Genomic DNA, 72089 nt, shown 5'->3' on the forward strand with positions numbered 1-72089 from the left:
GGCTGCAAGGGGGGGAGGGGAATGCGAGTAGTCAACTCATTGACTAATCTCTTACATCGCCCTTATTCTTGTGTACCTCAAACCCTCTCACACTCACAATGCACTTGGACTGTGGTGTGCAGACAGCTCTTGTTTTTTCAACTATTTTGTTATTTAAATGGGGGAAAGGGGAACACTGCAGCGTCCTTAGTTGGACACAAACATTTAACATGAGGTCGCCTAGTATTTTATTTGTAATGATGATGCAAATCTTTAGACCCTTATAAAACCAGGCAAATTAAATTACTTCCCAGGCAACTAGCAAATCCATAAAAAAAGAAATGGCCTCAGGGAGGTGAACCCCAAGAAGCCCGCCCTGGGATCTGAAAGGCAACCTACGCTCTACCCCGCCCCTTAACCCGCGAGCCTGTCCCTCCTCCAAAGCCCTGCCCAGCCCCCCCCCTTGTACTGCGGCCAGCGGTTGGGATTCGGGAGGGGGCGCGAGACGTGGTGCTGGGCACGTGACAACCTCACAGAGCGATAGCGATGAGCCCGGCATGGCAACGGGGAGGGGAGGGGAGGGGAGGGGAGGGGGCTCTTTATCGGCGGCATCACGCGTCCGAGGTTCCCTGGCGGGGCAGAGCAGTAGCTAAGAGATGCGAATGCCAAACAGCCTCAAAGTTGCCGTGGCCGCGCCCCTTCCTGTCCCGAAGACACTCTCCCGCAAGATGGCTGCCGGGCGAGGCGGGAAGTGACGTAACCCCAGCGCGCCTCGCGGCAGGCTGAGCTTCCGCTCTGTTTGAAAGTGTTCGCCGCGGCGGCTGCTGCTTCCCGCGGTTGTGGGTCTCCGCGCGATGGCGGCCTTCGCCATGGAGCTGCCGCCGGCTGGTGAGCAGGGGCCGTTGTTGCCGCGGGGCAGGAGGGACAGACCCGGGGCCGCCGTGTCAGCGGCCTGGCTCCCCGTGTGTGTCGCTGCGGGCTCCCCGTGCCCCACGTGGTAGCGCTGCCGGGGCTGAGGGCGCTGCCAGCTGGGCAGCTGCCCACAGGCCTGGCAGCGCCTGCGGCTTCCCGGCGGGAGCTGCTGCCTGGCCGGCCTCGGGACCCGTCCCATCATGGCTGCGCGGTCCCGGGCCCGACGAGCTCTCCCTCCTGCCGGGGCGGGGGCGGGACCAGTAACCGCGCCCAGCGCTGCGCGTCATGACACTCGCGCGAGACGCTAGAGGCGCCTGGGCCGGCCGCTGACACTCCGCGGGAGTCAGGTGTTGACACCCGGGCCTGAGCCACTGTCACTGCTGCCGGGTGGCTCAGCCGGGTAATGGAGTCGGAGTTCCTGGCTCCGAGCTGCAGCAGGGCACGAGGAGCAGGGACAGTCGGATGTGAAGTTGATTTATTGTTTTGTTAAAGTATCAACTATTTGACTGTCCATAAGGTGTCTCTGCCTTTGAAGTGTAGAAACAGCCGTAGGGCCCTTGCTGCACTTTAAAGGCGAAAGCTCCACATGGAGCCCAGGGTCAGCTGGGGAGTACTGAGCTGAGCCCAGGCTCCAAGCAGCGCTGCCACTTTGAAACATTGTGGTGGGAGCCTGGAGTCAGGCTCCTCACAGCATTTCAAAGCTGGGAGAAGCCTGATGCTGGGATCCTGCAGTGGCATTTGAAAGCTGCTCCACAGGGTGCTGCTGCTTTGAAGTACCCCTCCCCCCTACCTCTTTCTGATAGAGGCAGCAAAGGGGGCAGGGAGCGACTAGTTGTCAAGCTTGTTGACTATCTGCTAACCATTTGCTTATCGTGTTTCCCAATTGGTGTTCAGCAAAGTGAAAGTAGGGGTTCTGCCAGGAGCCAGCACTCCCCCACCCCCTCTAACAGAGAGAGAGAGAGAGCTCCAGCTACCAGCTTTCTTAAAGAAGCAGCACACTTGTTTCCCCTTCCTCCCTGGTGATGCAGAGGCATAGCAAGGCATGGGAAGAATGGAACAGCTGCTCCCAGCTGGCACACTGGGGGGGTGCCAAAAAGGGGTGACCCCACATGACCCACAGCGGGGAGGGAAGCACTTCCCCTCCCCAAAGGAACCGGCACGCACTGCCTGAATGGCTGTGGCACCTGGTAACGTAATTCCGTGGCCTTTCTGTGCGGGTGCGGGAGGGGGATCAGGAGACCCAGGTCTGTGCAGTTCCAACTGTGCAGGCAGCGCTTTCTGCCCTGGGACTCCCCTCCTACCTACCTGCAGGATGGCATCATGGAAGTAAGTTGCTGGAGTGCAACAGCCCCTGCTGTTCAGGCAGTGTGCACACCAGCTGTTTGGGGAGGGGAAATGTAGTCACACACTTCCTGGAACCCAGAGGTGCTGCAGAATTGCCAGGTACTGGTTCCAGCTGCCCCTGTCCCCTGCCCAGACCCCCCCCCCCCCGATTACCCTGTCCCCTGCCCCCATCAACACTGTGCCTAGCACCTTGTCCCCAGCCCCAGCACTGCCACCCATCCCAGGACCCTGTCATCCACCCTAGCACTTGCATCTCCCTGTCCCTAGCCCCAGCACCTTGCCATCCACCGCAGTCCCCGGCCCCAGCACCCTGCCATCCACCCTAGCACCCAGCAGCACCCTGTCCCCAATCCCAGTATGCTGCCATCCACCCTAGCACCCAGCAGCACCCTGTCCCTGGCCCCAGCACTCTGCCACCCATCCTAGCACCCAGCAGCACCCTGTTCTTTGTCCAGCACCCTACCACCCACCCCAGTGCCCAGCAGGACCATGTCACTGACCCCAGCACCCTGTCACCTGTGCCAGCATCCTGCCACTCAGCAGCACACTCTCCCTGGCCGCAGCACCCACTAGCACTCTGCCTCCACCAGCACAGTTGGGACCATGTTAGTGAGGCTTGGGGGTTTTGTAGAGGGTTTTTTTTATCTCACTTGTGTGGCCCCAATTGACTTTTCTGTGGAACAGTGACCTTTGACTCAAAACAGGTTTCCCACCCCTCTCATTAAGGCAATGCTAAAACCTTTTGAGTTTGACATAATATTTTATTTGAAAATGGAGTCTGGCCAACATGCCCCCAGTTGGGGCCAAATCCCCATCTCACTGCAGCATCATAACACTCCTGCACCGCCTGACCCCAAATCTGAGCCTATCATACACTGGAACCCCCTGTCCTGAGCCTCTTACATCCCCACAATCCTGCATCCCCACATCCTCACTCTTCTGTCCCAACACTCCTGCACCATCCACACATCGCAGATCCGTGTCCTGAGCCCATCATACTCACAGCCTCCTTACTCTGAGCCCCTCACATATCCAACCCAAATTCCTGTACCCTCACATCCACAAGCCTGTGACTTGCTTGGCACCCCAACCCTTCACCTGAGTCCAACACTTCCCATCCTGGAGCCCCCTCCCCAAGCCAGCGTGCCCTTCTGCATCCAAATTCCCTCCCAGAGCTTGCAGTTCTCACCCCGCCCATACCCAAATCCCTCATTCCCACCCCTGAGCCCCAGGTCTCCTGTCTCAACTCAGTGAGAGTGTATAAGGGCTGGGGATAGCAAGTGATAGAGAGGAGGGGAACAGAGAGGATGGAGCCTCAAAGGGGTGGGGAAGGAATGTGGTTTTCATGCATTGGTGGGTTCCCATCTTTTTTTTTTTTTTTTTTTCCTTGACAAACCTAGGGGTTCCTTATCATAGAACCATAGAGCTGGAAGAGACCTTAGAAGGTCATCGAGTCCAGCCCCTTGCTCTAGGCAGGACCAATCCCAACTAAATCAACCTGGCCAGGGCTTTGTCAAGCTGAGACTTAAACACCTCTAGGGATGGAGACTCCACTACTTCCCTAGGTAACCCATTCCAGTGCTTCACTACCCTCCTAGGCTGTGTCTACACTGGGCCACTTATTCCGGAAAATCAGCCGCTTTTCCGGAATAAGCTGCGAGCTGTCTACACTGGCCCTTGAATTTCCAGAAAAGCAACGATGCTCTACTGTACAAAATCAGCCGCTATTCCGGAAAAACTATTCTGCTTTCGCTCGGGCATAAGTCTTTATTCCGGAACACTGTTCCGGAAAAGGGCCAGTGTAGACAGCCCAGTAGTCTTTTCCGGAAAAAAGCCCCGATCGCGAAAATGGCGATCGGGGCTTTTTTCTGGAAAAGCACGTCTACATTGGCCACAGACGCTTTTCCGGAAAAAGGGCTTTTCCGGAAAAGCAGCCTGCCAATGTAGACGCTCCTTTTCCGGAAAAACTGAAAACGGAATAGTATTCCGTTTTAAGCATTTCCGGAAATTCATGCCAGTGTAGACACAACCCTAGTGAAATAGTTTTTCCTAATATTCAACCTGGACCTCTCCCACCACAACTTGAGATCTTTGCTCCTTGTTCTGCCATCCGTCACTACTGAGAACAGCCTCTCTCCATCCTCTTCGGAACCTCCCTTCAGGAAGTTGAAGGCTGCTATCAAATCCCCTCTCACTCTTCGTTTCTGCAGACTAAACAGACCCAACTCCCTCAGCCTCTTCTCATAAGTCATATGCTCCAGCTCCCTAATCATTTTGGTTGCCCTCCGCTGGACCCTCTCCAATGCGTCCCTATCCTTTTTGTAGTGGGGGGCCCAGAACTGGACACAATACTCCAGATGTGGCCTCACCAAAGCCGAATAAAGGGGAATAATGACATCTCTGGATCTGCTGGCAGTGCTCCTCTTAAATGCAATCTAATATGCCATTAGCCTTCTTGGCTACAAGGTCACACTGTTGACTCATATCCAGCTTCTCATCCACTGTAACCCCCAGGTCCTTTTCTGCAGTACTACTACTTAACTGGTTGGTCCCCAGCTTGTAACTATGCTTCTGTCCCAAGTGCAGGACTCTGCACTTGTCCTTGTTGAACCTCATCAGATTTCTTGTGGCCCAATCTTCCAATTTGTCTAAGTCACTCTGGACCCTATCTCTGCCCTTAAGCGTATCTACCTCTCCCCCTAGCTTAGTGTCATCCGCAAACTTGCTGAAGGTGCAATCCATCCCCTCATCCAGGTCATTAATAAAGATATTGAACAAAACCGGTCCTAGAACTGAACTTTGGGGCACTCTGCTAGAAACCGACCGCCGTCCTGACATCGAGCTGTTGATCACTACCCGCTGGGCTCGGCCTTCTATCCATCTTTCTATCCATTTATCCAATCCACATTCCCTTAACTTGCTGGCAAGAATTTTGACCGTCTCAAAAGCCTTGCTAAAGTCAAGGTATATCACATCACTGACTTTCCACGTCCACAGAGCCAGTTACCTCATCATAGAAGCTAATCAGATTGGTCAGGCACGACTTGAAATTCTGAAAAGGGTTCCATGGCCAAATAAAATTGGTAAACACTGGCTTATCAGATAGTCGACTAGTCCTTCATATCCCTAGTGCTGAATCACTTTAACATTTCTAAATTCTTAAATTTGTTTTATTAATACAGGAGCTGAACCAATGACTCTTGGTTCCCCAACTTCTCCAAAGCCAGGAGCTGGTGCTCAGTTCTTACCTGGATTTTTAATGGGCGATTTACCAGCTCCAATGACTCCACAACCTCGCTCTTTAAGTGGCCCTTCTGTTGGTGTGATGGAAATGAGGTCTCCTTTACTTACAGGTGAACAAATTTTACTATTAAGCTGCTAATTTGATTTACTAATCCAGTGATCCTTGTTGCAAATTTGACATGCCATTTCCCAAACTGTAGTTGCTAAAGGTGGCTTCAAACATTCACATTTATTCACAATAACTGGTTTTTCATATAAATCTTAAGTACGCTTCATGATGATTAATATGACTGTTTCAACATCTTGATAAAACTTGGTTAGAAAGTGTGTTTCTGTGGGCATAGGTTCAGTTTAGGGTTGGGCATTTCACTAGTCACAAAAAACTGGTCAGTTGGCTGGTCATAAATGGTCAAATATTTTAAAGCACTGATGTAGTAATTGGTAAATTGGAAGTAATATATATTTAGCATGTAGAGATTTTTGTTTATATTCAGCAATGTAGTGTTGGGAGAGTAGGAGTTAGAGTAGCAAAATTTTTTCTAGAGGATGAAGAAATATCTTGACTTACAGAAAGGGGAGAGGATTATTTCATAGGTATTCAGTCAGGGTATTCAGTTGAATATGGGGGAAGTCTTGTAGAGAGGGTTAATACAGGTTGGACCTCTCTTGTCTGGCACCCTTGGGACCTGATGGGTCCTGGAAGAGGGAATTTGATGGACAGCGAGAGATCCCCTGATATCTGCCCCTCCCCACTGCTGGATCCTTCAGCCTGTCTGGACTGTCTGTGGGCCAGCCCTGGCTCCGCTGCCGACTGACTAGGCAGCTCCAGCCCCAGTACTGGAACAGCATGTTACCCAATCAGGTTGCCGCAGCTCCAACACTGTTGCCAGGTGTCATGTGGCCCTTGCTGAGTTGATTTTGCTGGGCTGCTGAAGCTGGTTTTGTCCGGTCTGCTACGGCTGCAGTTCCATGGCCAGGCGGCAGGCAGCCCCAATCGCATTGCCATTGCCATTGCCACTGCCACTCAGGCTGATGTGTCCTGAGCAGGCTTCCCCTCTTGGGCTGCAGTGGTCCCAGCCCTGCTGATTGGCAGCAGACAATCCTAATCTCACTCCACCCAGGTGGCTGCGGTCCCATTTGCTGGCCCTCCTGGTCTCTCTCATCTAGGAACATCCGGGACCACAGATGTTGCTGGACAAGAGAATTCCAGATTTGAGACGTGCAACCTTTAGATACGATACTTCGGTTTAAGCGAGAGGCTTACACGCTGAGCACCTTTGAGGGAGGAGGCTGATTGACTGAATTTCCCCTCCCCCCTTAATTTCTGTAAATTTGTTTAATCTCTCTAAGGCTATGTGTACACTGCAGAGATTTTGTGCAAAAACAGCTGTTTTAGCACAAAAACTCGAGTGTCCATAGTACAAGCGCATTTTTGCGCAAGAAAAAGTACAGCAGATCATCAGAACACAGGGTTTTTTGCACAAGAGTTATTTCTCTTTCTATGAGAAATAAGCCTTTTTGTGCAAGAGCTCTTGCTCAAAAAGGTGTGTGTGAATGGACAGGAGGGTTTTTTTGTGCAAGAATTGGCCTCCAGGAAAAAGCACATGAACTCTGGTGGACACTCCATACAACTCATCACAGCTCTATAGTTACTGTCTGCTGGCTCCTCCTAAAAGTGCAGGCTCCCGGACGAGCCTCGTAGTAGGAAGCTGACCCTAGACAGCAGCATCTCACCACGTGGTTCTCTCTACCACAGCCAGGACAAGGCATGTGTGCCCCTGAGGCCCCGTGCAACCGCTCTAGCCCTCATCAGGACCAGCCCCAGGGGTCACCAAGAGGCGCGCACCCTCCTGGTCTGGTCCAGCGGTCGAGGCCCTCCTGGAGCTGTGGGGCTAGGAGGAGGCCTTGCAGGACCCCTGGGCCTGGACGAGAAATGCAGACATCTTTGGCCAGCTGGCACAGGCCTCGGCTGAGCGTGGACACCTACTCCGGACCTTTGAACAGGTCTGGAGTAAGGTTAAAGAACTGCGACTGGTGTACGTCCGTGCCAGCGAGCGCTCGGGGGCAGGACCCCATACCTGCCCCTACTTCAGGGAGGTCCATACCATCCTGGCGGATGCAGAGGATGAATCCCAGGTCTCGGGCGCCTGGGAGGGATCTTCAGGTGAGTGGTCTTTTCATCACTCACTTCAGAGGGTGGGGGGTGAGTGTTGCTTTGGCTAGACATCATGCTGCAGTCTGCGCATGTGCAACCTCGTGCAGCATTTTTTTGTGGCACGTGGACACGGCAGGCAGCCGCTGAATTCCCCTGGGATCCTGCTGGCCGCACACGTCCTGCCACCGGGGCGGGGGGTTGTCATCTGGAAGCTGGCTAGCCACAAGGGCACAGGCCTGACCCCACACACTCTGAGGAGTGCCGCACACAGTATGTGGCCATGCCTGCCCATGTGAGACAGCAGCCGTGCTCGTAGAAAGCGCTGTGAGCCACCTCTGCGAGTGCAGTCCCCAGGGAGCCCCAGGCTGCTCCCAGCTCTTCTGCCACCCCTGAGGGAATCACACACTGTGGCCAGATGCTTCCCTGGGCTGCTTGTCTGTGGGCCGGGGGGTGGGGAGGTAGAGAAGCAGGCAACCTGGTCCTCTGGGCCGCAGACTTTTGGTCACTGCTCACGAAGGAGGGCACGGCCTCAGGGGCAGCATCTGCAGGGATGACTGACCACCTCTCCCTCTTGTGTGTTCTCCATAGATGGACCAGCTAGGAGTGAAGGGCCAGCCAGTCCACCACTGCCACAGCTCAAGGACCACGAAGGCGCGCCATCCGGGATCAGCTCATGTGGCAGCATGCCTCAGCCATAGAGAGGATGGAGCAGATGCTGGCCCACAAGGTCTGCTCCAACCTCAAGTGGCGGCAACGTGCCTGGGAACAATACCTGGAGCGGTGTGACCTCGTGCAATATAATGGCCAGCATGGTGGCACACATCGCCCATGCTGCTCCTCCTGGCTCCCATCCTCCTGCCCCCACTGCCATGCCTATGCCCCTCCTCCTGCGGCCCGCCCCCCCCTCCCCCCGTCAACCCTGATCCTGTACCTGGCCACGTCCCTGTTCTCCCTGCACCCACCCATCGACAACCCCAACAAAGCCCCTGCATCCAAGGTGGCTCAGGCAGCCAGCCCTCACAGTCATGAGTCTGCCTCGCAGTTTAGAGCCCCCTCCTCCTGCCCACCTTTTGTTGATGGTCAATAAATACAGTTCATTTTTGGTTGCAAAACAAAGAGGTTTGTTTATTGGGAAGTCAGGGAATGGGAGAAGGGAGGGATTGTGGTGGGGAAGGGATGTGACTGTAAGGCAGGGGCCCCTTGGTAGGAGGCCCTGGAGACAGTTACTGGGTTACTTGTGAGAACCTCTCCCTCAGGGCCTCCCGGAAGCGTACTCCGGCCTGCTGGATGGCAGCTGTCCAGGGCTGCTCAAATGCATGGCTCTTGTGGCCGGTGTCTGCCCCCCACCCCATGAGGAAGGCCTCCCCCTTCCTCTCCAAAATGTTGTGGAGGACACAACATATTGCGACTGCCTCGGGGATGTTGTGCTCTCCATGTCGAGATGGGTGAGCAGGCAATGGAAGCGCGGCTTGAGACGGCCCACCTGATTCCTAGTCTGGTTCAGGTGGGCATTAAATTGTTCCCTGCTGGGGTCCAGGTGTCGGGTTTAGGGCTTCATGAGCCACGGCATGAGGGGGTAGGCCACGTGGCATCTGGACATCTCCAACTGCAAATTCCTGGTGGGGGAAGAATGGGTCCACCTGCAGCCTGCGGAACAGGCTGAAGTTTTGAAGGATGTGGGCATTATGTGCCCATAAAAATGCCCGTGAGGTGTCCATGGTGGTCGACAAAGGCCTGTAGCACCATCGAAAAGTAGCCCTTGTGATTGATGAAGCAGGCCACTCGATGGTCCTGTGCTTGGATGGAGATGTGGGTCCCATTGATGGCTCCCCCGCAGTTGGGGAACCCAAGGGTAGTGAATCCGGCTATGGTTGCATCGCAGATGGATGACCCTCTTCAGCAGGATGGAGTTGATGGCCCTCACTTCCTGCAGAAGGACGCAGAAAAACACAGAAAACACGCAAGAGAATGAGGGGGTGGGATACGTGAGCCCTTGGGCAGTGCCCCCCCCATGCCTTCTCTCCCCCTCCAAACACCCCAGGAGCCCCCCCATGAGGCTGCCCTCCTCAGCAGCAGGGCCGTGAGGGCAGAGCTGCACAACCTTCCCAGGGAATAGGGTTTCTCCCTCCTCCCACCCCACTGCACCCCTCTCCCGTCTAGGACTCTCCCCCTCCCCAGAGGGCCTTACGTGCATGAGGAGGGCCCTGAGGGTGGACTTGCCCATGCTGAATTGGTTGCCCACCGACTGGTAGCTCTCTGGGGTGGCGAGCTTCCAGACGGGGATGGTGGGCTGCAGGTGGGCATCGCGTCTTCGGAGGACAGGAGCGAGCCAGGCACACAGATCCAGGGACGTCTCCTTTCTCATTCAGAAGTTCTGGAGCCACTGCTGGTCGTCCCCAGTAGGAACTGGTGTACAGCCTCCAGAACTGCCTCTCCACAGTGGGCTGCAGATGCCACAGTGTAGCCACCGCATCCAGGGAGAGGGACTCCACATTGAGCTTGGAGTCGAGCTCCTGCAGGAGCAGTGTGGCACTGTGCAGCAATTGCTGCACAAACTGCACCATGGCTGTGTGGGGCCAGAGCATGCCCAGGGGCATCGCTGGCTCCGTGGCACAAAATGGAAAAGTTGTAGTGTCCAAAGAAGCACAGGGAAACCACAGCAGGCACTGCTACAGATTTGCTGTCCCTCAAAGAGGTCCACAAGCACGCAGCAGCGGAGAAACGGCTATCCAGGGAGGTCCCTTTAAGCACGTGTCTCTGCAGGGCTCTGGCACCAGCTCCCAGAAGCAATTGGTGACCTTTAGCCCTGTCTGAAGTGGTTCCGGGTGGCCTTTGTTGCGCAAGAATGTCCATGCAGTGTGGAAGCTCTCTTGCACAAAAGCGCATCGCTTTTGCGATGTGTTTTTTGTAGTGTAGACCTACTCTTGCACTAGAACTTTTTGCGAAAGATCTCATCCACAAAAAGTTTCTGATGTAGCCTAAGCGACAGTGGTTAGGTCAATAGAAGCATCTCCACCAGATGTTAGGTTCTTATAACTATGATGCTCAGCATTGAGGGTGGGTTTTTCACAAGGACTCTTGCTATGCTAACCTTAATTTTTAATAGTAGACCAGGGGTAGGGAACAAACTTTTTTTTCCAGTTGAGGGCCACTAATAGGGATTTTAACATGTAGATGGACTATGTTCATTCCCCCCACTTGCTTTCTATGTATCAGACAGCAAGAGGAGGAAGTGGGATCTGCTATCCATGGGTAGATGGCTTTTAAGTCAGCTCCCCATGAGCACCAAATCTGTCTGCCCTCCCCCACGCCAGTGCTGCTGCTTCTGATAGAGAGGTAGCAGCACGGAGCGTGAACAGGCAGGTGGGAGCTGACATGCATGAGGAGCCACCTTTTAAGCTGATTCTCCTGGCTCCATGGACCCATCTGCAACCCTTTGCTGCCTCCTACAGAGGTGGGGAGGGTGGGCAGGCAGGAGCTGGCTCTCCCCAGCACCAGCTCCAGCTCCAGAGAGCCGCCTGCACACCTTCCCTTCTCCCCCTGTGCTGCTGCCACTATCAGAGGCAGTAGTGTGGGGAAGCTGCCATGGAGCAGCCTCTGTCTGCAGTGGGCCAGAGCTTGCTGCAGATAGAGGCTGCTCTGCAGCAGCAGTCCCTGTCCCTGGAGAGTATTGTATATCTACTCTTTTCCCTCCTGACTCTTGGGGAAATTGTGTGACTCTATTCTCCATCCTGGCAACTGGGTGACTCGAAAGCTTTTTTATCCTTTTCTCTGCTGTTATCCAGAGGAATGGAATTGTCATATTTTTTTCTATTCCTTTTTCTATTCTATTGCTAGTTTCTGAGTTTCTAAATCAGTGTCTTCAAAGTCCCAGATGAAGAAAGAAATATTTTTCACTATATCAGCTGTGTGGGCACAGTGTGACTAGTGCCACTGGACAGAGATTCTGGAAGGTTGTGGGTGGTTTAAGGTGCCAAAATGCAGTACTGACATATCCTGTTCTCTGAGCTAGTGTGTCAGTCTTTCACTATTTCCAATGTTCAGTATAACTTCCCTAAATGTGACTTTGAACTCAAGTGTGCTGTTACTTTCAGCTGTTTAATTCATTAGCTTTTTTTTTTTTTTTTTTTTAAATTACACCTATAGAAATGTTAGCAATTTATATTGCATTGTCCTTAAAGCCTTGGGGTTCCTGATTTTCTTAAAATACAAACTCTTCAGAAAAATCACCAACACAAATTTAGAATAGCAATATTTTGGCCTAAAAAATTAGGAGTTACAGTACTGCACTAAGGAATAAATTGCCACAAATGGGACAGTCCAAAAGACACAAGTCTTGAAGAGTTATTGGAGGCAAGCCATCAGATAGTCCTACCATGAGACTCTTATTGGAGCAAGATTGAAGATGTCATCTTAAATTTGGACTATTTTAAGAGATAAGTATCCCAGAGTTATTAATATGTGTCTGTCTCATATAGTGCTTTCTGGCAATTTCTAGATATTTTGAGCTTTTAAAGCAGTAAAAGGATTGGAATCTTTCACAGTGCATTTAATCAGAAGCTGGGAGGTGCGATTGTCAGCTCAGGTAGATGTACATATACTAGCTCCAGTTAGATTAGCACTTAAATATAGTAGTGTCTGGTGGCAACAATACCAGCAGAATCTTGAACTGGGTTGGGACGCTGATGCTGTACCTCCTGCTGGCTATCATGGGAATTGGCTCTACCATCCAGGAATGCCTTCCTCTGGTGGTGTCTTGCCTGTAGTTACTTGTCATCTTCAGGATTCTACCATGGCAGTAGCCACATCCCTCCCCTGGGTACTGCACTCTGGCAGTGCCCACACCTCCATTTCTCCCTTTAGGGGACCTGGGTATGCCCATCCCAACACTCTCCTTAGTGAGGCTCTGCAGTCTTTGGTCTAACATCTTTCATCAGGGACAAACTGCAGTTTAAATTGGCCACCATCAACCTTTGCCAAGGGTATGTGGTGCTGATGTCTGTCTGTTTTCCCTGCCTGCCTGCTGCAGCTCTGTATTAGGTCCTCAGCCTGAGAGCTGGTCAGACCAGAGCTGCTCTGGTACCACTTCCTTCTTTCCCCAGTATTGTTCGGTCTGGGGAACCTTGCTGTATGGCAGTGATTCTCCAGATTTTTGGCCGGTGGTCCTCCCTGCTTCACACAGACCTTTCTGCAGACCACCAGCCAACAACCCATGATGACAAAATGGGTGCAACAACAGGCTGAGCGTGGGAAGGGGGGTTTCAGAGTAGTGTGTGAGATCTGGACATGAGGGTACCGGGGAGGTGGGGGTGTTTACTGGCTCCATCCCCCCCCTGTTGCTTCTAGGCACGGTCTCTCGCTGCTCACGTTGACCATGATTCTGACCATGGGAGCAGCAGGAAAGCCTCCAGGTGAGTGGTTTCCTGCATTGCCATTCCCCCAACTGGGGGAAAGGAGGATTGGCAGCATGCGGAGCCACTTCCTAACCCTGTGAACTGAATCTGGCACAGGAGACTCCACTCCCACATCGCATTTCCCCTCCCTCCCCAACAGTGGAACGCTGGCATTGGTGCTCCAACCTCACAGGGAGGGGGCCACAGGGCTGCTGAGCCTGAGGCCCACATGCAAGGGACCACACTCTAAGACCACTGTGGTATAGGCAGCCAGTCTTTCTCCTTCCAGGGCTGGAGAGAGACTGAGTCCCTCTGTCTTACAGCACTTTTTATATAGCTCCTCTGGGCCCCAATTGACTGCCTTAAGCTATCTCCTGAGGAGCCAGTCTCAGCCCTCCCCAAAGGCTGTTTAACCCCTTTTTAGCCAGTACAGGTTACCAGTTTTTGTTAAACATACTTCTCAAGGTTTTTTCACATGACACAATCTTTAACTTCAGGAGACTCCAGGCCAGTCCTTGAGGGTTGGCAACCCTACTAACTGCCCAAGTTAATCCTGCCTGACTGGCTGGGCGTGTATGTGGCTGATTAGATGTTGCTATTGCAGGAAGGAACGCACCTATTGTTAAGGCACTAGCTATCGCAGAATAATCAAACATATGCTCATCAAACTTTTCATCTGCTATGTATATATACTCCTGCTTACGAATAATTCTTTTGTATATAGGGACTCTTGAAGTCGGGAATTGAGGAGTGAGAAATGCATTTGAATTGCATAGCAATAGAAGTTTAATTTAGACATTGACTTACCAAGTTCCACATGTACAACTATTCTCTTAAGCATGCCCATGTAAGTGTTCTTTTGGGTATATCAAGGTTCTTTAAATTAGTTTAATTTCTTGAGTAGCTCATAATAAATATCCTTGTGTTATGGTGGCACTCAAAGGCTTTTGCCTGGGGAATTACAGTGGATGAGAAGCTGAATATGAGTCAACAATGTGCCCTTGTAGCCAAAAAGGTTAATGGCATATTAGGTTGCGTTAGGAGGAGCATTGCCAACAAATCTAGAGAAGTGATTATTCCCCTTTATTCGGCTCTGGAGGGGCCACATCTGGGCTACATCTACACTGCAGGCTTTTTGCGCAACAATAGCCTTTCTTGCGCAAAAACTTGCGGAGCATCTACACTGCACGCGTGTTCTTGCACAAGTAAATTTACAGTGAAGCCTCAGAAGAGAGGGCTTCTTGCGCAAGAGTGCTTCCTCTCCCAACGAGGAATAATCCCTCTTGCGCAAGAAGGCAGTGTGGATGGGAACGGGTTTCTTGTGAAATCCCTATGGCAAGAAATCCCTATGGCTAAAATGGCCATCAGAGCAACAGGGCTTTCTTGCGCAAGAGAGCGTCCACACTGCCATGGATGCTCTTGCGCAAAAACATATGGCAGTGTGGATGTGCTCTTGCACGAGAGCTTTTGCGCAAGTGCTCTTGCACGAGAGCTTTTGCGCAAGTGCTCTTGCACAAAAAGTTCTTGTGCAAGAAGTCTGCAATGTAGATGTAGGCCTAGAATATTGTGTCCAGTTCTGGGCACCCCACTATAGAAAGGATGTGGACTCATTGGAGAGGGTCCAGTGGAGGGCAACCAAAATGATTAGGGGGCTGGAACACATGACCTCTGAGAAGAGACTGAGGGATTTGAGTTTGTTTAGTCTGCAGAGGAGAAGAGTGAGGGGTGATTTGATAGCAGCCTTCAACTTCATGAAGGGAGGTTCCAAAGAGGATAGAGAGAGGCTGTTCTCAGTAGTGATGGATGGCAGAACAAGGAGCAAGGGTCTCAAGTTACAGTGGGGGAGGTCTAGGTTGGATATTAGGAAAAGCTATTTCCCCAGGAGGGTGGTGAAGTACTGGAATGAGTTACTTAGGGAGGTGGTGGAATCTCCATCCCTAGAGGTTTTTAAGTCTCGGCTTGACAAAGCCCTGTCTGGGTTGATTTAGTTGGGATTGGTCCTGCCTTGGGCATGGGGCTGGACTTGATGACTTCCTGAGGTCTCTTCCAGCTCTGATTCTATGATTTGTGGCCCTGTTTTGAAGCTGATGCTTTATAAGTTCATAGGCAGTTAATCTTTGCCCTGTAAGCTTACACTTAATTTCAGACATAGCACAAATATTACAAATTGAAGGGAAGAAGTAACTTGAGGAATGATAATGAAATAGTTTAACTGCATTCACACCTTGATGTGTTAGAATCCTCGATGATAAAGATATCTGAGTAAGATCCAGTGGTCCTTCATGATTCGTGTTTAGGTTCTCATGAAATCTTCTGCTACAGTTAGCTACAGTAAAGCTGGTTATCACAAAACTATTGCTGTAATTACATAGTATTATCTGTACCATCAAACATCAAGAGAACTGGAAAAACAGTTGTTAAACAAATATTAGAGCTGCCCAGCAATTTAAAAAAATCAATTGCCTGATTAAACTACCATAGAATACCATTTAAATATTTAGGGATGTTTTCTACACTTTCAAGAATATAGATTTCAAAGTTCAGCACAAAATGTGAAGTGTACAGGTAATTTCACTTCCAGCAAGTGGACTGCAATCAGAGTGTGTGTTTGTATAATCTTTGAGGTTACCAAATCTGTTCCGTTTTTTCTGCAACATTGTGTCATGCAGTATATTTTCATGCTGTGTTGTAGATAATTTCAAGTGTTGTAAGCAACAAAAGCATTGCCATCCACTTCACTGGAAAACCAGTGCACACTTGGGTAATTATTAGGCATTGGGTTCTGATACCCTTCCTCATTTTTAGAACCTTTCTCAGTAAAATGTTACACTTAATTCAATGGGACAACTGAAGGAGCTAGTTCTACTTGGAGTTAATTGATTATATGAAAATCTGGCCCTTTGATATATCTGACTGAGGTGTACTCAAAACTGTTCAACAGTGTGGTTGAGCAGTCACTCCTTAGCTATAGAAAGTAGGTGTTCGGGATGGAGGTTCAGAAACAATCTGATGATTGCTGACTGAATGTCAAAAAGCTAGTTTTGAAATTAATCAAGTGGAGTTAAAAAAAATGATAGGCTTTCTACTTGCTCCTTTTCATTGCAGGTGGATCTCCTCCACAACCAGTAGTTCCTACACATAAGGATAAAAGTGGTGCTCCACCTGTTAGAAGCATGTATGATGAATTATCTAGTCCAGGACTTGGATCTACACCTCTAACCTCAAGAAGACCAGTAAGTGGTAATCTTAAAGGTTAGTTGCAAAGCTAAACTGAAACTTGAGTTAACCTTGGTAGTGAATGCCTTCACTTCCCAGATTGGGTTCATACAATTTTTATTTCAATATTGAATGCCTTTTGTGACCTGGTTAGTAAGAGGCTTCAGATCCAGAATCTTAACTCAATTTTCACTTTAGTCTGTGTTACCAGCTTCTTAGTCTGACAAGTACTGTAATATCAGCATGAGCATCCTTTCATTTTCTTCCTCCTCTTTCTTCTATATGACTTTGGAGGGTGACATATGAAAAAAGGAGCTTCTCTTGAAACAAAACAGACAAGTCTCTTGCATCAAACCAGAAGTTGCATAGTTTTACATATTTATCACAGCTTAATTAAGACTTCATATATTTAATCTTCCTGTATTTAGAAGTTTTTTGGGGTGTATCAACGATGCAACAACAATTTAGTATACATGAGAAGATATTGTTGAAACAATGGGTGCTGCCAGCAATAGTAAGCTGTCTTTCTGGTTTTTATTTAAATTCAGTTGAGTAAATGCCTGTTTAAACTTTCAGTTTCTGATGGGAACAGGCCAAAAGTAAGATTTCTGGAAGGTCAATTCAGAAACCTGGAAGTTAGCGCTCTCATTATGGATCAGGAGGCAAATACTGTCCATTTGAAAATTCTTGTATTGGTAAAGAGAACTGACTTACTCGGTTGATGTTGTACTGGGTCCTGAACAAAGCATAGACATGTTTCCTCGCAAAAAGATCATATAAATTGAAAATGTGTTGTTTTATTAAGAGGAGAAACCACTAATGTAGGCTGGAGACTTCAAAATACATACCAGTTCTGTCACTGTAGTTAATAGCTCCTGTTAACTTTAAAGTACTTATATTTTCTTAATAATATTTTGTATTTAAGAAAATATTTGCTGCCTTTAATGTTGAAAGCTATCCCCTGACTTAAAACACTGATATTTCCTTTTGAGAAACCTGAACTTCTCAATACAGTATTTTCAGTTTGGGGAGGGGAAAGAAGAGAATAGATAGGGTAGTGTACAAGTCATTCAAAGATAGGTTATCCAGCTGAGTGTTCTGGGCATTCATCAGATATTGCTGAAGCTTTAAACTGAGTGAAGGGAAGGAGATGTCTATCAGTTCTTTATAAAAGTTATTACAAGTGAGGCTTCTCATTTAATATGTTTGTGAATACTTATTAGGCTGTGGTGAATTATGTTTACTTAACTCTTCAAAATAAAGAATGGTGTTTAGATATAGATGCAAAATACTTATTAATTCTTGGCAAAGCATTGCTGCTTATAGGAAAACAGACTTTTATTTCAGTAGTTCAGAGCCCCTACCTCCTCTGGTGTGAATAAATGTCCTTACAGTGTGGTAGTCAGTTGCTGTCTAGATAGCAACAGCCTTGTGAACAAATTTCAAGGCAGAATGCTGATTACAGTCTTTCTGCAATGTAAAATGGTTACTAGAGGAGTTCTCTGTGTAAAAATAAAAGCCAGATACTGTTAATCAGAAGACCCATAGTTAATTGCACTTCATTACACAAGAACAAATAGTAAATTAAGCTCTTCATTTCCTAACAATTGAGGATTATTTGGGTACATAAGGAATTTAACAGATTATATAAATCAAAATAAATTCAGATCAAAATTTTCAATAACTTTATTGCTTGTTAGGATCCACTGGCAATTTGCGAAACAATTGGGCAAATCCAGTAAGCAGAAGGATGTTTGCTTTAAATTGATATTGGGGCAAAAATTACCCTTTCTCCTGACTTTTTTTTTTTTTTTTTTTTGAGTGAGCTGAAAACTGGTCTTTCCTGAGTATGAAAAGAATATACCTGCAACTATGATTTATTTTTCTGTATTTTAATGCAGCCCAGCTTTTCTGTAACTCAGAGTCCATTGGTTGGGGCTATGCCAGCAACCCCTGGAACAGGTAAATATCTTGTCAAACTGCTTGCTGTACTACTGTTATTGTGGTAGAGAGCCTGCTTTCTCTGAATTCTTTCTCTTTGTAGATTGCTTTGAAAGTAAGTAGCACTCTTTCCACTTGCAGGTAATAAGTATAAGCAGGAAAGTACTGCCTTGTTTATTGTTAGGGTATTGCAGCCAGGGCAAGAACTAGAAATTACAGCTATTAATCTGCTCCTTGCAGCAGAACTCCTTCATGCCATATTAAACACTGAAGCAGAGATAGCTGCGCTTAAGGAATACTGTGGAGGATGACAGATGGTGCCACCATTTGTTCTATGAACCCTGTGGCTTCTTGTAAAGCTTTCTGCTGGGTTCTAAGTTCCTACCGTAGCCTCTGCTCAGCAGATGCAGGATCAGAATTTGGTCCCATTTCTAGCAGCAGCAGATGAAGGTATGATAACTTGCTGAGTCACAGAGCTTAGCAACATGAGGTTCTCCTGTGTTAAACTAAAGAGAGGTTATTTTCACAGGAAAAATTGTCTGACTCAAATTTATACTCTTGCTTGGGTGCTGAGCTTCTACATCAGGGTTCTCAGTCTTTCTTTTTAAGGGCCTCTCTTTCTCACCTCTTCCCTCCCCCCCCCCCCCCCCCCCCCCAGTTGCTCTAAAAACTCTATGGCCCACTTTTGCCACAACTGTTTTTCTGCATATAAAGACCAGGGCCACTGTTAGTGGGTAGGAAGCAGGGCGGTTGTCAGAGCTCCCACAGCACAGAGGTCCCTACAAAGCTAAATAGCTCAGGCTTTGACTTCAGCCCTAGGAGGCAGGCCTCAGGGCCCTGGGCTTAAGCCCCATACAGAGGTGCTTTGGTTTTCTGCTTGGGCCTCAGCGAGACTAACACTGACCCTGCTTGGTGGACCCCCTGAAGCCTGCTTGCAGTGCCCCCATTGGCTTTGGACCACTGCTTGGGAACTACTGTTCTAAAACTACTTTGACTAGCTTCAGAGGGGTAGTCATGTTAATCTGTAACTTTAAAAACGAGTAGTTCTGTGGCACCTTGGACACTAACAAATATCACTAGCTTTTGTGAGTAAAGTCCACTTCATCAGATGAGCTTAGTTACAGTGACATTCCTTGAAACCAGTCTTATTTCAATTTAACAGTCACAGGTGTATTTAGTCCTGCAAGTATTGGACAGCCCAGGAAGACCACACTGTCTCCAGCTCAGATGGATCCTTTCTACACTCAAGGAGATTCCTTAACCTCAGAAGATCATCTTGATGACACATGGGTTACTATATTTGGGTGAGTGATCTGCAGCATTTCTCTAAGAAATCTAATTGCAGTGTCCTTATACTTGGCTGCTTTGTTTGATACCAGTACATACAGATGTATAATTTGTACATCACTGACTAATACTTCAATTTTCTAGACTACAGTACACTGAAATTTAACTTGCTGCTTAGGAAGTAGATGTGAGTGGGGAGTGGAAGGTCAGAAAGAAGCAGCATTAGGACTTTGCTAGGGTGTTAGCAATCACAGGACTTCATTCTTAAAGCCAGGAGACAGCGAGTAAATACATCTACTAACTAGTAAAGTGGAGTCCTTAGGGAATCTCCACATCATTCACTCTTTACGCAAGAGTGTAGATAATTGTTACTAGAGGAGTCAGGTACTATTAGAAGACCTAAAGCACTGTTATCTGAAATACTGTTTCAGAATCAGTGCTTAATGAACGGTTCAGTTGATCTGTATTCTTCTGGGAACTCTGCCAAATATATTTATTTCAGCAACAAAAATTGAATGTCTAGTGTGTTCTATAATAGTCTGTCACTGAATAGGATTTTGAGTGTTTTGTCTCTTGCCTTTAGGTTTCCTCAAGCATCTGCTTCATATATTCTACTACAGTTTGCACAATATGGAAATATATTAAAGCATGTTGTAAGTCTTAAGTTGATCTTCTCTTAAAACACATGCAAATTTGTTCATTCTTCAAATACTAAATTTCACTACTTCCATCCTAACCCCATACAGATGTCCAATACAGGGAACTGGATGCATATTCGATACCAGTCCAAACTACAAGCTCGAAAAGCCTTAAGCAAAGATGGAAGGATTTTTGGTGAATCTATCATGATTGGAGTCAAGCCTTGTATAGATAAAGTAAGTTAACCATCTAGTCTGTATGGAATAACAAATTAAATTATAGGATATCTTTGATTTGTTTTTTGTTTCTTTTTAAAGGGATGTGAAGGACTAGTTGACTGTCCCATAAGCAGTTGCTTATTGGATAGTCTATTGACTAGTTACTCTGCTCCCCTCCCTCCCCCTCCGCTGCCTCAGAAAGAGGCAGCAAAGGCGGGGGAAGAGGGGTGGGTACTTGAAAGTGGCAGTGCCACGTAGAGCCTGGGGCCAGACTGCTGGGGTGTCCCCAGGCTCCCTATAGTGTTGCAAAGCCTGGGGACATGGAGCCTGGGGTCAGTAGGGAGGCACCCTGCACTATCTGTGCCCCCCTCCCTCCGTTCGTAACTAGGGGTCCGACTTAAGTCGGATTGACGTAACCCGAGGACTGCCTGTATAGAGATCTTCATCCAAATTGGTGCATAGATGATGATTGGTAATCATCTCCTCCACATTAAGACGACAACATGCCTACCTGTTTTTTTAAAACACAGATTCCTGCAGCAATCTGATCACCTTGACAATTTCATCCATTTACTTGCACAAACTGACTAAACTGTCAGATATAATGGGATTCAAGTGTGACTGTAAACCATCTAAAGGGAAGAGGTTAAGTTACATATTCAATTAAAGGATGTGAGGGGTGAGCAGGAATAACGTAGAACTGGGAAAATGCAACTGAAAGTGAGTAGGCAAACAAATGATTCTGCTCAGAAAATCTAAACAGGACAGACTTGCCCCAGCTCTAATGGGCTGGCTGTCAAGAAGCGTGTCTGGTGTTGTAGAATCAAAAAAAATAAAAGGAGGAAAAACATATTTGGAAAGACAAAATACAAACCTATCAGATCACTAACTCTACAGATAATCCAGGATTATTTGGCAATAGATTCATGGAAGGATGAAGGGCTGATTAGACACTAACCAGGTTTGACTGAATCCATAGCCTTTAGTATAAAGCACCCAAGATTGAACCACTGCAAGCTTGTTGACACTTGCTTTTAGTTTATAAATCACTAAAATCATGTCTATATATTGTTTTCAAACTGGTTTTGTCATTGTCCGGATGACTAGTAAATTATTAGTCCATCGCAAGCTTGTACTACCATCATACCATTCTTTTAAATAAGCATTTTTCTTACTGCTACTCTGTGGATTAATGTTTATCATGGAACATGTACAGGTCTGGCATGCTCTCTGTAATGTTCTTCACTGAATACATAATGGCTACTTTATTAGAGTCCTGGTCCAGCTTGAGCTACTGGGACACTCCTTTTTTGCAGTAACTGGGAATTATACTGATATGCACCTGGTATTTGCTTCCAATTTATTAAAATTGAAATAGTGTTTCTTTTTCTCTTTCAAGAATGTGATGGAAAGTTTTGATAGAGGCTCTGCATCATCTGCATCTTCAGTCTTCACACCACCGACAAAAACCTTAGGCACACTGATACAGCCTGCAAGTTCTCCAAGGATTTCTACAATGAGACCTCTTGCAACAGCATATAAAGCATCCACTAGTGACTATCAGGTATTTTGATACCGTAGAGAATGTTAGGCAATAAAATACTTTTAGCAGATTTCTGTAAAAGAAATTTGTATTCCTCTTGACTTTGTCAAGGTAAACTTCAAAACAAAAAACGAATCCAAAACAGACAAGCTGAATGCATGTTTATACTTTCTATACTGAATAGTGGGGATGTTAGATCATTGTTCTCCGTAACTCCTTTTTCATCCATACCTAAGAGCATGTCTACACTAGGAAATTATTTTGAAAAAACTCTTGAAATAACTATTTTGAAATAGCGTGTCCACACTACAGCGAAGCCTCGAAATTAGTTCAACACAGGGTCGCTTAACGTGGACGTGCTACCTGGACTTAGAGTCCCAGGAAGCACTGAGGAGTAATTACTTTGAATGACTTGGGGGAGTAGTTATTTTGAAATAGCAGCAGTGGACCGTCCACGCTATAGCTATTTCAAAATAACTATTTTGAAATTAGCATTATTCCTTGTGGAAAGCAGGAGTTATTATTTTGAAATAACCAGTCCCTTTAATTTGAAACAACAGGGTTGGTAGTGTGGACGCGTTATTTGCTGTTTCAAAATAAAGGGAATTATTTTGAAATAACTCTGTAGTGTAGACCAGGGTATAGTTTGCTTCTTTCCCACTTGTTGCCTTTTTAACTCAAACTTACCTACATAGCTTTCAGAATAATTTTTTTTGAAAGCCAGCTTCTTAAAACCTCTGTCTATTCTAAGAAGATGTTAGTGTTGAGACCCCTAGATGGCTATTTTTATAGTCATGGTAATTCTAAAATCTGGGGTGTGTAAATGGAATGAGAGCATACTGGCTGACCAAGTGTGTTTATTTGTTTTAGGTGGTTTCTGACAGACAAACTCCAAGGAAAGATGAAAGTATTGTATCTAAAGCTATGGAATACATGTTTGGCTGGTAGTAAGCAATGGAGAATATTACACTAAAACATCGTAAGGGCTACAGATAAACTGCCAGCTCCCTGGGTTAGTTGTATAACCACTCATGGCAGTATTTCAACTTCCCTTCATACCTGTTATGCCTTTTGAGAGGAGAATTCAGCATACATTGTTTGCACTTTAAATAATGGCAATGTATACAGCATTTTAAGATGTTAAAACTAATCAGTGTAAATAAAAGTGGTCTCTTGCTGTTCATGTGCTCTAGTGATTGCATGACTTAAGCAAAAAAGTCCGTATTTATTTGCTATAAGTTATGGAATTGTGTTCATTTTACTTTCCAGTAAAGTGAGAATGTATAAATGTGATAACTCAGTTCATTGTTCCCTAATAATGTAACAATGTTTCTCCATATTTTCTGGAAAGATAAATTTTCTGCAAGATGAACACTATGTATTCTAGTAAAACAAGATTTTTGTCATGGGCTACCAATTTTAAAATGAATGTTAAATTTTAATTTGGATGCTGTTTAATCCTTCTGTTTATATAAAGTTCATCTTTGAGTCCCATTCTAAATGTTCATAACAGCCTTTTAAACTTTTTAACTTAGATTTTCCTAATAAAATTTAATTAAGAGTTTGCAATGTTCAGTTCTTTTTAAAAGCTTGAGTGACCCCACTTGTCTTCCAGGTTTCAGTCAGGCATGTTATATGTATCACCTGAACTTACATGGGACTATCAGGGTTGAGGTAGCCAGTCATACCAATTGGGTGGATTTAATTTGCATAGATTGGAATTGGTAACACTATTAAGATTTCAAATTTGACCTAATAATACACTAATGTAGTAGTGCACTCTGCTACTTATGCTTTCTTTAGAAAACATACAAAAATGTGTGTAGTATGTTTTTTAATTTCATGAGGACTGAAATACATCATCCACTTTAATGTACAGGATAAGCCTGCTTCTAACCACGTTCAGCACACTACAGTTTGAAACGAGCAATTAAAAATATCCAACTGCAAGTGAAAAAATTCCTAATCTGTAACAGGGCAAGAGCCTTTTTCATCATAAGACTTTCTAATGAAGAAGCTATTTCTGGGTATGTGATAGAATAGTGAATCAAAGGGTAGAGTGCTGTCTTTTAAATTACCAACTTAGGGCTTGTTTCCACTATAGGAGATCCACTAAATCAGGGGAACTTTTTTGGCATCATGCCTGCTCATCCAAAAAAATCAGTTAGGGGCCACAAGTGAGAAGCGTGCATGCACCCACACCCTCCCTCTAAAACCCTCACTGACTAGGTCCCAAGTGTGTGGGGGGGGGAAGACACTGACTGCCCACAACTGAGAAGCAGAGGCAGGTTTGAGGAGTCTGGGGAGTGGGCAGGAGTTTGGGGGTGCAGCTCCTGGGAGGTGGGAGTGGGGGCAGGTGACTGCTTCCTTTTACTTCCAGGCATTGCCCCCTGCTACTTCCAATCGCCACAATTCCCAGCTAATGCGGGAGAGGGGGTGGAGTTTGCTGGTGAATGCTTCACTAGACAGCTCTTCCCCTAGCCAGGAATAGTGCAGTGGGTGGGCTGGGGCCTCTTCCTACCCTCACACATCCAGCGGAGCTGGCCACGCAGGGGCTTTAGTGCAGGCTCCCTACTGATTTCCCGTTCCCTCCCCCCACTGCAGGAAGAGAGGGGGTCTGAGCCTCAAGGGCTGGACTGAAGTTTTCTACCCCTACCTTGTTTTCTGGTATCTTCCTCAAACTGTTTGACAGTAGCAATTTTGATTCCTCAGAATTCAGTTCTATAGCTGATGCAATCCCTTCCTCCAGATGATTCAGGAGGGACATTTCCCTAGATTGGGGCAACATGTGTCTGTGTGCCACTCATACTCAGCAGTTTGACTTGGTCCAGTGTACCTCAAAGAAGGAGCAAGTGTCTTTAATCACAAATAGAAACCAACTATACAAGGTACATCCTAGATGGTAACACAAAGTGAACATAGAACTTTGTGGAATATGTTCAGCCTTAAGCACTCTGTAAATAGCATTACATCAATTTAAGATAAATTGGCTTTTAAACTGATTTTAAACCAGTGCAAAACCCAGCACAGACACTATTGGTTTAAAAATAGCTTATGGTGGTTTAGCTTAATCTTTTTCCTAATTGACTCAAGTTAATTTGATATGAAAGGGTTATTGATTTAAGTGCCCACATGTGCACTGGTTTAATTATATTTGCTTTAAGTAACCTTTATATACAACAGTTTCATCTGCTTAACTAAACCAGCCCTGTACTTCTGTTGAGGATTGTTAAATTGTGCTGATGCTTAATGAAGGGCTGTCCTCTTGTTGGAATCTAAACAGGGAAAGGCTACCACCTGTTGTCTAAGCAGTATAGACAACAGGTGGGTTTCAGTTGCTCCTTAATTGCAGTCCCCAATAGACCTGCTCCAAACGGCAATATCTTCTCTCTTCCAAAGAGCCTCTCCTCAGCTTCCAAGCTGCCTGTGAAACAGAAGAGCTCCTACAGAAGAGGTAATGAAACTTGTTTTCCCCTGACAAGTGGTGATGTACAATCTTTCCTCCAATAAACTGGCATGACTTGCTCAGCATTCTTGATGCATCACTTGTATTTAGCTGCTCACTTTTGATCTCCGAAGTTCCACTTAGATCCAACTCCTTTCTTGCTCATTCTCTTCCCTTTGCTGAACTTTGAGCTTAAGTGAATTTGTTAAATTGCTGAGCAATTTGATGACTTGCATCATTCTAAGTAGGACTTTAGCTTCTTGACTACTGCTACTCTTTTGTTTCTCATGTTATTTAGGATGACTTTCTTCCCAGTCTGGCACCTTCACATACTTTTTACTTGTTGATGCTATCTGTACATTAAAATTGCCTACTAGTGTTGGATAGCGGTTCACGTCTCTGTAGGAAGAGAGAAAACATACTTAGGATCAAAGAATCACACTTTGCTTCAATTAACTTCCATTGTTGTGTTGATGATCTAGGTTTTTCCTGGAGTGACTTGGATTTGTATCTGTGGTTGCCAACTCTCCTAGCCTGGATGGACTGGACACCCTTCATGGCAATGGCATCCGGTCAGGAAAGTTGGCAACACTATCACATGCTTGTTACACTGTGTTTCCAAATAGTGTGTCATGGTATGCTGATTAGTTGTATTCATTTTGTTTGTAGACTCACTTAAAACAGAAGGATCACTGGGGATACAGTAAGAATTATCTGGTGCCTTACATACTTAAAACATTGCATGATTTCCTCATTTTCAAAATACACTGCTGGCAAAAGTCAGCATTTCTATTTTACAAATGAAGAAACTGAATTTGAAAGGGAGAATTTTCAAAATGCCTAAAGCATTAGAGTGTTGTAGTGAGAGGGTGGGTGAGAGAATCTTTCTCTGGACCAGCTTCTATTGATGAAATCCATGGGTATTATATGTGGTGTACCTTATCTAATGTGCTAAGTATCCCAACAACCATGTGAGTGAAACCGGACAATTGGGGTCCTTTTGAATGTCACACAGACAAAAGACAAAAATACCATATTTCCTGTAGATGGAACACTTTTCACAAAACAATCACAATCTGACCAGATCAGTCCTCTTCAAAGGAAACCTGAACTCCACCTTCAGAAGATGAGCCTGGGAGCTTACATTAGTAAGCTTGCTAGATTCTAAAAATCATGGTCTTAATACAAAAAACTGGATTTATGGCTTGTTACGAGACTCTTTAATCTAATAGCCCTATTTTGCAGGAATTGTTTATTGGCCATTTTACCTTGAATGGTCCCTTTACAATCTTCATTAACTACTTTACAAGGTGGAACAAAATGTTTAGCATATTTAGCAGTGACACTATCTATGTAAGCTCAGAGTCAGAAGCATGTGTCTGTCACCAATAGAATTTGGTTCAATACAAGATATTACCTCACCTACCTTGTCTCTCTCCAGTATCTAGAGAAGTTCAGGGATTTGTGCTCTTAAATCCTATAGGTGCTTTGGAAAATCTGTAACCTTATTTTGTGAAAGCCATGCAGTGAGTTACAGAGAGAACTGGCACTAGACTTGTGCCTATCCTGTACTCTTAGTACTGCTGCTTTATAATGGAAAAGAATAGTTACAGATGATAGCTGATTTGCATTGCACCCAGAATTAAGGGGGCATTTTGTAAAGCTACCAAAAGCTACTCTTAGTATAACTTTTTATGAATGATGTACCCAAATATTTAGATGCAAATATTTTAACGGAATTGCTGAATTTATTAACTTTACTCTGGGACATTGCAGATTATGTACAATCTGTATCTTATGACTTTCGAACCAGACTTTGTACTTTTCAATAGTTTAAGCATTATAGTGAGATGCATGGACACTCTTTCCTTAATCTGTGTGTTTTATAATTTTAATATAGTCTTTAATAAAAAAAACCCTAAATCTGTTTTCACCTATAGTCAGTCTTTCCCATCCTGCAAATGTATTTGGCTCCACTGATTTCAAAGGGGATTGGTGCTGAATAGGACCAAAGCCATAATTTTAAACTATTTTTGTCATAAATATTCAATGTTTTCTTTACATTTTCTTGCTGCTACAACTGGGTCTGTTTAATCAAAGGCTTGAATGTCATATCTGCTTTATCCTAATTCTATTCAGTTTTAAACCCTTCATTAGTAGGGTCCTGTAGCCTCTATTTCCTATCGATTTCAGGAACAGTTTAGTTGGCAGAGTCCTTTTTGTAGGCAAGATTTTTGTTTCTGGATAATAGATGAGACCATAATCATCACTCATCCCAAAATTTACAGCTTGTTGTTAGGTTACTTTAAGTGTGGTAACTTTTTCCCTGATGGACACTATAGAATACAAGCATGAATGATCAAAAGTTATTTCAAGTGTAATATGTTTATGTCTCTGAGGGTATGTCTTCACTGTGGACTCTTTCCAGGAAAAACAGCCTTTTTTTCCAGGAAAAACTACACTTACGTTCACACTGCAATTGCATTCTTTTGACTTTGTCGAAAGAACGCAGGGGTTTTTCCAACAGCGGTATACCTCTTTCTATAAGGAAGAAGCCTTTTTCTGAAAGAGCTCTTCCGGAAAAAGCCGTGTGTGGACGAGGAAGAGGGAGTTCTTTAGAAAGAAGAGGTCTCCCGGGGGAAAAAGCACAGGTGCCCTGGTGGCCTCTCTGTCCATAGTAATCACGGCTTAAATGCAAGATAGCGTCCACATCTATTGGACGCTATCTTTCAATAAAACAGATTGCTTTTTCGATGCACTTTTGCTATGTGGACACACTCTTTCAAAAGAAGTTTTTTTTGGAAGATCTCTCTGAAGAAGCTTTTCCAGAAAAGCCTGCAGTCTAGACATAGCTGAAAATGCAATTTCTATTTTTTGTTGTAGACTGCTATCTCCATCTTGTGGCAGCTTTTAAGAATTGTTTGGTGTGTTGGCTTTGTAATTTAATTGGAAGTTTAACTGCTGTTGTATGTTTATCTTGATGTACCAGTTCAGATGTTTTAGTAAACCTATGTGCATAATCAATACCAAGAGAGGAAAAGTGCGCTTTAAAAAATGTAATACACTTTCCTCCAGACCAGCAGAGGTCTGGGCAAAAGAGAGGGAAAGTACAGAGCCCATAACAACAGAAATGTTTTTACTTAGTGTAGCAAATGTTTTTACTTAGTGTAGCAAACCAATTATAAAAGGGACAGTTTGTGTACAGGTATTAGCTTTGAACTACGTTGTGTCTGGAACCTCACTTAAGTTCCATTAGTATTTACTCATTCATTCATTTTCCTGAGAGACTATCATGCTCAGAAGCTATTTTATCTATTTTTTGTGTGAACATTGTTTTTATTACAGGAATGCCTAGAGCTAGCAACCTCTGTCCCATTGTTCTGGGCACTGTTCAAACACATCAGTATTCCCATGGCTCTCTTTTGTAAAGGGGATTTGTTCACCTCTATCCCATTCTCCCTCCCCACCTCCAGTCTCTCTCTCTCTCTCTCTCTCTCTCAATAAAATAAACTGTATTCATGGTGGTGGTGTATATGTGTGGCTAGTAAAGTGCATTCAGTGAAGAGTTTTTAGATCAATGTGAAGTAGTATAAGCACAGTTCTTGGTTAAAAAGCTTTTTTTGTGCTATGAAATTGTGTTTAAAATACTAGAAAGGTCATTAATACAGATTTTGCCAGCAGGCAGCAAGAGAGAAATAACATTCATCAGGTGAACAAATGCACCATGAATGCTTTTACCTGTCCCCAAATAGCTGCAACCAAGTAAGAAAGACACTCATAGTATCCTGCAAATTAGAACTGATGGCCTCACACAAGAAGTGTACGTGCAGTGATTTGAATGATGAGAGAAGCTGTTTGATGCACAAGGGAGGAAGCTGCATGGAAGAAGGCATGAAAATGAAGGGGGAACAAATACCAAAGGGTACTCAGAAGGGGAAATGAGACAAACATAGGCAGAGGAAGAAGAATTCTATCTGCAGAGAAATACATGCAGGGAAGACCTAGCAGAGCTGTGAAGGTGAGAATAGGAAAAGTAAACTCCCATAGCAAGAGGGTAAAGATCAGGAGGGGCGGTGACAATCAGAACAGCAGGTAATTTAACAGTAGCATTTTGTATAATGTGGATTAGATCATATCCACATGAGTTTCAGTAGAGTAGAGGCCACAAAGGCAATGGAGTGTATTTTAATGATAGAGTTGGGAAGTAAAGAACAAATTGTAGAGATGACATTCAGGATGAAGTGATAGTATTAGGCAAGAGCCTAGATATGTGGGGAGAAGAGGCCATGCCTAAACAGGGCACTGAAATTGCCAATCTGTCATTCAGGAGGCTGTGGAAAATCAATGATATGGCTATTGGTTTGGATAGCTTAGCCTTCTATGTAAGTATTAAAATACAATTTTAGAAACTACTGTTAAAGAACTGACAATGAGGAAGTTCCATAGTAAGGTTGAAGTTTGGAATTTTGTAAATTTAAATCAAATCTTAGTGTATGTTTTTTGCATTTAATTCCATTTAAAAAATGTTAATGGCACTAAAAAAAAGTGTATCAACCGCCAATCCCCTCTGCCAATACCTTTACAAATACCTTCAGAATTCTTAGACTTGGTAAGTGAGGACCATTCTGGTGATTCTTTTGTTGTCCATTTGATGTATACATTGAACCTCTCTAGTCCAGCACCCTTAGGACATGACCAGTGCTGAACCAAAGAATTTTCTTGACCATGGGTGGTCAATATTGTCTAGCAGCATTAAAAATATTTCCACTGCTTACTGGGATGCTAGAAGACATTTGGAGTAAATTAGAGCTAAATAACAGAACAGAACACTGAACTAGGACTGGTGGCTGTAAACACATTTGATGGTACTACAGGAAACTTGGCCAGACCTATGATAAGTGGACATCCAGCTAACTGAAATCATGCTGGACCATAGATGTTGCCAGACCAGAGAGTCCTGGATTAGAGAGGTTCATTGTGTAGCACTTTTGCAGAGTTTTACACAGCTGTTAAGCATTGACAACGTACATAATAACCTGCAATGAAAGTTGTGGATCCATTATAATTTTACAACTGCTTCAGAATATAGCATGTATTGAAAATTATTGCGGTGCATTAGCGGTTAATGCTGCCCTAATGTGGATAAGTGCTTAAAAATGTACATCTTTGTATACATATTATTGACCAGTAGCATGCAAATGTTCACTATTAAAATGAAGTAGAACTTTTTACTAGAAGGGATTTTACGTGGTATTTATCTGGGAGTCCGTAAAAATAGGCCAAACTTATTTGAAGAAACAAAATTACTACTCTTAGTCTGAGAACTTATACACTACATTTCAAAAGAAAGTATGATCTACACAGTTTTGTAATCTGTACCTATTTCAGTAAGGAGCATGACTCCTATTTTTACTGATATAGTTATATCAGCACAACCCCTAATGTGGACACAGTGATGCTGTTATAGCAGGATCGTTTATTCCCCTTTCTGTATAGGAATGGCTATACCAATATAAGCACACTTATACCAGTATAATTGCATGCATGCTGGTGTGGGGCATGTTGGACCTCCTTTTAACAGTTGAAGCTTAAAAACTACATTAAAACATAGATGGCACCTGTCTTTATTGTAGTGCTATGCTACAAGATTAGTAATGGATGAAGAAACAGGAAATGCCACCAATATGTTCATTTTTCTATACAGGCCACCACTAGGCCATAGAATATATGCTCAAAACTTTTCATTTTCTATGGTTATAATGCAGGGGGCTGATATCTCTGGCCAGATAAAGTGAAACATGCTAGCTGGGAAAGGCAGGCCTCTCCATTTAGTTCTATGAAAGCACCTTGGACATGACTTGTAACACTCTTGCTATTTCACTATTATATTTGTTTTTTTACTAGGCAGCCAGCTATTCTATGTTGAAATGTTAAGCAGGGTCAAACTTGGTTAATATGTGGACAGGAGATCTGCAAAAATCACCTAGTTCCTGCAAGCAGTAGTGTTGGGGACTCAGCAGGCTGCAGTTTTCTTCCCTAGACAGTAACTAGTTAATGTCTTAGGGAGCACTGAGCTGTTGGTGCTGTTATTTGGATGAGTCCTAAAACCAAGCTCCTGCAAATTGAAGATCCCATAGATTGGTTTGTTTTTAAAGCTTTAGGGATATGGTAACCTCAGTATCCTGGACCATTTTAGTGTGGCTAGTCCATATCTTCCAAAAGTTCTCCTTGTAGTTTGTCTAGATAAGAGATTCTTCATATCCTCTCCTCAATAATCATGAAGTGTTTTTATGTGATCATAGTTTGCAGTCATTCCTACAAGCGTGTTTCAGCAATAGATGAAGTAATGCACAGGTAACGGTATTATTCCACTGTTTTTCATGCAGAATTTGCATTGCTACCAGTATAAGTGTTGTGGGTTGTTGTTTTTTAAATACATAAATACCAAGGTTAGATTTTCACTTCTGCAGTGCTTTGTAAATGCTCTGGGAACCTTCTGGATGAATAATGTTCTAAAAATGTAAGTCATAATTATTTTTGCAAAGGATCCACAAGGGATTAGTCTTTAGAGGAAGAAGTGCATCGTAAACAAAGTCTGATTTTTTTGTACCAGATGTCCACAGCAGAAAGGCAAGTTTGCAAGGCATGCTGAGTTACTTAGCATCGAAACACATTTACAGTTAATAGAGGGAAAAAATCCCAACATTCCTCACCTTGCAGCTCATATTTAAGTAAAATGAACTGAACTACTTTGCAAACTTTACTACAAGATTAATGAACCAGGTTATAAACCTTGAACTGAACAGGAACAGTCAATGGAATAAGCATTCTTCATCCATAAAGTAGATATTTTAGCCCTCTGGCAAATTTGTGCATCTTTGGTGGAGCTGTATTTTTAGATGATTGGACAAGAGGAAAAAGGCTTGCTGTCGACTGTAGTACATAACTATTAATAAGCATTGAAGTACTAACAGCACTGGCTGTCAGGCTTGTATGTATTAATGTTTATGAATGAGGTTTTTGCCTCCCAGGAGGAAAACAAGTTTAAACAATGATGAGCCAAGTACTGGCAACAGCAGTTTGATAGAAAGGCATTAGTTTAGTGAAGTGACCTTTAAAAATGAATGCATAAATAATATCACCATAATCAGTTTGTAAAACATTTTCGGTCTCCTGCTAAACTCGACTAAAATATATTAGTGCCTGACGCATATGGACTGTGCTTCCTTAGATAAAGCTAAATCTGCCACCATGCTAGAGACAAAAGTCATCCTGAAGCCAGTGGTAGTTTTGCTTGGGAGAGGAAATTGAAATCCGATCTTAGAGAATGTTCTCAGTAGACTCTACCCTGATACTATTTGAGAGGCATCAAAGAAGGATTTCATAAATAGACTTGTGCTTTAAATAGGTCAAATTCACTCCTGGCATCATAATACAAATACACTGAAGTAAGTGGAATTGCAAATTTGGCTTTTGGTAGATGAAATACCTTTTTATAGCAAGGATAGCCCTTTTTCTTCAAATATCTTTATTTAGGGGTGGTAAAAACATACTGCAATTATGCTGTCTCCGCAGCAGTCAAGGAATAGTTCTGACTCTACTCAGTGGAGACTGCCACTTTGAGCAGATTTTAGTTTCACCCTGCTGTCTTTTTCTCACATTCAGGCTTAGGGTTGTTTTCACTTCCCAACAATTCCAGTGTAGTTCTCCACAGAGAGCCATTTACTCAGACTTTGTTCATAGTAGGGGTCAATTTTATACTCAGGAGGAAAAATCCTCCTTTGCAAGGACATTTGTTGTCTTTTTTTTTTCCAGTGTGTCTACCACCTAATTAACATCTTGTTAGCAACCACCACAGCCTCATGTATTCTGTCAAAATCCATGTCTTGCTGCAGAATTGTTCAAGAATCTCAGCTTCCTTTTGACATTTTTTTAGGAAGATCTCTCCTGCCCATATGGCTTCTGCAAAGATAACCTTGAAAACATAAACCAAGGATAAACTGATGCTTGTCAGAGTCTGTAGAAAGCCTAAAACAATAGCACAAATGTATGAACCACCCTATTAATCTCAATAGGCTATTCATCCGGAACCTTAACAATAGCATAATATTGGTCAATATTAACTATTTCACTGCTGATCATTTTAGTAGAAACACTGCACTTTTCATAATTGCAAATATCCTCTTTAGGTGCTAGTGCACCAGCAGTACCTTACCCAAATACCAATACCATCAGTTTCTTCCCTAGAACTTCTACAGTGCAACTATGCACTGTCCCTACAAAATCTGTACACACTGAATGCTGATAATGTTGGACAAGGTAAAATAAATCAAAGTTAATATTCAAACAGTAAAGCTAGTATTTTGATTTCTACTTCATTTTCATTTTTAATGTACTTTCAAGCTGCATTTAAAAAACAAAATAAAGGTACCTCAGAATTTCTAGTCTGTTCCATGCAATCCAAAGACTGCTATAGAGTTTAGGAATAGCTTACTGTGGAATGAATTGCACCTCACTGTGGTGCTGGTTGACATTTGGTTTTGTGAAAGTGGCCATTTTGCAACCAAATAAGGTATTTTTTCTAATTGTTGAAAAACATTTGACTAAGCAATAAAATGCATTTTTTTGGGGGGGGGGGGGGGAAGGGGAAGGTTGGTGCACAACACACTACTTGGAGAGGAAATATGTTGACCTAATGTTTTCTTCCTTTCTTCTTTTTATGAAAAGTGTCACCTGATCTTTAATGTCATTGCAGGGAAGAAAGGAATTCTGATTTTAGTTACATTTTGAAAGCCCCACACAACAAACTGCATTTTCCACAGAAAGATGAAGGGCCAAGTTAAACTTGGTAGACTTCAGAATCCTGGCTTCAAAGAATTTAAGAGCACGTCTACATTACAAGATGAGTGTCCACACAGCAAGCCCGTTATTTTGAAATTATTTTGAAATAACAGGCTTCTCATTCCAGAATAATAATCCCTCATTTCATGAGGTATAATGCCAATTTGGAACAGCAGAAGAGGAGGGCCCCTTCCTGGTCTGATGTGGAGATCATAGATCTCATTGAGGTCTAGGGAGAGGAGGCTAACTTCCAGGAGGCTAACACAGGAATGCCAATGTGTATGGCCGGATGGCCACAAGCGTAGGCCAGAAGGGCCACATAAATACTCAGGAGCAGGTGCACATGAAAATCAAAGAGCTTAGTCAGGCCTACACCAATTCCAGGGAATGCAGTTCCTTCTCAGGAATGGCACCCCAGACCTGCTGCTTTTATGAGTAACTGCACTGCATCCTGGGAAGGAGGTCTGTCCCTTCTCTCTCCCTCCTCTTCTCCTCCCTCCCCCCATTGTGGACACTGGCCTGGAGGCGCCCAGTGTGAGCTTCCCCAGAGGGCAGCTGTGCAGGAGGAGGAAGTGGAGGAGGAAGATGAGGCCAGCCAGAACACGATTCCCACCTGCCAGGAGGTCATTCTGGCCCTGTAGCCAGTACCCCCCTTCCCATGATGTTATCCAGGATTCAGATGAAGCCAGGGAAGGCCCATCAGGTGAGTTCCATTACTTTCCCTAGATGCACATGGGTGAGTGGTGAGAAGCTGCTTGCTCCTCATGATCGCACAGCAGCCTGTGCATGTGGGTGCACGTGGAGTGCCAGTCCAGAGCAGACAGCCACATGAGGCTGCTACAAAGGAACCTTTCACTCCTGCTCAAAGGTTTCTGGAGAGGCCTGCCTTACTCTTGACTCTGTGGTGGAACACTTTCCCACCACAAGCTACCACTCAGGAGAATGGGGTCATGGACCAAACAGCAGCACCACACATGGTCATGCCCACACTCTCAGGGCAGCATCTGCTCCTTGTCAAGCATGGTGAGGCAGAGGACACGGAGTCTCTACATGGGAGCCTGCCATTGGGAGGAAAAGGTGGGAACTCCAGCACCACCCTTCCCAGCAAACGACGTCTGCCGCTCACACACTTCCACCCTTCCCCCTCCTCTAGTGAGCAGGGATAGAAGTCCTTTCCCTGTCAGATGCCACCACTTACAGACTCAGCATGGGCCTGGCCCAGAGCGAAGCCGAGCTGCCCCATCACCTACCTCTCACCCACAGGCTCCTGGCCTGCCCGGCACCTTCCCATGGGATGTGGGGGTAGCGAGGCTCCCCTGGTACAGCCGTGCACCTGCAGGACCATATCCATTGTCTAGGCCACAGTTTGCCTTCTCGAAGCACTTTGCCATTGTCTGCCCTGAAACCTTTCGGTGTTGACTCAGAGATGAGGGCTAGACTTCATGCACAGTGTCTCCTGGAATGACTGCCTGTCTCACTTTTCTTCACAGCTGGATCAGCTGCAAGTGAGGTGTCCAGCACCTCCCATGTCATCCTCTCGCCCCTGCGAGAGCCACCGCCGCAGATGACCGTACAAGGACCTGGAGCAGGAATACATTGCCTATGTGCCCTGCAGCAGTGTCTCCAGTGGCAGAAGTAGAGGAGGGATGCTGACTTAGAGCTGTGCTGCACCAACTGGCAAGAGCTGTCCCAGCAGAACTGCAGCATGTGCATGGGATACACCACTCCTGCCCATGTCCTTGCCCCTCCTGATTCTCCCCCTAGACCTCTCCCCATGGCTGCCAAGGGCCCCGCATGTGAGGCGGTGGGCCACCCAACGTAGGCACTAGTCCCAGCCCCATCCCTGAGCACTTCCTCCCCCCTCTTCCACTTTCCTCTTCTCCTTCCCCAGGTTCTTTTCCCCAGTCCCTCCCCAGTTATATTTACCCCAAATTAAAAAAAGACAGTTGATTGTTCCAAAACAAAGAAGTCTGGTTTATTTGGTCTCTATAGGAGTGGGAGGAAGGTGGGAAGAGAGGGCAGGGGAAGAAAGGGCTGTGGGAGGAGAGGCACAGAAGAACAATGCAGAACCCCTTGTTGGGGGGGCCTAGGGAAGAGTGTCACAGATGGCTTTGTCTGAAACTCTCTATCAGGGCCTCCCAGATTCACACAGCACCCTGATGGGCTTGCCAGATGGAAGTGGTGTTCAAAGGTCATGGCGAGCTGCTCAGCCTCTCCTCCCCCCCCCCCCCCCCCCCCGTCCTCACACACGTGCAGGACACAGCAGGCTGCCACAAGCTGGGTGATGTTGCAGTCACCAAGGTTCAGGCAGATGAGGAGACATCAGAACCACTCCTTCAAATGGCCGAAGGGGCCCGTCACCACAGTGCGGGCCCTCCTGAGCCTGGTGGTGAACTGTTCCTTTGGTAGGGACCAGGTGTCCTGTGTAGGGCTCCATTAGCCAGGAGAGCAAGGAGTAGTCTGCGTTGCACATGGGAATGTCCATGTCCCTGACCCTGATAGTGCAGTCGGGGGAGGGGAGGGAGGAAAGTTCTCGTGTGCATTCTCTGGAATAGGCTTGAGTTCTGGAATATGCAGGTGTTCTGAGCCTTCCCCAAACAGATTATGTTAATGTCCATGAACGGGCCCTTGTAGTGCACTAGGGCCTGCAGCACCATCAAAAAGTACCCCTTCCTGTTTATATAGTCCAAGGCGCGATAGTTGGAGGCCAGGATGGAGATGCGGGTGCTGTCTGTCCCTGCCACAGTTAGGGAAGCACATGGTGGCAAAGCCAGTGATGGAAGTCAACGTTCCCTCCTCAGAAATATGGTATTGAAGACCTTGTCTGCCTGCATGAGTGCAGCCCTGACCATGGATTTCCTCCTGCCAAACTGGTTCCCCATGAAGCAGTAGCTATCTGGCATGGCAAGCTTCCAGAGTGTGATGGTGATGTGCTTCTGTAGGGGGATGATGAGTCTTAGCCAGGTGTCCTTTCAGCTGAGGGCAGGGGTAGGACACTCGCAAAGCTCCAGGAAGGTGGCCTTTCACATGTGGAAGTTCTAGAGCCACTGCTGGTCATCCCATCACTGCAGGACGATGTGGTCCCACCAGTCAGACCTGGTCTCCTTCCACCAGTGGATGGAGTGCAGTGGATGGAAGATCATTTGTTGCAGCAGGAGTGCCAGGGCCTGTGTGAAGGGGTCCCCTGATTCGGGCTGGTCATTGTTGTCCTGAAGCAGCATGTGGGCATTGTGGATAAACTACACCATGAGGCACAGCACAAGGCCTGTGTGCCTGGCCCTGCTTTGCAGCAGATCCAGCTTATGTAGTCAGTGCTGTGGCATCCACAAGGACAGCCAGAGCACACAGCATGAGTTTGGTGTCCTGCAAGGGGGTAGGCAGTGGAGGAGTGGTCTGTGAAACATGGCTGTAGAGAGGAGCCCCTGTAAGCACATGCCTCAGCAAGCAGCCACAGGAAGTGTCCGCCATCCTGGTGCCCTCCCTGCAGTGCTTCTGGGGCCTTTAAATCCAATGCAGGCTCCAATCAGTGTGGACACATTATTTCGAAATAATTCTGTGCTATTTTGATGCTGCCTTCTAGTGTGGACACACTAGTTTGAAACAGTTATTTTGGGAGTTAGAAATTATTTTGAAATAAAGAATTTCTTACCATAGAGATTTCCCTTATGGCCTCAAGTCTTGACTTAAAGAATGTTCATATTGAATGAGGCATCTTTTTGCCAGATGTCTTAAATATTACCTACTGAATTTGATTTTCATAAGATCATCCTACTATTTTCCACTGGAGCACTACAAGTCTTCAAGAAAGCCAGATTCAAAGAATCTTGTTGGCACCGAATCTACTAAGTAGGTATATAAAACATTCAAATGGATCAACAGATTAAGTTATGAAAAAAATCTGATTTGGATTAAATTATGAGATTACATGAATGTGCATAATCCTCTCTTTGTCATCTGGTGCACTAAGATAAAATAGAAATAATGTTTGAAGTTTAATTGGACACTTTCTTCCAATAGTGTTTACATGATTATTATAAGTTAAGCTATCCTACAATTATTAAAATGTTATCTGCCTGGATTTTATATTGTCTCCTTTTTTGAGTTTTACATTATTTTTATCTATGTTCTCTGACTTCTAACCATCTAAGTCTCTGTATGTTAAATGCATGTCCTCCTTACTTAGGATGACACACCCAACTGCTTGTCAGAGGGACCCCACCCTCCTACGTTGAAGCTGTTGCCCATCCCTGGAACCTTATGGAAGCTTCATTAGGAAGCTGTTGCCAGTCACTGGACCCCTGCTTCTCCTCCCTCCTACGCTAGAATGCTTCCCTTCTCCCCTCCCCCCTGCAAGAAGCTAGCATCTCAGTTCTTCTCCACTGCATAAGTTCCTCTGCATCATACCCCTCTTTTTTGACAACATTGGGCATTTGTCCTGTTTGCTGTTGCTAACTAATCAGCTCAGCAAGAGCAAATGGGACAAATGTCTCCTTTTATTGGGACACCTGGGATAGGGCTTAAAGAAGGTTCTGTCCTGGTCAAAATGGGACCTGTGGTCATTCTGTCCATACCTAGGATCCTAAACTCAAATTAAACATTCTAAACTAAATTTATGGTGATCAGTTTCTCATTGGATCAGTCACCTGGGATTTTATCATGCTCCTTTTTGCGATGGATAAGAGTTTATTATAGATTTCAGTAGGAGCAGTTGAAGCCCATAGGAATTTCCAAGCACATAGTATAAGAGCACATAGTCTCATATTTCAATAGATTAAAGGGAGCTGAAATTACCTATCATAGTGGTGCTGTAATAGGCTATTGATTTTAGGGACTATTTTCTATTTCTCTGTAATTGAATTGTGCTCATGAACGTAAGAACATATTCATTTGGAGGTTGCAGATAGTGAAGTGAAAATTGCACATAGGGTCAGCTGCAATATGCACAGGTTAGAGAATAGTCAAATAAACATTAATTGCCCCATTGTTTTCAAATGATTACGTTATTAAAAATGGATTTTGCATGTATATTGAAAGGGACATTACTTTACTCTTTCTAATGCCAAATTAGATACCTTGTTACAGTTATTCAAATCCAAACATTCATTTTTTATGTTATTCATATAGAGCAAATTCACATTTGTCAAGCCTTATGACTTCTTCTAGCAAGTGCAATTTTCATTTAGGCTTGGAAGAAATAGCAAAGCCTGAGGTTTGAAATTGTTATTTTCTCACTCAAGCTGAGTTGTGTGGGGGAAAAAGAGCACTTGGGGTGGTGGGAACATGACAACACCGAAAGCCCCCAAACAACCCAACACATCTAGGCCTCCAGCATCTTTCTAAAGGTGACTCTAGGAAAAGGCATGCACAAATCTAGAAACCTAGATTTTTGTATGTTGGTCAAGTCCATGATAATTTACAGGTGGAATTATTCAGGAAATTTAACTATGAAAAACAACTAATCTATCTTAACAGATATATAATTATTACTAATAGTACTATTTATTTAGAATGATGTACTAAAATGTGTATCATATGCCAATGAATCCAAAATGTGCCCTTTTCAACCACAGAAGAGGACAGTCCCTGTGCAAAGATCATCAAAACGGAAAATTAAACAAAAGTAAAGCTAGCGGCAGACATGCTCCATACATCCTAAATCTTACCAGAAATGAAATAAGAATCAAGGGGAAAGATTTAGGCATGCCTTTCTACCTTCAAATTGTCATTCCAGTGATTTTTTTTATATCAGAATTTACAGATTAAAATTATTTTTCAGTAACAGGGCCTCTTCTGAAGAGGTTGTCTTACTATGCAACTCACATAGACCTCGCTGCACAAACATCATCAGCAGGGTTTGACCCTCTTCAGATTTAGCTCAGATATGTACTAGTTGAGCTGCTAAAGTAGCTAGCCCTGTTGTACACCAGCCGCTGTAAGAAGTCTTGATGGTTGCTTTTCCTGTGCATTACACAATTATTTGCTAGTTAGTAGTAGACTATTAGGGTATGTCTACACAGCAAAGTTATTTCGAAATAACTTTACTGACGTCTACACAGCCAAACCGCTATTTCGAAATTAATTCAAAATAGCGGAGCACGTATTTCAAATTTGGTAAACCTCATTCCATGAGGAATAATGCCAAATTCAAAATAGCTATTTCAAAATAAGTGCTGTGTAGACATTTATATCGAAATAGGGGGCCTCCAGCCTTCCCAGGGTGCCTGGTGGCCACTCCAGCCCCAACCAAGAACACTCCTCTCCCTCCCCATCCCCGGAGCCCTTAAAGGGTTACTGCCCCTGACCCAGTAGCCCCAAAACATGAGCCAGCCCTCCACCACTCCCCAGGAGCAGTCTGCCAGTTCCCAGGAGCCTGCCAGGGCCCAGAGAAGGTGGGTGCCTTCCTGGTCCAGAGTGGAGATCATGGACCTTATTCAGGTTTGGGGGGAATGCCCCCAGCGTCCATGATCTCTGCACTAGACAGAGGAACGCGGCAGTCTATGGCAGGATAGCTGCCAGCCTGGCCACCAAAGGCCACATCTGCACTCAGGAGCAGGTTTGTATGATAATCAAGTTGGTCCGGCGAGACTCCCAGCCCTGAGCTTCCCCTCCCCCTTCTTCCCCTTGCTTCCCCCTTCCAGCTCCCTCCTCCCAGGTTTTCCCCTCCCCTCTTCCACTTCTCTTCTTCCCTCTCCCGCCTCCTTTCCCCAGTCTCACCAGAGTTTCATTCCCCTCCCCCCACAGTTTTGTTAAATAAAGAGAGTTTGTGTTCATGAAAATACATGTATTTTATTTGACATCAGGAACGGAGGTTAGGGAGGGGTAAGTGGAAGGATGTGAGGGAGGAATGAGGCACAAGCCCCCAGTGGGGCAGACCAGGGAGGCTCTTCGTGCTCCTCAGGGTGGAAGCTCTCCTGCAGGGCCTCCTGGATACTGACAGCCCCCTGATGGACCTCCCAGAAAGTGCAGCCAGGCTCGCAGCAACACATCGAAGAGAAGCACCAGAGCGCCCAGGGGCAGCTCTGGCTCCATGTTGCAGAGTGCTGTGGTGTCCCAAGTGAGGGCAACCAGAACACGGAGACACAAAATGCTTTGCTGTCCCTCATCGAGGTAGGCAAGCAAGCAGGGAAACCTGAGAACCGGCTGTCCGGGGTGGAGGGGTGTCCCTTTAAGCACAGACCTCAGATAGCCTCAGGCAGCAGCCACACATAGTAACTCCTGAGCTAATGCCCTGCCGGACCTGGTTCCGACCGGCCTTATTTGCAATTCAGCATCCATCACTGTGGATGCGCTATTTCGAAATAGCAAAACACTATTTCGAAATGCATTTTGTGTGTAGATGCGTTATTTTGAAATAACTTATTTCGAATTAACTATTTCAAAATAAGATATTTCAAAATAACGCTGTAGTGTAGACATACCCTAAGTGATCAGGTATTTGGATTCTACCCCTAGCTTTCCCAGTCTCACTACAAAATGCTAAGGCCAGTCCTGCTGGCTACACATTTTAGATCAGTATTTCTCAACCATTTTTTTTTATAAGGTACCCCTTTAAAAATAAAAACCCCTTTAAAAAAAAAAGTATAAGTACCCCTAGTACCTACAGTTTTCAGATTAAAAAAAATTGTGTTCTGCCATTGCAACACATTTGTTTAAACCACTTAATTGTTGCTGGGTGGGTGATAAAATTTTTGGGTGTAAAAAGTACAAAAATAATAAAGCACTGTACAATTTAAAACAAAAATTCATTTTTCTCCAAGTTTCAGTTGTGTTCATTTTCTCCAAGTTCAGGGTGCACATACCACTGGTTGAGAAACACTGTTTTAGATCATTCTGAAACTGGAAGTGAGCCAGATGCTGCTCATTCCAGTAGCTGCCATAGTATGAGGTGCCAGCTGTCTTTCTAGCAACTACTGCATGGGATGCCTTGATGTGTGCTCCACTCAAGTGGCATCTTCCCCCCCTCTCCCCTCCAAGGATCCTTGAGGAAAGGAGGCAGGGCCAAGCAGTTTATGTACCAAATGGGAGTTCTACTTCAGAGGCTGCAGGGTGACCTGCCTGCTACTTCCTTCCAATTCCTTGTGCTTCCCTTGTGAACTTGTATGGAGTAGCACAGTCCCAGTCATTAGGCAGCTTCTGCTGACTGCTCTTGGTGGCAAGCAGGAATTCAGCAGTGTCTGTCACTGCCAGCATCTATCCATGGTGGGAGAAACTGGCATTTATTCTTTCAAGTTTTGCAAAGCACTCAAGGAGAGCTGGTGTTAGTCAGAGTTAGGCTTTGCCAGCCTGTTGGCCCCATTGGTGGTTTTGTTTTTTTTCAAGGCTCCATTATGCTGTCCCTGTTCCATGACAGGTCTTTTGATCCTTCTCTGAGACCAAATGTACTGGCAAAGGTACCATGCTCCTTTCATGAAGGCACCAAGTCCATAACAGGTGAGCACACTCAGGACTTTACCACAATGAGACACATTTCTGACTGTTGCTCTGTGTGTCAGGTTTTTACCAACTGCACATGTAGACTTTGGATGAGTTTTCTTCAACTACTGGAAATGGCCTGAGGGTGTCATTGCTAGACCATCTGGAGCAACTGACTCAAGGTCTCAGGTGGGTGAGTTGGGAGCAAGTGGCTAGATATTTTTCTTGATTGGAAGAATTTTGATACTCAGGGATTTGACTTCATATTCTGTACAGTAGGCTTCATTAAACTGCTCTTCAATCTCATGCCCTAAAATTCAGCACCATGAGTCTCAAGGGCTTGGCTTCAATGAGTGGCACATCATTGTAGTATCCCCTTTCCAATGATGGAAAGAATTTGAAAAGAATAAAATAGCGCTGGGTTTTGATAGAAAGGATTTGAAAAGAATAAAATAGTGCTGGGTTTTTAGTCATTTAGGTAAAGAAGCACCACATTTTCCTAAGGAGAACTTCTTTACTAAGTTTCTTGGTAGGAGTGCTTCCTGTGAGCAGTATTTTAGCTGCAGAAGGTTGGGATATATACCTGCTTAATATTGGTGGCTAGCTATGTCTTGTATTCAGATGCCAAGGCTGAAGTTCAGATCCTTGAAGCTAATAATCATGTAAAGAAGCATAATTTTTTCTTGAATAAAATATTGCTATTAAGAAACACTTGCCTAGTACCACAAGTGCATACAGCAATTTGAAGACATGGATTAAGAGAGATTCTCTGTCCTGAGGAATTTACACTGCTTGTTTTTGCACAAAAACCCCTAGCACAAAAACAGATCAGCAGAAAATATGCAAATGAGATTGTGATTTATGCAAACGAGTCCCTCATTAGCATATATTTGCCGAGAAAACTCATAGTGTAAACGTAGCCTCAGATAGACAAGACAGAGGACAAGACATCAGGACTCACAGCTATAATGCTGATGAGAAGAAGGTGTTCTTGAAGATAAGAGTCTTTAGGAAGGATTTGAAGGAACAGAGATAGGATGTTCAATTCCTTGCCACATGTTCTATTCCATGCCTGATGGAGGGCAACCATTGTGCCTCATCTTTAATTTTTGCAAATGCAGAGCATGCAGACCATTTTGATTATCAATATAATGTACACATCACTGCATCATTTGTGCAGTGCCTAAATATGGGACCATTGGTCCTTGATTGGAGTGATTTTAATTTCAATAGAATCTAACTACTAATATCTGTGATTATGCTTTGAAGCTTATAAGAACCAGAACATTATTTGGGGATGAAAAAAGCATTGATTTAAATAGAAACCAAGTTAATTCCTGCTTTCAAGCAATGAAATAACTTTCAGATATTTAATAATGTATATTGTTATGGATTGATTACTCAGCCAACATGCGTTTAAATAGGAGACCAGATTTCCCTGAAAGGCTAAATGGATGTTGTCCATTCACCATAGGCGCAATCTAAATTTCATTGAGGAAATCAATGGAAAGACTCTCTTTGATTTCAATGGTTCAGGACTCAAAATAGCTAGTGCTTGTGAAGTTGGCAGGACATTTAAAATGAATTGGGGATGCTGTTAGTTCAGTAACCAGAATACTAATAAGCAGTTACTTATTGAATTTTAAAGCATAGGCTTTTATTACAGTTTACAATCTAGTGGAGGAAAAAGATATAACATTTTTGGTTGTAAATTTAGGAACTTAATTTACCTTTAATTCACACACATAATTTCATCAGCTGTAAAAGGAGTCTGGTACCATCAAACTTTTATATAGCAAACTTTCCTCATATTATTGGAAAGAAAGAAGAGAACAAATCTGAAAGCAAAACCTGACAAAAGTGAATCAGCTAATGTGTTGAAAATTCGGCAACAGCAGCACATTCTTGCACATTACCTCAGATAAGGATCTGCTTCAACCCATTAAGTCTGAGTCTTTGACACATACATAGCAATGAAATCTTAGAATTGAATATAGTTGCACTAAGGCAAAGGTGTGACCGAATGTACCCCTGTATTCACACCTTGCATACTATTGTGATAATCTTTGTACAAAGCATGTCTTCTAATGTATCATTTGAAAATTCATAATTTGCTGAGTGGCAAAATGTATCATTCTGATAAAATATGAGGCAACACCATATACAAGGTTGTAAGAGTCCAATGTATGGTGTTAACACATTCTAAACTGAGGCTGGCAAAGAGGTTTGTCTCACTAGGTGTAGTGGAGAATGTGTTTTGGATTCATAATCAAAAGCCCCCAAAACACTCAAACCAGTGGTACATCGGTTGACAGAAGAGGCCTTTCTTTTAATTTAGCTTATTCTTTTGTGACATACCAGGATACCATCAAGATTAATGAACACCAGTGTCACCCCTGACTGCAACTTTGGGTGCCTTATGAATTCTCCACTGTACCTAGTGATTTCTTTTACAATTTGGTGTGGATTAAAGCTGGAGAGAAACAGTTTTACTCACTGGAACAAATGTTTGTTTATAGTCACCAAAAAAGAAGCAGACCACCAAGGCCCTGACTGCTCCTCTCCTTTTCATGGCCTTGCACAAGGCTGTTTCAATGTGCATGTAAAAATTTTCGCTTTGCGTTCCATCAGAGCATTCACAGCCCTTCACTGATCACATCCACTTCCATTATATCTCAGGCTGACCTTGCAACAGTAATCAAAGCCTACCTCATTATTTAAAAGGGCGAGTACCTATAAATGGAATGTCAGACTATTTTCATCCTATATCACTGAATTATGATACATATATTATCAAGCCAATAAGGAGCCAGCAAAGGTAAGAAGATGCTATATGACCTTTACAACAGATGCAAATCAAGATGCATAAACAGCATAGCATATAGAAAAACATGATGGTTTGTGGAATCTGTTTGGCCAATAACAAATGCAAATACATTTCTGGTGGGGTTTGTTATATCCCAAGGACTTATAATTGGTCAAGTCTTATCTCTACATGGAAATATCTATGTAGGGACCAGAAAATGCTTTTTGTGGAGTTTCCTGTGATTCTTGAGGGTTTCTCCCTCCCAACAGAAGAAACCAGTGACGCATTCCACAACTTATGATGATGCAGACCTCTCTAGAACAGTCCTCAGTACATCACAGAAAAAAAATTGGAACTTTCCACTCTGAAAATGTCAAGACAGTCCATTTATTTTTGAAACTTTTCTCCACTTTGTTTCCAGATGAAATGCCATTAAAGCAGATAAGATTTCAGTTGAATCAGCATGGCATTTTCCAACTAGAATGTTTTGAATGATTCTCCTGCACAGTCCAGCAGAAGCCATTTTAAATACTCTGATTGCTAGTTGCAGTGGCACTAAGCCACACACAGACTGATGACTTTGCACACATTCCAACCCTGCCCTGACAAACTACTGACAGAGTCTAGATAGTTGATTGGCCATTGGAATAATTTACCAATGGCCATGGTAGAGTCTCCATTACTGGCAATGTTTAAATCAAGATTGGATAATTCTTCTAAAAGCCATGTCCTAGGAATTCTGGGGAAGTTCTATGACTGGTGTTTATACAGCTCATACTAGGTGAACACAATCTGGTCTTAGCTATCCATGCAATTCATAGATTCCGTTTCAAAATAAGCCATGTATAGACACTCCACTACTGCTAATTTTAAAGCCCCTCACCAAGGCCATATTAAGTTATTCCTCCCGAGTGCCTTGTGGGGTTCTAAATTGAGATAACATATCTACATTAGGGAAGCCTGCCTTGGACTAATGTTGAGGCTTCCCTACAGTGTAGATATGCTATTTCGAAATAAGCTATTTTGGAATAACTATTCCAGAATAGCTTATTTCGAAATAAGCATGCAGTGTAGATGTACCCTTAGAGAATTCTTCAATGCAGACAAGCCTCTTCTGGAAAGATAATGTGGCATGAAACTGTATGGACACTCTGACTTATCCATCAGCTGCTGCATGTAGGGAGGGAGGTGGGATGTGTCGCACTTCTACTGACTCCATGTTTGCAGCCAATAGGAGTCATAGGGTGCCCTCCCATCATGTGTGGGGCATGGGACTCAAGTCCCTTTGGTGTGGGGTGGAGGCTTCTATACACAGATCAAGTTCAATTGTCTTACATTAATATAGCATCTTTTAGCTTGGAGAAATCATGAGCTACCTGTACAGCACCACTCTAATGCAGGCGAGTAGTAGCCAGGTGGTGCTCAGCATGCTGCACAATAATGACATTATTGATCCAGGACACATGGGCGAACACCCACTTTTATGAAAAGTACCATAGGGCTATTCAGATTCTAAAAATAGAGAGAAAATCTTATCCAACCGCCAGCAAACTGCATGATGCTCAATTATCTACAGTTTATCAAAAAATGTTCAAGAGAATCCTTGCAATCCCAATCAGAGACTTAAATCTCCCTCCATATTTGTACTTGTAAACTAGCTGGACATTGGGGATTATTAACATGGTCAGAATATTTTGATGAAATGGAATTTTGATGAAAAGCAGAAATGAAATTCTATGAGCATTCTTTGCATTTCTCTCATCCTTTCTCAACAGCCCGTAGGGATCATTTTATATGTTTACCATCCCTACCACTGGGATGATGCTTAAAGTAAATCAGCAGTCGCTGACAAGAGCAAATCTCTTTTGTACCATCTGTACCTGAGGAAAGTCAGAGACTTTGCAAGATTGATCGCTGGAGGGAACGTGCATTTTTAAAAGGTGGGAGAAAGGATTGCAAAGAGTAATGAGCTCATGACCCAAGGTTCTGATGCTTTGCAAGACTGTCTTGGATATTGATCAAAAATCTGTAGCATTTTATATCTCAAGTGTCTGCTGCAGATGAGAAATTTGCCAGGCTTGGAATTAAGCTTAGTGGCAATTTGATTTTGATCTCAGGCCTAAGACAACGAAAATGAGATTCTTAGGGGAAAATTGGGCATTGTCAAAGGTAAAGGAAAGGTGAAAGCATGGAACTTTTGAATGTGGGCCTTTGCTGTAGGCCTTTTCCGCAACTCCATGACTCCATTTAACCTCTCTCTGTTAAGAATGTGGAAGACCAGTCACTTTCTGTTCTCACTAACACTAGGCTTCCTCCACCAATTTCCTTATTTACAACAACGATATTATATTGAAATGCAATTTTCTGATCAGCCATTGTTTAAATAGGAGTAAAAAGATTGAAATAAACTGTCCAGGTCTGGATTTCATGGTAAAATTTTGAGTAGTGTAGGAAGAATATAGGCAAACATAACGAGAAGTCCTGTGGCATCTTGGGGCACAACAACACAGCAGGGCAAAAGTCGAATTAAGCTACACAACTTCAGCTATGTCAATTGCGTAGCTGAAGTTAAAATAGCTTAATTTGGCTTTTGGCACTGTTGGATGGACACTCAGGAAATTGGACGGACTCTCTTTCTTTGACTTCCCTTAATCCTCATGAAATGCAGGTTACAGGAGTTGGAGTAAGAAGTCCTCCGACATTATTTCGAAATAACAGCATGCCATGTAGACACACATTTTGTTATTTTGAAATAACATTAGTTATTCCAAAATAATGCTGTTGGCTAGCTATGACCTTGGAGACTAATCAAAATATATAGAATCATGAACTTTCGTGGACAAAACCAACTTCAGATGAATTGGAGTGAAAATATATAAGATATATAACTGCAGAAAAAGTGCCTGCCAATTATTGGGGCCATGTTAATGAGGCTAATTAAGTGGGCTGGATGTGTTTCATATAGAGCTTTTGATGTGGAAATGCAGATAATAAAGGTGGGAGAAATGGGCTTTGTAGTGCACCAACCAGTTAATGTCTTTGTTCAAGTCCTGGGTAACGGTATTAAATCTGCAGATTAATTCCAATTTTACAGACTCTGTAATTGGTTAGTGAAATTCCTTTGTAGAAGAATGGCTGTTTTTAAGGAGAACATAATTAGTATACTTGGTATTGTTCCAATAGTCTATAATTGTTCCTGTTTACTCACATAATGCATTAATCATATACTATGTATACACATATAACTCTATAATGTAATCAGTATGAAGATGAAACTCAATTTTGTATTTCTTTCAATCTGATCTGAGCAGCATGTATTCTTCCTTTGCCTATCCAGGGCCAGGAAGGGGACTCAGGACTTAATTTTTTTGAAGACTGAGATTGCACAGCATTAGGCCCTCCCTATGGATGCTACAGTAAATATAAATTTCCCAGTCAGAAACTCATAGGGAACAAATATCTAAGAAATCAAATCACAGAACTGTTTTCAGTGAAGTCTAACATTAGATGCTAGTAACAAAACCAATATTCAATTTGCTTAAGCAACTCACAATTACTAATTGTGCTGCATTCTTAGTAAAGTCCAGGCATATTGTTTTAATGAAATAGTTACAGTATTGGAAACTGAAGTACAAATAGACAGCATCTCTTCAAAAACAGATAATCCACTATTGTTTATAAAGTATATTCATCCAAATTAGAGTCTAGCCATCCACAGTGAATTTATTATTAGTTGTGCTGATTATGGTTCCTGGATACATATCCTTCACTATTACGAGCCAGAGCCTGCAAACATTTACTCCTATGCACGTGCTTTCTCAAAGTGTATAATCCCACTGATTTTAATAAAACTGTGCATCATTCTTTGCAAGGTCTGTCCCTAGAACTCATTGAGTTGTGCAATATATTGAACAGTCACAACTATTTCTTCAAGGAAAATTCCCGTAAGCATTACAAGAACCATTTTGTTTTCCTCTGTGCTGAGTCCCAGATCTGGAAGTAGCAAAATGTTCATAACTATAGACACAATGGGACAGCTTCAGTTCTCAGCTTCAGTTCTTCAGTTCTCAGTTTTACCAAAGTAGAAAATTTCTTTGGATTTCCGCTGAAGGTCAGAATCTGTCCCATTGTTTGTCTTATTCATATGGCTGTTCCAGTTGTTCACACTTTTTAAATTGTATGGCAATTTAAAAAAAAGTTTGCTTCCTATGCCAGGCAGCGGGGCTAACAGCCACTGCAGGCCCCAGGGAAGGGATGCAATCTCAGGTAAAAGGGCTGGGTTAGGGGTAGCCAGCCCTCAGTACCCTCGGGCTGTGGCACAGTCCTCCCCCCAGAGCTCTTAGAGCCATGCAGAATGGCACAGCAATGCTCTGGCTTTTTCAATTCAAAGTGGCCCAGAACTCTGGCACCACCACTCCCATTGCAGCAGCAGCCAGAGTTCCAGGACCCTTTGAATCTCTGGGCCCCAAGGCAAGTGTTCCCTTCTCCCTCCTTCCCCTCAGCCCCTGTCTTTGGGCATGATGCCAGGTCTTTGCTTGGAGTCTAAATATAAATCTTCTTGAAACAGCATCCCGTGGTCAAGGAAGCCAAAGCCCTCCTGGTGACACCATCTTCACAGCCAGGCATTCACCTCCAGGATGTACTTGTCACTGCGTGGGCCACTACCTTTGACTGTGTAGGCCCCTACCTTTGACAGAAAGGAGTGAAGAGAAAACCACCTGCACTCTATACTCCTTCACCTGTACTCCCAGAGCCCTGTAGTCACACTTGATGTGCTCAAAGTCACATCTTGCAGTATCATTAGTGCCCACATGGATGAGTAGCATAGGGTAGTAGTCAGAGGGCTGGATAGTCCTTGACAATTCCTCTGTAATCTCTCAGATATGGGCCCCTGTCAGGCAGCATACCTCCCAAGATGACGTGTCGGGGCAACAGACAGGGCCTCTGTCCCCCTCAGAAGAGAGTCTCCAACCACCATTACATTTCCTCCTCACAGTGCAGACCTCCCAGCCTTGGGGGTAGAAGGTTTCTCCTCTTCTACTTCAGATGATTCCTTATCTCCCATACCCAGAACAGCATAAGTGTTATTCAGAACCAGGGTGGGAGGGTTGGGAGCGGGGTGGAGAAGTACCAGAAGTGACTAGCTGCCAGTGTCTCCCCTGAGACAGCCATCTCCTCCTGCACCAGTGGTGTATCCACAGTTTTTGTCATGGGATAGCTTCTTCAACCTCAGCTGTCACTACATGAATACTTGCAAGGAATTCCTCATGAACTCAGATGCTCCTCGGCCTAGCCACCTCCTCCTGTAACTCTCCCACCTGCTTCCTGAGAGATCCACCAGCAGGCATGTTTCACATTGGATGGTTTCCCCAGCCTAGATTTCAGTAAGTAGGAATTGTGAGCTACAGTCCCTGCAAAACCACACCAGGATCTGGGTAGAGGCATCCATGGTCAGGAGATCTGTCTGGCTACAGAAGCAGGTGGAGGCAACAGAAGCAGTGCTGGCACAGGTGTTGTGGGTCTTTCTAACTATATTAGGACTCCCTCTCAAACTCTCTGTTCTACAGCCCCATGTCTGGGATGATATGTGTGTACAAAATTACATATGCAGAGATGGAGGCCAAGTTGAAAGCTCACTGAAAATCAGTCTGAACATACATTTATTTCATATAGCACTTTACCTGTCTCCTTTTGCAAGCAACATACTGTAACAGAGGGAAGCTATGATATAATTGTGTTATCAAAGTGATGTGATGACAAGACCCAGTGTATACAGAATAGGGTGCATTCTTAAGGAAAAAATTTAAAATGTGTTGGATGACAGTTGAAACCAAACAAGCTTTGTGACTGTAAAAATTTAGTCTATCATTAGCTCTTCATGGTTCGTTAGTCCTAACATTTGGAAGTTGAATGCAACCTGGAGAGGAATGCATTAGATTATTTTCTGCAGCACTGTCTCATTTGATATAGTGCTGACTCTGTTATTCTTGCATCTAATGTATTCAAGTTGGCATGGATGTGAAAGACATAATTCTCATTACATGTGCTAAGCCAGGCAGCAAGGGAAACAAACCTGACTAAATGCTTGGAACTCATCCAGTGGTGTAGCAAATGAATGTTGGTTCTGAAAAGGAAAGCTATTATTGTATTCTTCACTTGGAAATGTCCTGAGCTTTAAAGTTAAACAATAAGTGAAGGCCACTCTAGTGAGTCAACTCTCTTCAGTCTGAAAACACTGAAACAAAGATCTCTATGAATAATAAGGGTGCGTGTTGCTAATATCATCAAACAGTTTAGTGATCTGATGTAGAAGGACGTATTGTGTGACATTTTTATTTTGAGTTGATGCACTCGTTGGCAGCAGCCGACGAAGGGGGATAGAAAAGTTTCTGTCCTAGTAGCTGTACTTGTAGGTCAGTTTTGTAGCATGTGCTTTAGAGCTAAGAAAGTTGTATCAGCAGAGTTCCAGTTGTCTTGGTGAGCTTGAGACACACTTTGAACTTATCTCTTTTTCGCTGCAGCGTGTAATTGTCCCACTGTTTGTGGGCTGGCATTATCTTATTTAGAGTGCTGCCCTGTTCCTTGAAACAAGCTATTTCTGGTTAGATAGCTCAGCTTCCTCCACTGCTTAAAAGCTTTCTTGTCTTTGTTATTAGGTTTTCTTCTTTTTTCCAAGAGCCCGCAGAGTGCATGGCTATTTATTAGAATGTGTGACAGCTTAAATGGCTCTTGTCAACAATTACCTATTTAGAAAAGTGGCAGGCTTCATTTATGATGCTAAAATGAAAACTGATCTCCAAAGAAAAGTCTCTTGTGTTTTTCAAAATACAAAGCAATGTCTACTGTGCATCATGTAGGAAGCTGACAATCATTCAAAGAATAATTTGTGCTGTGTAACAGGTCAATATGGAATACAATTTTAAGATTTTTCTCAACGTACCTCTGAAGACTGTTTTTCTGTGTTCACCACCTAAGTTATATATAATGTGGCCTCCAAGAAATTTGACTAGTTTTAGTGATGGTTTCCTCACAAGCGTACTGATGATACGGGCTGCAGATATTATCCATGGATGCTAGAGGGAGTAAAAGAGGGAGGGACTTCTGAACCTATACAAAAGGTGCCAACATATTTATCTCTGAATACAGTGGTTTACAAACCACTTCTCAGCCTTCCTGGTCCCCCTGAAATTAGAGGGAAGGATGGCATTAATGGGCCCTTTGGTCTGAGCCTCTACTCTACTCTGCTATGCTGCTTGTACACATTAGCGTTAGAGTGGAGACTGAGGCCAGGTCTACACTACAGACTTACAATGTCACAACTATGTTACTCAGGAGTGCCAAAAATCTACCCCCTTGTGGTGCAGATAAACTCTGGTAACAGTGCTATGTCGGAAGGAAACTTTCTTCCATCAACACAGCTGCTGCCTGTTGCAGGGATGGATTAACTATGTCCAAGAAAGAAGGTTTTCCTGTCAACTTAGGAACATCCTTATTTAAGCAGCTGCACTGATGTGGTGTTTATTAGATGCAGAGTTTCATCTTCAATCTCCCTAAAAGCCCATGGAACCCCTTAAATATAGAATGGACTCAAGATCACAATCTATTCAGTAAAACAGACACACCCAAATAAAATTATATAATTACAAAATGTTTAATGGATATAGGAACTAGAAGAAGTTATAACTTGAGAAATAAATAAAAAATAATGTTTTCAAAGTTCACATTCTGATATATGTAAGCACAGAAGACAGATCACTCTTGCTGGAAACATTGCAACAGAGCATGAAGTCAATTACTCATGTGCTATTACATGATCCTGCAGGGCTTTCCACAGGAAAGTCTTCCACTGACTGTCTGAGTAGGGATATCTAAACTGAGTCTGAAACGCTCCATGAACTGTGATTATTTTGCATTTTCACATACAAATACCAAATATTTAATGTCAGCCTGGATGACCTATTGATTAAAGATGCCACCAAAGAACAGTCTTTGAGAGCACAGTATGTCTCTCACTCGGCAATAGTAGCCATAGTGAACTCTCACAAGACGTTTTCTCTCAATTACAACTGTATAATGAACTCACTTACAAAGGTGGAAATGAAATGAAGATACAGAATTTGCTCCATATTTTTAAATGCAGAATATTAACGGTATTAGGCCAAATTTTGCGCTCACTCACACCACTATAAATCTGGAGTGATTCTGGGGTAGATGAAATCAGAATCAAGCCTACTGGACTTCTTTCTTTCCCCTCTCTGTTACAAGTGACCTAACTCAAAGCTTTCTGAAACTAATTTTTTGAGTCTGGTAATATACTTGCCTAATAAGCGCGTAGAGCGATACTTCTCATACTTAATGGTATCTTCATCCTTTGGATTCAAGTTTAGCATTTCCATCAACTTGTATTATTATTTATGTAGTGTCAAAGGATTCTAGGTGTTTTACAGATAAAGAAATAAAAACAAATAAAAGAAGAAACCTCTACTTTGAAAATCTAGTTATTTAAACAGATCACATATATAAAAAGAGAAGGGTGGAATGAACTAAAAACCAAGAAAACTAGCTACAAAATTTGTCACCTTTTGTGAATTTCACATTTTGTTACTATTTTAATTGTTACTAATTGTGGACTATTTTTTATGGGAAGAACTGCATTTTGAGGAGGACCTAGAAGGAGAAAATGAAAGCATGATAGACTATGTTAAGGAAGAGCATTACAGAGCGCATTTGTGTACCATGTTGTACTTGATATTTAAATGCTATATTACAAAGAAAAATCATTAACCATGTTGTCTTAACACATTGGGGCCTGACCTCTATCACAAATCAAATAACAACAGTGTAAAAAAAAAAGACATTCATGAAATTAATTAACTTTCTTACACCTTCTGCAAGAATATTTCTGTCCTGTGACCTTCATAACCTGACATATTACTGATAAATAAGTCTTTATGGCAGCCATAAATTATCTACTAAGCTCTATTACACTGAAAAAATTTGTGCCCCACTTCATGAATAACAAATGGACTACATTGAACAACCTGAAAACAAAATTGGAGATGAACTGTCAATATGGTTTTTAAAAATTGTATCAGTAATGCCTTCTATTGCTGCTTGAGGCTGTATTAGTACCCAAGGCCTGGTGTGCATAGCAGGCTTAAAACTAATAAGCGAAAGTTCTTCTTCACACAGTGCATAGTCAACCTGTGGAACTCGTTGCCCGAGGAGGCTGTGAAGGCTAGAACTATAAGAGTTTAAAGAGAAGCTAGATAAATTCATGGAGGTTGGGTCCATAAAAGGCCAGGGTGTAGGAATGGTGTCCCTGGCCTCTGTTGTCAGAGGCTGGAGATGGATGACACGAGACAAATTGCTTGATCATTGTCTTCGGTCCACCCCCTCTGGGGCACCTGGAGTTGGCTACTGTCGGTAGACAGGATACTGGGCTAGATGGACCTTTGATCTGACCCAGTACGGCCATTCTTATGTTCTTATGTTCTTATGTGTGAAGTGTCATTATTGCTGTCTCATTTTGTACTTTTAGTTTCTCCTAAGCTGTGCATCTCCCACTCAAAAGTGAAGAAATCCATCATGTCAGAGGCAAGGCTGGTCCTTTGTCTCTTACTACCAGGTTATCAAGCAAGTTTAGCACGAAAGCACCTTTTTCGTGTTGTGGCTTTTTAACAAATACAATTTCATTACAACTTTCATGATCTTTCAAGCATTCCAAAATAGTCATTAATGAAAACAAGCAGTGAGAGGCACTCTTCACAATCAATACCCGGATCCAGCAAAACGTGGATCTTTAAGTCCTTGAATTATTCACATGCGTAGATACCTTTTCATTAGGGCCTAAATGATGATAAATATCTTCTAAATGCTGAGTGTTTCATTGAGAGTAAAATGGTGCAAGCAGGTTTGATTTAAAATGTCACACTCAGGAGCATGGAGTGTTCCTGTTTGATTTGTTTCTAAAAATGAAAAGTTGCTAGTTTAGTTATAATCAAAACACAGTTCAAGAAAACAGTGCACAAGTTCCTGCAATCCCAGATCCTCTGCAACAATTAATAAAGAAACCTGTGAGTATGGCATAGTATCTACATTTTAAAAACTGAACACTTGATGTCACTGGAATTTTTGAAGATCATAAAAAGTTAGCCAAAACACTGAGTACAGTTCATTAACAATCATCATTGTCCTTCATTTCTGATGAAGCAGAAGACCATATGGTTCTGTTTTGCTTCTTTCCTTCTTTGTGCTTATGCATAATTTAAGAGCTCACTCTGCTATCTGTCAACTAAGGATCACCTCACAGGAACTCAAATAAGGTTGCCAGATGGTTTCAACAAAGATACCGGACACACTTGACAGTACATCACAAGCTACATTACATCTTAGAAAATACCAAAATGCAGGACAATGTAGCACTTTAAAGACTAACAAGATGGTTTATTAGATGATGAGCTTTCGTGGGCCAGACCCACTTCCTCAGATCAAATAGTGGAAGAAAGTAGTCACAACCATATATACCAAAGGATACAATTAAAAAAATGAACAAATATGAAAAGGACAAATCACATTGCAGAACAGAAAGGGGATGCCGGGGGGGGGGGGGGGGGGGAGGAAGGAAGGTAAGTGTCTGTGAAACCAGACATTTATATTTTCTCAATTTGTTTCCCCAAACAGAAAGCTCAAATACTGGACTGTCCGGTTCAAACCTAGACACCTGGCAACTCTAAACTCAAAAAGTTACTATGACAACACCACATTTAAAATTTCTGTTGCCAGTTGACTAAAAATAATCTTTTTATATATTTGAAATCAAATAGATTGACAGAATTTCCCCCCATATATTAGGATATAGATATTCAGGCCTGTACTTTAATGATTTACGTATATCTTACCATTTAGCTTGTTACAGGGATATGAAAACAAAGAATCAAAATCCCAGTCTGCCTGTGTAGGGTCTTCTCTTACTGATGGTATGAAGCCTTATTCTTAACCTACAGATAAAGGGATGAGACTGGAAATTTTAAAGAAAACTTAGGTTGATGGTCCTTGACAGACAGAAGACTCACTTATCAGTAGCTGGAATTGTGAAATCCTCATTTCTTGGTTGTGTCATTCTGCTTCCCATTTGTCTATTGTTTATCTGAATGAGCTCTGTCTGATTCTTTGATTATACAACAGATATAAACAATTAATTTTTCTGGGTGTAATCACTTAAGACTGTAGGATATTGCCACGTGACTATCTAACCAATTTTATGTTAGGATTGGTTAGTTAAATTTCAGTAAAATGACTCATTAAGGTATAGCTGAGAATATTGCTATATACAGGCAGTCCCCGAGTTACGTACAAGATAGGGACTGTAGGTTTGTTCTTAAGTTGAATCTCTATGTAAGTTGGAACTGGCGTCCAGATTCAGCCGCTGCTGAAACTGACCACCAGTTCTGACTTACATACAGATTCAACTTAAGAACCCTAAGCTTCCCCAAGTCAGCTGTTGCTGAAACTGATCAGCGGCTGATTCCAGGAAGCCTGGGGCAGAGCAACTCTGCCTCAGGCTTCCTGTAGTCAGCGCTGGTCAGTTTCAGCAGCGGCTGACTTGGGGACGCCTGGGGCAGAGCAGCTGGGGTGCTGCTGGGTTGCTCCAGTAGCACCGCTCCTTGGCGCTACTGGACCAACCCAGCAGCACCCCAGCTGCTCTGCCCCAGGTGTCCTGATTCAGCCACTGCTGAAACTGACCAGCAGCGGCTGAAACTGACCAGCAGCGGCTGAATCAGGACCTGGGGCAGAGCAGCTGGGGTGCTACCGGGTTGGTCCAGTAGTGCCCAGAGCGGCGCTGCAGGACCAATCGGCAGCGCCCCAGCTGCTCTGCCCCAGGGTCCAAAACAAAAGCCTGGTCTGCTGGGGGGGGGGGCACACTAGCTGCGCCCCCCCCCCCAGCAGACCAGGGACACGGGAGCAGAGCCGCAGCGGCAGCGGGGTGCTGCGCCTCTGAGGCTTTGCTCTAGCAAAGTCTCAGAGGCGCGGGAGCCCGCCGCTGCTGCGGCTTCAGTCCCGGTGCCTGTGGTCTGCTGGGGACCGTCCCCAGCAGACCACAGGCACCGGGACTGAAACGCAGCCACAACGGGTTCCCGCGCCTCTGAGGCTTTGCTCTGGCAAAGCCTCAGAAGCGCGGGAACCTGCCCAGTGCCCCTGGTCTGCTGGAGACAGTCTCCAGCAGTTCAGGGGCACCGGAGCAGCTTACGAACGGGTCTTTCTCGCCCCGGAGCTCGCAGGTAGCAATCCGCCACCTCGACCTCCGGGGCGAGAAAGCCCCGTTCGTAAGTGCGGATCCGACATAAGTCGGATCCGCGTAAGTCGGGGACTGCCTGTAAACTGGGGAACAAAGAGGAAGTAAAGTGGGGAAAAAAGGAAATTGGATTCATGTTTGCTGGATGCTAACCCCCACAAACATCAATTTGTTTGCATCTCTGGATTTCAGGTACTGCTGTTCTCTGTTCATGCAGGGAAAGTGGGAGGGTGAAGGAATAAGACCTCTAACAAAGTATGCCTCTAAAGCACATGCAGATTATATCAACAGAGAAAAATATTCATGACTGAATTACTATAAATCTCCAACATTTCACTATTAAATAATTTCATAACCATTTCTGTCCTGAAAGTGAATGCACTTTGATTTAGAAATGGTGTCTCTTTCAAGCCAATGGAATCAAAAGATTTTCTCTATGTTTAAGTGGTCTTTGTCTGCTTTTGAATTATACTTGGCAGTGCTTACTTTATGGACTAACTCAAAATAAATGGAAATACCATTATCAAAGTGGAGGCCGTGATGATATTTTGAATGGATTCTACATTAGGCTGAATTGGCAACACAAAGTCTAGGAACATCATTGTTTTTTTCCTTTGGGCTGTGAAAGAAAGAAAAAGAAAGTTGAATGTGTATTGTCAAACTTACAAGAGTTAAGGCCACTTTCCTCCTTATAGCCATGTAATAGACATCCCCCTGCCCACATACAACCTAGTGGTATGTATACTCTTGGCAAAATAAAGAGAAAGTAAACTAAAGGAATCAGTTATGTTTTTAGATATTTGAAATTAAGGAAATCAGGGTAGCCTCACTGAATTGAGTGGATTTATTCCTATTAACACTAGCCTAAAGATTCCTATTGCAAATGAGGGGTGCTTGGTGTAAAACCCTCTTTTTATTTTAAATAATAAAGTGAATTTCACAGAGTGAACTTCACAAAACAACTGGGACTCTGATTACAATATTTCTCTGAGGATGGTCATGAGAAATATCTAGGGATACATTAACCCCCTGGAGTAGGTAGGGTTGCCAGGTGTCTGGTTTTGAACTGGACAGTTCAGTATTTGAGCTTCCTGTTCAGGAAACAAATTGAGAAAATATAAATGAGAAAATATAAGTGCCCGGTATTTTCTAAATAAGATGTAATGTAGATTGTGATGTAATGTCAAGTGTGTCCAGTATTTTTGTTGAAACCATCTGGCAACCCTAGCGGGTGAAGAACTTCCTTAAGGGTGGATTATTTTGCTCTTCAAACGACATGTTGAAATCCTATCAGTGTTGACTGCATGGAGGAAGAGTTAAACACAGCTAAAAGAACCTGGATTCTGCCTGGTCTTTGTAGAGACTGAACATCTCATATGATGTGTTCAAATGTGAAGCGGTCTATCCCAGTGTCTTGGGGATGGATTATCCCATTCCACGCGGCTGTGCAATGTTCTGTGCCCTGCTTAGATGCTGTTCTCCATCTCAGGAGAAACAAAAGACAGAAATATGTAGCACTCTGAAGACTAACAAGATGGTTTATTAGGTGATGACCTTCCGTGGGCCAGACCCACTTCCTCAGATCAATATGTGGAAGAAAATTGGCACAGCCATATATACTAAAGTGATACAATAAAAAAATGAATGCATGTGAAATTGACAAATCAAATTTTAGAACAGACTGGGGGTGAGGGAAGGTTAGTGTCTGTGAGGTAATGACGTAGGGGTGATAATAGGGGAAGTTTGTGAAGTAATGACATTAGGGGTGATAATTGGGGAAGCTATCTTTGTAATGGGTGAGATAATTAGAGGCTTTGTTTAGACCCATAAATAAAGTGTCAAATTTAAGCATGAATGACAATTCAGAAACTTCTCGCTGAAGTCTGGAGTTAAGGCACCTTTTCAGTGGAGCTGCATGATGCCACTGTTGCTATAGCACTTTGCGATCCCATGGCTTGAAGACCCTGTCTAAAATCTCCTTATTAAGATTTTTGTTTCCCAACCAGTCCCTGGAAGGCCAGTTAACCCTGGGACTGCCTGCACTTGTCATGCACACACCCAAGAGCCCTGTGGCAGCAGTCCGTATGCAGCCTATGGCCTCTGTCAAACTGAAGGAAAGAGTGCCCTGGAGCAGTACAGTGGCGTGGTGAAAGGAATTTTCCCAACCCACTGTGCTGGTGTCTTTATTGCAAATAAAGTCTGAAAATATCTATTCCAAGCACTTAAAATTAGCACAAAAATACTGCAAGGGAGGAGCTCGGTGCAGGAGCGACAGAAAGGTACTCTGCTGTTTGGTTTCATTACATATAGAGATGCATGCATACTTGTGAGAGGAAGAGACACTTAGTTGCCAACGGGTACAGACCATTTAAGGGAAAAAGAGGCACCTATTTAAGGGAAAAAGAGGCATTGGCTGCTGAGAGATGGCAGGAGGGGGCAATCATTGGCACACTGGAATATTTCCCCCCATTTTGTGTTTAAAGGAGATCTTAGGATGGTTTATATTAAGACTCTTAACCCATCCTGTCATGAAGGGGCATCAGTGGCCCGCTGAATAATTATTTATAACGTTAGAAAAGAGAAATATTCCTATTGGCCTCTTAGTAAATGACCCAGTTTCTTCTGGGATTTTGCTGTGTGTTTAAAGAGCCTGAAGCTTCAGTCTCTTTCTTTTGAAAGTGATATATTAGAAGCTGCGAGTTCTAGAGGAAGACAATTACCAGCCAGTAACCTATTTATTTTTGTTTCTCTCTCTCTCTATATATGCAAGGAAAGACATGATAGCTATTGTCTGCGTCAGAAAGAGGGATCCGCCCAATTCTGAAATCAGGAACACTTAGCAGAATCCTCTCCCAAAAAATCACTCTGGGTATGTCTACACTACCACCCTAGTTCGAACTAGGGTGGTTAATGTAGGCAACCGAAGTTGCAAATGAAGCCCGGGATTTAAATATCCTGGGCTTTATTTGCATCTTGCTGGGCGCCGCCATTTTTAAAGCCCCGGTAGTTCGGACTCCGTGCCCGCGGCTACACGCGGCACGGAGTAGGTAGTTCGGATTAGGCTCTCTAATCCGAACTACCGTTACTCCTCGTAGAGAGCCTAATCCGAACTACCTACTCTGTGCCACGTGTAGCCGCGGGCACAGAGTCCGAACTACCGGGGCTTTAAAAATGGCGGCACCCGGCAAGATGCAAATGAAGTCCAGGATATTTAAATCCCGGGCTTCATTTGCAACTTCGGTTGCCTACATTAACCACCCTAGTTCGAACTAGGGTGGTAGTGTAGACATACCCTCTAAGTGTTGTGTTACGAAATTAATACTGTTTATTGAAGGGAAGTCCTCCCAGTTAAAAACAAAAAACTTTGTCACTACTGAGGACACAGAACTAGAGTCCTTAAAATAAAGTATTTGATACTAGGAGAAACACAGTGGGGAAATTCTGCTCTTAGATATGTATCCCAATTAGTTGGGATTGGTCCTGCCTTGGGCAGGGGGCTGGACTTGATGACCTCCTCAGGTCTCTTCTAGCTCTATGATAATACTCAATGGCCATTGTGGTTACTCATCCGAGGGCAGAAGCTCATACAAGAAACTAAAGGGTTATAAAACTCTGAGAAAGTAAATGAAACAATTACCAGTGTCTTTGACTAATAGAAATGTGAACTAATGAACACTTCAGCATCCCTGAAAGTTATCCACATCCAAAACTTTCAAATGATGCTCATGAAAATCTGACTGAGAATCTTTGTTTGTGATCCAAGCCAACAAGCTTCAGCAGCTGAATTTTCAATAGAAAGTCCATGCAGAGAGTTTGTAGCAGTGGGCTCTCCTCACTGAAGTCAGTAGTGATACCTACTTTCTCAGAAGTGGATTATTTTGTTCCTCAAACCACATGTTGAAATCCTAATCCAGCTGGCAGTTTGATACAAACAATATGATTTAAGAGGATATGGGTTTTGAAGTAACTCTTTTATATTCAGATATTCCCTTTCCTTCCTGGCTTAGTAATTAATTTTGGTGTTTGCACAGTTGTTAGTTTATACATTACAACAGTGCCTAATGGCTCCAACTGGGACCAAGTGCCCATTGTGTTAAGCTCTGAACAAACAAATAATGAGCGATGAGCTCTGCTCAATGAACTTAAGAGTCAAATGGAATGACAGTGACAGGATAGGAACAGGAAACAAAGACCTAAGATGAAGTTACTTGTCCAAGGTTATACAATAGGGCTGTGCCTAGACTGACAGAAAAGGTTTCCGTTAAAAGCATTTTCGGAACAGAGTGTCTAGATTGGCACGGACGCTTTTCCGCAAAAGCACTTTTTGCGGAAAAGAGTCTGTGCTAATCTAAACACGCTTTTCCGCAAAAAAGCGCCGATCGCCATTTTTGCGATCGGGGCTTTTTTGCGGAAAACAAATCTGAGCTGTCTAAACTGGCCCTTTTGCACAAAAGCTTTGCACAAAAAGGACTTTTGCCTGAATGGGAGCAGAATAGTATTTCTGCAAGAAGCACTGATTTCTTACAGTAGGAAGTCAGTGCTTTTGTGGAAATTCAAGCGGCCAGCGTAGACAGCTGGCAAATTTTTCCACAAAAGCGGCTGATTTTCCGGAAAAACTGGCCAGTCTAGACACAGCCTCGATGGGGGGCAGAGCCAGGAATAGTACCCATGTCTCCTAATTACCAAGCCAGCCTTGTTCATTAGACCAAATTTCCCTTTTAAGGGCCTCCAAATGGAGGCTGCTGCAAATCTGATGAAGGTGCTTTCTACCCACCCTGGGTATGTCTACACTACAAAGTTAGTTCAAACTAATGGACGTTAGTTCGAACTAACTTTCATAGGCGTTACACTAGCGCTCCGTTAGTTCGAATTTAATTCGAACTAACGGAGCGCTTAGTTCGAACTAGGTAAACCTCATTTCACGAGGATTAAGCCTAGTTTGAACTTACTAGTTCGAATTAAGGGGTGTGTAGCCCCTTAATTCGAACTAGTGGGAGGCTAGCCCTTCACAGCTTTCCCTGGTGGCCACTCTGGCCAACACCAGGGAAACTCTACTGCCCCCCTCCCGGCCCTGGAGCCCTAAAAGGGCTGGCTACGGGGTTTGTGCCAGTTGCAAGGCTGCCAGCACCCATACCAGCACACCCAGCAGCTGACACCCCATGAGCCAGCCACCTGATGCCACCCAGCCCTCCCCCTCTTCCCGGGACCAGCCTGGCGGCTCCCAGGAGCCTGCCCGGGGCCACAAGAGGCGGGCACCCGCGTGGTCTATTGCGGAGATCGTGGACCTCATCGAGGTTTGGGGGGAAGCCTCCAATGTCCACAATCTCCACACTAGCCACAGGAACGCAGCAGTGTACGGCCGCATGGCTGCCAGCCTGGCTGCCAGGGGCCACCAGCGCAGCCGGGAGCAGGTGCGCTGGAAAATTAAGGACTTGCGGCAGTCCTACTCCCGGGCCTGCCTGACAGGGGCTGACCCGGAGGCGTGCACCCACTTCCAGGCTCTGGACTGCATCCTGGGGGCTCATACCGTCCCTGCCCCCCGGGAGGTGATAGACCCCGGGGCAGAGGGACCGCTCCCAGACACAGAGGAGGAGGAGGAGGAGGAGGGCTCCGAGAGCCAGGAGCCTGCCGGCAGCCTGCCCAGGACCCAGGACACCCGAGGCACCCCACAGAGCCGCTCGCCTGTGTCGTCTGAGGCCGGGGAGGCGTCCACATGTGAGTACCATCATGCTCCCCTTATGTGTACGGGGGGCTGGGGCGAGAGGTAGTTCCTCCCTTTTAAGGGCCTGCCTCCATGGCTCACAAGCTTCCCAGGTGTGGCATGTTGGTCCTGATTGCCATCACAGGAATTCCTTAACCCTTGCCTTGCTCATGAGGCTATCATCTGCCCCCACTATAAACTATATGATGTATTTGTGTAAAAATAAAGCCAAAAGGGAGACATTCCCATCATAGAACAGCTAGAAAGTGCTGCTTATAATATAAAAGGCTAATAATCTTTATGAAAAGGCTAGTTTCATTTCCGGATATCTGTGTGGATCTGTATAGAAAGATATTCCTTATACATTTTATATGAGTCTGCTGTACTTTGCTGCAATATTCTTTGCTGTGTATATTCTTTGATCTTTCTCACTGAGGAATGCTGTAATCAAGTTCAAGCAGTAGGCAGAGCAATGTATATGCACAACAAGCTCCCATCTGTCAATTTCTTCTTTATAGTGAAACTATTGTCACCACCAATCAAACAAACCCTCCGTTGTAAGACAATATTGAATCTCTGTTTGTGCTCACCCAGAATGGTGTGTGAGGTGTGATCAACAAGGAAGTGTCCTGGAGGGAAGCCAGTTTCCAGAGTTCTTTCTATATGTGAAAGCCTATCATGCTGTTTAAAGATGAAGAACCCAATGCAACTCCGGCTGTTGACCTTAGGGGGTACAAGTATGTGTGGCAGGTATGCTAGGCAGGGGAAGGCACTGCTTTCCCAAATTGCCAGCCTGGCCCTGCCCACACTCCGCCCCCAGAATGCCTGCTGTAGGCCCACTGGGGTCAGAGTGTTGCTGTCCTGGATCACCCTCCTCCCTCCCTGAGTTCCAGAGCCCGGGAGGCTAGGACCACATGCTCTCTCTGAGGCCAGGGATGCTCACTGCCCACCCTCCCCATGGTGCTATGGTGGGGAGGTCAGCTTGGCTCCTGTGGGGAGGGGAGGCTGTACAGAAGGGGCAAGGCTGGGAGCTTGCCTTCCCCATGTCTACCTTTACCCACTGGCCATGGGTGCAAGGATGAGGGAGTAGAAGGCTGAATCTTAGCAACATTCTCTAGGCTTACTCATGCTCATACAGATGTGAGTCACTTTCCAGGATTATCTGGGTATAGCTCATTTAATCATTTAAATAATCCCTCAATAGAGGGATGCAGTCTAGACGTAGCTCCAGATCCTGTACTCTCACCCCATCCCACTCACTGGCAGCCCTGTCCCACACGCTGAACCCCTCATTTTTGTCCGCATCCCAGAGCCTGGAGGGGCATGTTCCACAAAATCAACTAACCCCAATACCCCAGAAGAGTAAATCTGGCCCATGGGAAGCCCTGAAACTCATTCCCTCCCCTTCACTCCTCCTTCCCCTCTCCCTCTCCCTCGCCCCATGTGGCTGGAGCACCAGAGGGGTGAGGTGTCTCAGTTGGGGGCCACATCAGTGAGAGTTGGGGGTTTTTGGAGGAGCTTTTTGCTTCTCACGTGTGTGGTGCTCAACCGACTTTTCTGTGAGTCAGTGGCCCCGATCCAAAAAAGGTTCCACACTCCTGCCATAAATAAAGAAAACATTGAAACCTTTTGTATTGGGCATAAATTAATATTTTACTTAAAAAGAAGTTTGATAAACTAACGTGAGAAAGTTAAAGCGCTTAGTCTGTTTAATAATTTTTTACTGGTTGAATTAAACCATTCTCCCTAGCTGCAGCACTAGCAAAATGCCTCAGGTGTAACTATGTAATTAATGGCGGGTTTCCATTAGGAACAGGTGGTCCACAGAAAGATTTGCATTGAGCCTAGTGGGCCACAGGCCAAAAGGTTTGAGAACCATTGCTCTAGTCTCTTGTGGGCTGTAATACTGCAGGCTCATTTTGATTGTTGGGTTTAGTGTGCAGATGTTGGTGACCAAAGAAATTCAAGAGATCAGACCAGATGATTTAATGGTCCTTTCTGGCCTTAAACTGTATGACTCTGTATAAGGAACAGAAACATAGCACTTCCAGTTGTGGTCTGCACAACTTCCCTTTCCCCTTTGTGGTTCCACAGGAAGGGCTGTCTTCCAAATGTTAACTATAGTTACTGTGTTGGGGAGAAAGCACCTTGCACTTGGGAAGCCCCCAAAACGCGCCGCAGGGAACAAGCGGCGGAGCCAGAACATGTCACTGCAGTAACGCGGGTGGCAGATTGGTGCCTGAGTGGGGGGGAGAAGGAAAGCGATGCAAGGGGTAGGGGAGAGGAGCGGCCGGGGCGCAGGAGAATGACGTCACCAGGCGTGCCTCAGGGATGACGTGGCAGGGAGTGCCCGGGGACGAAGGGGGAGTGACATCAGCGGGGGACGCGGCGGGAGGTTTAAAAGGCTGTACGAAGCAGGAGGGAGGAGGAGTATCGAAGAGGATGGAAGGAAGAACGGGGACAGGAGACCCAGAGAGAACTACGGACGAAGGTGAGCCCGGCCCCCTGTCGAACAGGGACTAGTTTTGGGAGTGGTGGAAGAAATGGCCCAGGGCTGGGCTGTGGAACCCGAGAGTGGATGGGTTTAGGGGCTACAGCCCCATCCGCTGAGCAGGGACAAATCTCCCTGCCTTAGGGTCCTGGGTCGGGGCTCGGCGTGAGGCTGGGCCCGAGCCCCCTTTCCCCACCCCCAGGGAGCGATTCACGAACCCCGTGCCAGGGGAGGACTGAGAGGGTGGTAAAGGCACCTAATAGGCCTATGGAGGCTCACTAGGGTGGGTGTCCGGAGGGTGGATTCATAGGGACGATATTTTTCGGGAAAAGAACCAGCGGGACTCGACACCCGACGAAGTAGATCGGGGCGGACTTGGAATTCCTCCCGTGAACATAGTACAGTTACCAAAATCATTGCCTGTCCATTGCATCAACAACGCCATCTGAAATCTGAGCATTTTAAACACTGGCTGGTACAAATGAGCCTGAATCAGCTCATACTGCATCAGAAATATCCAGCAGCTGGGTTAGTTTTCACTGAGTCATTTAAAATACTGAAGAAGGGAACTGGAGAATACAACTGTACAGTACATTGCACAGAGATTATGTTTCTGCTTCTAAAAATATAAGGAGAACATTTTAAAAATAACCTCAGCAAATGAGAGGATGAGGGGTTTCCTTTGTTACCTTGATCTACTTCTGATTATGAAATATTTAGACACATTGGCTAATTAATCTTTCCCAGGAAGTTTTCAACTGATTTATCAACCTGAGCCCACTTTCCACAAAAGTCACAGATATTATCGTAATCTTTAATCTGTCATTTAGCTGGAAACAATATGATGTTTCTAATACAGCAAGAAACTCTTCCTACTAAGCCTTAGTAACTAAGGGAAGAGAGGAAAATTACTCTGTGCAAAGCAAACTTCAGGGGGTAACAGGTGGGATTTTGGGGGACAGGCATAGAGGCTGGATTCCTTTTTGCTTTCTTTCCTTTTGCTTGATCTGCCAGCAAGAGCCTGTTCTTGTCCTTAATGTCCATGAGTCTCACGATAACAGTATGTCCCCTTATCCAAGCTATTTTTATTCTTACCTCCTGGTAATCTGTAGGCACTCTGAGCCAAAACTAGGTCATGTTGAATATTAAATAGACATTTGGGAATACATTTTTTTAAAAAGTCAGTTGGTTTATTACCTTTTCCTCCCTGTACCAGGCCCTGGACTAGAAACATGTCTTCACCATCCAGACATGATTCTCCATTATCTCTTTTCAGTGCTCTTAAGATAAAGAAAATTGTACAATATTCATTATTTTTGCATGATGATAAGATAATGATTCGTCACCTCAACTGTTTAAGCACATTTTTATAGGTAAATGGTTAGAGGTGCTATGATATCTGACAGAGATGACAATTTTTATTCTGATTTTCAAGAATTAGCTACAATTTGATGAGCTGAAATTATACTGATGTAATTTAGAGCAGAATCTGAGTCCACGTCTTTTTCATTAGCATATTACTATAGAGTTTTCTCTTGTGGGAATGGCAGATTTATTACAATAAGTTAATTTATTGTCCTATTCTAGGGACAAATAAAGAGTGACTGAAAGGGTCGTAACTATGTCCTTTTGTGATAAACTATTTATCCATAACTCAGAAATAGAGGTATGTTCCAAGGAGGGTAGATAGTAACAGAATATGGTCGATGTTTGTTATTTCCTGCAGCACTTTAAGGCCTGGTCCAACATCAGGTAAGCCACTTTGAGGTTTTCTTTGATTTCTGAGAGTGTTGGGTCCTTGGAAAACAGTTGTTTTTTTTCTTTTGAAGGAGAACTCAGACAAAGCCATTGCTTGTACGCTATCACAATATTTTTCAGAGCTTTTTATTTTTAAATTATGGAAAGATCAGTGCCAATCTAAGTTACCAGGTTTTGCTTGGTATCAGTTTGTGGGCAAGCTGACCATTTGGAGACCCTTTCCTCATCCCTAGAGTGAACCTTTTTCAAGTGGCAAGCCTTTGCCTCCCTGTCTCTTTGGGTGGGGCCCCCAGTTCAACCGTTCTCCGAATGGGTCACATCTCCCTGATTGCTCGTTTTGTTACCTAGCAGGCTTGACTGGAACTTGCGGGAGTGCTCCTTTAGGAACCTGTGGGTAGGAATTGTGTGCAATGATACAGAAGCAGTTTCTTCAAACCCAAGTGTGATTTATTTTGCCCAAATAAAACTGAGAAGTAGATTTAAAAATAACAGACCAATATGCATATTGTCTACCTTATACTGCACATTCCCCTCAGCCCCCTAGGCAGACATGACTTAGTCTTGGATTATAGATGTTCAAAGCTGGGCTGGAGCTTGAGCTCTGGGATATTCCTGCCTCATGTGGTCTGAGAGCTCTGGAGCACATTGGATCACAATTAAGCAGCCCCTTAGCATGAGTGCCATGAGCACATGTCAGCTGACGTGGACCACCCATGAGAGTAGGCAGTCCAATGGCATCCCCTGTTCTTCCTGGGCAGGTAGGTACAGCTTTCTTAGTGCAGAACCAGTCTCTCATTCTGTCTGTGTCAGCCTTGCTTTATGCAGCCAGTGTCCAACTGTCAACTTCCAACTGACATGACCATTCCTCCACCCCCTTTTTGCAAGAGGCACTTTTTAAACTCATCAGGGTCTCTGGATTTTTTTTAGGGTGCCAGCCTGTACAAACCAAAACCTGTTAGCTTTGCTGGTGCTTGGAAGTACCATCTCCCAGTAATGGTCCCATTGTTTTCTCAGCCACCTTACACATGATAGTTGAAGTAGGTGGAAGTACTCTGTCATGCCAAGGAGGGAAGAGGACGTGGAGATGCTGACACCCATTTGGAGCGTGAAATCCAGTATCTCAGTATGTCTACACATGCATCCTCTTTTGAGAGAAGGATGCAAATGAAGACATTTGAAATTGCAAATGTAGCCAGGATTTAAATATCCCGTGCTTCATTTGCATATTTGTGTTATGGCACTATTTCAAAATAGTGTTATTTTGAAATAACAGACGCTATTAAGATGCGGTTATTTTGAGAGAAAACCCTTCTCTCGAAATAACTGGTAAACCTCATTGTATGAGGAATAAGGGTTATTTCGAGAGAAGGGTTTTCTCTCAAAATAACTGCATCTCAACAGCATCTGTTATTTCGAAATAGTGCTATTTCGAAATAGTGCCATAACATGAATATGCAAATGAAGCGTGGGATATTTAAATCCCGGCTTCATTTGCAATTTTGAATGTCTTCATTTGCATCCCTCTCTCGAAAGAGGGTGCAAATTTAGCCATACCCCCGGATTTGTAGATGGAGCTGTAGCAATTCCAGGAACACCCGTCGTAGGCCTGGCAGAGAGCTTGGCAGCCACCACACTATTCAAATATGTCTGGTCACGCAAACACTAGAGGGAAATAAGTCAGAAGGTCCCACCAAAGGTGCTGAGAAGAACAAAGCCCCAGGGATAATGTGTTTCAAGGGTCAGGAGCCTGTAAAGAGACTTTTCCCAGCCATATTTCAGAGCAGCAAACAGACGGCACTACAGGGGTGTCAAAGTTGAGAAAGCAGAGTTCTAAGCCCAGTATTTGAGGGCGTGGAGTCAGAGACTGATGTCTAAAGTACTCCCCATGCCAGAGGAGTGTACATCTGAAAAAGGGTCGAAGGCCAGATATTGCTTGACTGAGAGCAATTAGTCATGGTAGTGGCCCTGGTACAAGGTCAGGTAATCCCAGCTTCAGAAGGGAAGCAGGGCTCAGACCTGGATAGTCAAATTTAGTAGAAACATAGTCCTAGCATGACTGGGAATGAATGAGGACTGGTTTAGGAAAGGAAATATAGATGTAACCCTTTTTCTGGCTAGGCCTGGGAGCAACCAGGGCTGGGTTCAATATCTTGGGGTCCATGTCACACAGAACCGGCAAGAGCTCCCACCCAGTAACCTGGGAAATTCACACACCCCTGGGTGCCTCTGAGAGGCAATGCTTCCCCATTCACAAGCACAGAGTCTGAGTGTAGGAAAGAAACATTTAATGAAACAGAGAGAGAAGTCATACAGCATTAACTTGGGAAAATACCACAAACAGAGTTCATAATCCAAACATAAGCTAAGCCCCCTGCCCCCGGCCAAGAATCACCCAAAGTCCTAAAGTCCGACACCCCAAAAGTCTCTGTCCCTGGTCAGTGCCACCCAGAGTCCAAAAGTTCACCCGCAGGGTTTCACTTCCCAACCTGGGTAGAAATGAGGGTGGGGGGATAGATAGCGGGCACCTTATGAGTCACTCCGCCATGCTCCACCAGCTGTCTCATTCCATGCCACCGGACGCTCTGCTAGTTGCCTGCTGCTGCTCCGCGCCATGACGCTGCCGCTCCACGCCGTGCCGCTGGTCGCCGCTCCTCTCTGGCTGCAATGAGTCTGGCTCCCAGCCAAACCAGTGATTTCAGCTCTTAGTGATTTCAACTCTTTAGCAACCACCTGGACTGGCAAAGGATTCCAGCTTCCACTGGACTAGCAAAAAGACTCCTCATGGGCTATGTCTACACTCGCGGCTTCATCCGCAAGTATGGCCATTGTTGCGCAAGAATCCGCAGAGCATCCACACTGCCCACCTGCTCTTGCGCAAGGAAATTTACAGTACAGCGTGGTAAGAGAGGGCTTCTTGCGCAAGAGTTAAGATCTTTTTTAACAGGTGTAAGCCCTCTTGCGCAGGAGCACTTGTACAAGAGGGCGGTGTGGACACTCGGCAGGGATTTCTTGTGCAAGAAAGCCCTATGGCTAAAATGGCCATCAGAGCTTTCTTGTGCAAGAGAGCGTCCACGCTGCCATGGATGCTCTTGCGCAAAAGCACAGCTCGCACATGGCAGTGTGGACGTTTTCTTGCGAAAGACTTCTTGCACAAGAACCCTTGTGCAAAATGTTCTTGCGCAAGAAGCCGCCAGTGTAGACATAGGAGTCTACTTTAGGTCTGTCCTTAAAACAAAGGGGCTGTGTCTACATTGGCATGATTTTGCACTAAAACATGCTGCCTGTCTACATTGGCGAGGAGTACTCGCGCAAGAACACTGACGTTCTAATGTGTGAAATCAGTGCTTCTTGCACAAGAACTACGATGCTCCCGCTCTGGAAAAAGCCCTCTTGCACAACTGTTCTTGCACAAGAGGCCCATGTAGACAGGCAACATGAATTTCTTGCGCAAGAAAACCCAATGGCTAAAATGGCCATCAGAGCTTTCTTGCGCAAGAGAGCATCTACACTGGTACAGATGCTTTTGCACAAAAGCACATCTCTTGCACAAAAGCACATGCCAGTGTAGACACTGTCTTGCGCCAATACTTTCACGCAAAAACTCTTGCATTAAAAGTATTTGCACAAAATCTTGCCCATGTAGATATAGCCAGGGGGAAAGGGGTAGGTTGGGCCAGTCTTACAGCTCACACCTGGCAGGTGTGAAGCAGGCTGACTCAAGCCCTTTATCCCTTCCCCCCAGCTCAGTTCACTCAACTCTGGAAGGGGGGAGGCTTGTTCCTCAGAGACTTCTTACAGTGATGGTGGTGTCTCTCCTGCAAGCACTGGTGGCATGTTGTACAGTTCCCACATTTAGGGGTGGCATGATTTGTGACTCCCACAACAGCCCCAAATTATTTACAATATACCACATTCCATTCCAACACTGATACTCCATCAGTCCTGGCTGAATTGGATTTACATAGCCACACCTCGGATTCCCTCCCCATTTTGGCATGAGCTGTATTTACATATCAACAGTTAACAGTTAATTATCTTGCACAGCTAAACAATTGTAGTGGGCACACCCACCCCAGGACAGCTCTCTCCTTTTAGCTGGCTGATAGCAAGCAGCAGTTCAGCCCCTGCTTACATAGACTTGAGAGAGCTAGTATGGTGTTGAGTATATACAGGCCTGCTGATGAGGGATGGGGGCAGTTGTGCTGGGGCCCAGCAGTTTAAAAGGTGCTGCCCCCAGATGCTGCCACTGCTACTGCAAGAGCACAGCAGCCAGAGCCCTGGGTCCTTTAAATCACTGCTGGAGTGCCACACAGTCTGCTCCATGCAACTTTCAGGGCTTGCTGGAGTGTGTGTGTGTGGACATAGGGAGGTGGAGGCAGAAGGGACCAGTCTAGTGCAGTCCAGTAAGTGCTGAGTGCTGGCTGTCGCTGTCTTGTCCCTTCCATCTAAGGCCCTGCCCTCTCTGGGAGT

The 72089-nt window shown here is 44.4% G+C and overlaps 1 protein-coding gene across 1 annotated transcript; it reads left to right on the plus strand.

The window, feature by feature from the left end:
• Positions 1-583: 583 nt before the first annotated feature.
• On the plus strand, positions 584-23434 carry NUP35 (nucleoporin 35). Its single transcript, XM_075933761.1, has 9 exons — positions 584-867; positions 5418-5588; positions 16132-16259; positions 18144-18204; positions 19346-19487; positions 20054-20123; positions 20217-20345; positions 21727-21891; positions 22741-23434. Exons 1-9 carry the CDS (start codon positions 834-836, stop codon positions 22816-22818), a joined length of 978 nt encoding a protein of 325 aa, XP_075789876.1. The 5' UTR covers positions 584-833; the 3' UTR covers positions 22819-23434.
• The last annotated feature ends 48655 nt before the right edge of the window (positions 23435-72089 follow it).

Source organism: Pelodiscus sinensis, chromosome 7, assembly GCF_049634645.1.
Source record: "Pelodiscus sinensis isolate JC-2024 chromosome 7, ASM4963464v1, whole genome shotgun sequence".
Taxonomy (NCBI): Eukaryota; Metazoa; Chordata; order Testudines; family Trionychidae; genus Pelodiscus; species Pelodiscus sinensis.

Bases quoted from the DNA above. Each gene is read 5' to 3' on its own strand.
- NUP35 (XM_075933761.1), top strand. From the start codon at position 834: ATGGCGGCCTTCGCCATGGAGCTGCCGCCGGCTG. The intron at 19,488-20,053 runs GTGAGTGATCTG...TCTTGCCTTTAG, and splicing joins ACATGGGTTACTATATTTGG to GTTTCCTCAAGCATCTGCTT. The intron at 21,892-22,740 runs GTATTTTGATAC...TATTTGTTTTAG, and splicing joins CATCCACTAGTGACTATCAG to GTGGTTTCTGACAGACAAAC.